Source organism: Cyprinodon tularosa, unplaced genomic scaffold (genome assembly GCF_016077235.1).
Source record: "Cyprinodon tularosa strain WSP-4 unplaced genomic scaffold, ASM1607723v1 ctg31, whole genome shotgun sequence".
Taxonomy (NCBI): Eukaryota; Metazoa; Chordata; class Actinopteri; order Cyprinodontiformes; family Cyprinodontidae; genus Cyprinodon; species Cyprinodon tularosa.
The window spans coordinates 3,335,949-3,408,037 of NW_024039019.1; the positions used below are offsets into that span (position 1 = coordinate 3,335,949).

The window sequence follows — 72,089 nt, forward strand, 5'->3', positions numbered from 1 at the left end:
TTCAAATTGAAACAGTGAAGTGGATCAAATATATATATATTTTTTCCAACAATTCTTAAGGTGATACTTTATACACCCATAAAGATCTAACTTCTACAAATAGTTTCTTGATTTAGTTGACTATTATAAATGTAATGGTTCAAACTTTTAGTACAGCTGCTGTTACAGTCTATTTTTTTGTACATTTTTTCTTCAAAAGAAAAAAAAAACACTTTTACTTAATAACTTACCCTTTTATGTTATCCTGAATTTATAAAAAAAAAACATAAACAAAACAGCTACTCAGCATCTCTTTCAAACCGAACACAATAAAAACCTAAATGTTGATACATACTGCCATCTGGTGGAAATTTATACCTAGGCATCATCAGTTTTGTGTTATAGGCCTACTGTTTTTTTTTTCTTCTTCTTTTTTTTCTGAAGCATTAAAGCATTAAAAATACTTTATATTGAAAGGCAACCTTCCACTAAGATTGACTGGAACACACTGCTAATTCTTGGCATTTTAGGACACATTTTACGACCCTGAATGCATTTAGATAAGCCACTTTAACTTCAGGGTGTTAACTTTTGGGGACAGTTTAAATCCATCTAACTCCAGCAAAGGTTTTTGGAAAAAAATTCATGTTTTATATATATATATATATATATATATATATATATATATATATATATATATATATATATATATATATATATATATATATATATATATATATATATATATATATATATATATATATATATATATATATATATATATATATATATATATATATAAAATAATTTTACTTCAGAAATTCTAGCTTTTAGTGAAGCTTAAAAATACAGAGTAGAAATTATGAAATACTCTCTAAAAGAGTTTACTGCACCAAAAAGTCACTTTGACAAAATGGCCTGATGAAGAGGATGCTGAGGGTTGTCTATAATTTATTGAAATATGCTCCTTCAAAACATCACCTCCAAAGGTTCTAGAAGTCTTCACTTTCTTAATTTCCTTGTAAAGATTCTTTAAGTCAGGTGCTCTAATGATGGCAGGATATCAAACTCTCCACAACAGGCCTTTAGAGCATGTGCAGCATCTTGCCGCAGACACGGAAGGACCAAAACCTTGAAGAAGATCAGGCTGCTTTGTCCCTTTTTGTAGATAGCTTCAGAGTTGTATTACTAAAAAGCAGGTCAGCAGCATCTAACCTGCTTTTTATTTCTCCTAAAGACAGGGCAGACATTTTATGACATAGATCCCAAACTTGGGAACAGATTGTCTTTAACCTTTAGACAGGAATCTTTGCATCGTTCTTTTCTCTTAAAAAGATTTTGAGTGCTTCATATGTCTGATGGATGTCTTACTTTTTTTTACTTGTATTAATTTATCTTATTACAAGAAATGCTTTTGGGAAATTGCTCTTTTCTATTACATTATATTTGGATTTAATCCATGTTTCCTGCATTTGTAGATAATGGAACCTTGTTTCCATTAAATTAAACCAAAGTACTTAACACAGAATTTAGCAATAACTTACATTGTCTTTGGTTGATATTAAAATTTGGTTAATGATCTAAAATGTTTGAAACTATGACATACATACTGTCTTTTCACCACCATTGAATTCAATTCAAGTCACTTTATTTATATAGCACCTCTTCACAATGCAGCACTTTAAAAAGACAATCCATTCAGATCATACACTCAGATTGGTTACGTTTTCTATCAAAATAAAACCAGCAGATTGCATTGACTAATTGAGTCGACAGTAATCCCTCATACCAAGCATGCATGTAGCGACACTGGAGAGGAAAAACTTCCACCTGCCGATGGAAGGGTCAGGTTATTTGCAGATTGAACCATCTCCATTTATTCTCTGCAGTCTTGTCAGTCACTTTCCTCTGCCTGACTCGGACAGTTTAAAAAGTATAAAAATGCTAAAGAAAAGCCAACTCCCATATTATCAGCCTAAGTTTTCTTTTTAACAGAAACTGCTCGAATATAATTATGTCTTTCAAAAAATTGAAATACAACAACTTTGAAGACTACAATTAAATAATGTGTGTCTTGAATTATTAATTCACTCTAACACACCGAGTTAATAAAATGCTGCTCTTTACACAGCAGGTGGGGTTTTATTAATGTTTGTGCTGTTGCAGTGTAACAGCAGAACACAAAGTACAAGTAAACAGAGATAACCCCAATGATGCAAAGCATTTAAAGTGACAGGCGGTTACCTTTAATTCAGGTTTGTATAAATATTTAGACAAGTACAAAATTGGATTTACAATGTGTGGATGGGGGAATACATTTTCTTTAAGCAAATGATGACACAGTCTGCTTAGGACAATAGTGAGGTGTTTATCATCTCACTTCAGACTATATGTTATTAAAAATGGGAATTTTTGGTCTCAAGACTGAAGCAACAGAGAGACTTCAGCTTACAGGAAGCAGCTTGGAGCTGATCATTTTTGCCTCCCTGTACTTTTTTCCCCGCTTGGATTTCATTTCCAAGTTTCCATATTTACAAAGGCACAAAACCGATGCAAAAAAAGTTTTTAATGAAGTTTTCTCAATAATGTTTTTTTTTTTTTCATCCCAATTTTACTTCTTTAGAAATCCGGGTAAAATGTTTCTTTTCTTTTTTTTTCCATACATTTTTAGAGTGTAGTATAATACATTTACTAATGAGCAAGATTAGGAGTACAACAGTCTTTATTTCAGCTAGGCTTTCCACATTCTCTAGGAAAGCATTCTTTTAAGGATTACTTGTTATTTGCAGTAGCTCTGTTAGACATTCAAAACGCCCTTGGGTCATTCTGCTTGGGTCAGGTGAAACATAGACAGAATGTGCATTGCAAATTAGCTTGTTGGTCATATATTCACTATGATTCGCAGGGCCATTTGTGCACTTTAATCACTTTTGTTTCCAAGCTTTATGCAAAGCCCAAACAGCTCTTGAAAATTACATAAAATCATCACTATATATTTATATATATATATATATATATATATATTTATATATATATATATATATATATATATATATATATATATATATATATATATATATATATATATATATATATATATATATATATATATATATATATATATATATATATATATATATATACATACCTAAGACACTACAGAAATAAATACAAAGATGAAAAAGATTTTTCAAAGAAGCTCTTAAACTTTGGAGTCAAATTTACATTTACCTACAATCCCTTATGAAAGATTTCTGTTGCTGTTCTTAAATTATAAGCTCTTTAAAAGAATAAGCTCAATAGCTGCTTCATGAAGAGGCAATTGAGCTACAGCTGCTTAGCGGATTTAGATCTACGACATTTAGATCTACGAGTGTGTCAGTCAGATAGATTCATCACAATAATATTCATAATGACTAATCAGAGCAGCATGTCTCTTTACAGGATAGTTTCTTCTCATCTTCAATCATAACCTTCGTATTATTCTTGGCATTTTGGGACAGCCTTGGCAAATTGAAAAAGGTCAATCGTTTGTGCAGAGCCACATGAGAAAGCCCCAATGTTCTGCTTGATGGTCTTCGACAGCGAAGCAGCTCTCCATAGGCTTGTCGGAAATCCCTATTAAATGCTGGATAGAGAATTGGATTAAGAGTTGAGTTCAAATATCCAAGCCACAGGACAATTGAATGGAGCATATTAGGAGGGTTTGTTTTTTCCTTTACACCCATCCAGGTGAAATAGGTGAAGTAGGGAAACCAGCAAATAATAAATGCACCAAGTACAGCTGCCAGGGTGACTGTAGCCTTGTGCTCACGGGCTATGGCAGCAGTTGCAGAGCGTGCAAATGATGGGGTGGTAGCACGGATACGTCTAACCTAAAAGATTAGGGTAGGGTAGGAAAGGAGAGGAAGAGGAGACAAAAAAAATATTTTTATTAAATCTATTACCAGAATTCATAATGCAGTAAAATCAGAAAATATATGATGCCATTTCATTTGCATCTGCTTTCCCCATAATTAATAATAAGGTTGATTATGATGAAAGCAGCACTTGTGCATGGCTAAAAGATAGAAAAAGTTAATAAGTTGCTTATTATTCTTTCTGGTTTTTACAGTTGTAGCAACAAAGTCAACATTTTACAACAGCTGTAACTATGACAATCCTGGCAAGACAAAGAATTGGGTTTGTAATGCTACAGTAAGAAATAAACCCAAATCTTTAAAGGTTGCCAAAGAGAGCAACAGCGAACATATTTCAAGGCCAGCGGTGTGAATTTGTGTGGATTGCTCTCTCAAAATTAATACTTTGTCACTAAAGTGGAAAGTTTGTACTAGAATTTTTAAAAACTTTTCAAATGTTTTTACATTTAATGTCATTTAAAGTGTTATAAAAGGCTAATGGGAAATATTAAAATTACGTGTCTAGTTTTAAAGGGTTTCAGTGTGCAGAGTTTTAAAGACAAATAAAAAATTCACACAAACCTGTTCTCGTGCGACTCGGAAAATGCAAAAGTACATTCCACACATAACCAGCAGTGGCAAGTAAAAAGAGCCAAAGGCATAAATAAGAACATAGTTGTTATTCCACTCAAACTGACAGTACAGTCCTTTATCAGTCCCCTCATCCCCAAATTCCCAGTCCAAGTTCTGTACTCTGTAGTCTGCTGTATTCCAGCCAAGATGGATGGGCATAAAGGCGAAAGTCAATGACAGAACCCAAATGGATATGATGGTGAATGTCACCCTCCGAGGGGTGATTCTTTGAGAGTGGCTGAGGGGAGACGAAATGGCCAGGTACCGGTTCACACTGATTGCCAAGAGGGTCAGGATGGAGCATGTACACAGCATGACATCCATTGAGATGTAGATGTTACACAAAGTTCCTCCGAAAGGCCATTTCCTGCTGCGCAGCTCCAGCGTGGCAGACAAGGGGAGTACCAACACACCAAGAAGAAGATCCGCAACTGCCAGGGACACTACAAAGCAGTTAGCTGTACGCCACAATCGTCGCCTGAGACCCACTGCCAAGCACACAAGTACATTACCTCCAATGGTCAAAATTATAACAGACAGGAGGAACAGCCAACGGAGACCTGTGGCGTAAGTCATTTCTGCCCTATAGTGTCACTTTTAGCTCAAGTCTAAATGTTTTAAAAGTATCATCAACTTGTCCAAACGTTTTCCTCGGCAGCCGGTTTACTTATTAAAAAAAAAGATTTTCCTGTAGGAATCAGTGAAGGGTGATTAGCTTCAGAGGCACATCACTGCGTGGGTAGTCCTTCTCCAACATGTCTTATTAAACACTGAAAGTTTTGTTGGAGTGAATAGGTTCCTGAAAAAGAAAGAATAAAAAAGAGTTTACTGATATTTTTAAGAATTTTATGTTTTCACATAAATGCATTCTTTAATTACTGTGTATCGCCACAAACATCGGACAATAACTCTTCTACTGTAATTTTTTTATGCATCCTCTATAGACTTATCAATCAACTGAAAAAAAAAAAAAAAAAAAACTCTTATCCTACTTAAAAGACATCCTAAATCTTTTCAAATGTATGAATGTATTTATAACCCTGTAATGCTTAAAAAGGTGTTTTCTGAATAGCTGTCATTATGTTAAAGTATGTCTTATTGTGGTTAACTTTCATTACTTTGATAAAAATTGTGATGTAATTTAAACTTCATACGATTTATAGGAGGTCAATTTGCAGGGTTCCCATCTTTACTTGTCACATTTGTTTTCTCTAACATAGGTGTTATCCACAGGGAGTGTTGGCCTAGTTGATTAGAGCAGTTTGCTTGTTATTCTGAGAAGGTTGCCAGCACCCTGTTCGATCCCCACAGCCTTCACTCTGGGTCTCTGAGCAAAAACCTTAACCACACACTGCTCCCTGATCGCAGCACAATGGCAGCCCACTTCTCCCCAAAGGCGATGGATTAAATGCAGAGTTAAATCCTCCATTGTGAGATTAATAAAGTTCAAATCCTAAGTGGTTTGCAGTATTTCTTTGTAGCAGGTATAGGGGTGAACCAGAGAAAATACCTCCAAGAGATCTCTTTTAATAGTTCAATTACTAAATCAAAACACATCATCAGCTCTCATCTATGTTTCACTAACAAGCTAGACCCTTTAAATCAGGACTGACATTTTAAAGTTGGTGAGCTTTTTTTCCTTATATACTTTACGACATTTTTTTTTACATTATTTTTTTTTATGTGATTTATTGGTATAAATTTCAAATTATTTAAGTTTTGTTTTTACAAAATTATTTTATAGTCAAATAAACAAATCCGCGCGAAAACTTTTATAGGCATTGCGCACACAGTCCTCCAAGTTGCTGCAGAGCATGTCTGCTATCCTCTTCTCATGGTTTGTTTTAATGATAAACTGTTTATTTTTCTTGTTGAAACACATTAATCTCTAATTTCCCTTTAGAATAAAATTAGTCTTGCTATATTTTGCTGTGCTGCTTCTAAAATATGATCATTAGGCATTATCAGAGCATCTTGCAGATTAGCATCTTGCAGTGGAACACAAAATAACTGCTTTTCAGTTTTCTGGAAGTAACATTTAATAAAGCAGTTATACATTTAAGAGTGTTTGTAATAATTTGGCAGTAAATATAGTAAAGCAATGTCATAAGGCAGTCTGTTATAGACATAAGAAAATTTATTACATCCTCCCACACAGTTTAAAAAAAGAAAAGTTATTACAGAGCTGTTTGATTTCAGTGTATTTGCAGAAGTTAATATTCTAAAGGCATATATATATATATATATATATATATATATATATATATATATATATATATATATATATATATATATATATATATATATATATATATATATATATATATATATATATATATATATATATATAGTTATTTATCTCTTTATATTTCAGAACACAATAGTTTTTGACAAATTTTAACAAAAATGGTGATAACTGTGCTACTTATCAAGTTTTGTGACCTATTTCAATGTCCCAACTCTCCTAAGTAGTGAGGCCAAGATAATGGTGATGAATGAAATTTAGGCCATCCACACATTATTTAATAATAAACAGGCTAAACTAATTTTGCAGCAACAGCTAATTTAATTTGATGATGTCAGACAACATTTCTTGGCATTGCCAATAAATCAATGAGAGAAGAAACAGAAACAAAGTACTTTAGCTCATGCCATTTCTCAAGCATTTAGACTGTAGGTTTCTGTGACTACAATGAATAATAGAATTAATATCGACTGTAGAAGAAGTACATGTCTCAATAATAATTTGATTTAATTTACATAATATATTCCATTCTGCTACATTCTAAATCCTTTAAGTACTTAATTGACCTCGTTCTAGTTTACCTAATTAACTTCTAATATAGAAAATAGGCAACTTTATGTTCGCTTAGAAATGTAAAATGAAAACCACTTGCAAAAAGGTCAAAATAACTTTTCAAAGGAAAAAAGTCTGATTCAGTTGCAAGTTTTAAACCATCCCACAAATTACCAGTCTGCCGTTAAATTGACCATATATCACAAAAGCAATATTCAGTATAGTTCATAAAGCTCAGAGATAAGATGCTGTATCTACACCTCTATCTATATGACATATGTTAGACTCTACATACTCATTTATGTTGTTTGTAAAGTAAATTTTCAGCAGCTATCGAAACTTTTAACCAGACTTCCATTCATGTGTTTTGTGGCAGTCCCTGTTAGATTTCCTGGCAGTAGAAGATTTAAAATATTTGTTTTATAGCAAGTTTTTATCTTCACAAGTTTTTCTCAAATATGTAATAAAACCTATTTATTATAAAGATCTGTAAGCATCTTGTACAGACAATATATAATACTATTTCAAATAACTATATATTTTTATAATTAATAATATAATGCTTATTTACTCAGACCCCCTTTACAGTATTGTGTATATTCTTTGCTTACCCATGGTATATAAAGATAACATGTCTTTATCTTTATTTAATGCTGGTCCTTGAGCACTAGTTTCCTGTCCTGCATCATCTAATTTCCATGGACAGTTGATTTACAGTCCTTGTTAAACTGCAGTCATCTGAAATACAGTAGGTGTTTAAAAGCAGGGAACTTCAAGGACTGTATTAGAACATCCCTGTTTTATGCCTCTAATATAGGAACATATATTTTGTAATGTTATATACTGTTTAGACATGTAGACAGATTTTTGTTAACAGCATTTTACCTCAACTACACATTGTAATAAAAAAAATTCCTCTCTACGAAATGTACCTAAGTGCAAATGTAAATATCTGTGCAAAGATGTTATAATAGTATTTAAAAATAGCAAGCAACGCTAAACAGAAACTCAGTTTGCAATGATAACTATCAACTCACTTTATATAATTGACATGGCTTAAATGGCAGCAAATGAGCAACAGTCTGCTTAGTAATTTAGCTGTTATATATTTACATAAGTGTTATTAATCTATGAATTTTAACACTCCATTCACATACTTTCTAAAAAGCAAAAAGCTTCCAATTCAAGATAGTCACAAGTTCATAATGTATGAAAATTTAAAAAAAGCTGTTTTGAGACAAGAGAAAAAGTCATTAAACAGGTGGTAACCTGTGTGTTTTCTGAATTAAGTATTGACATAGGGGGTTGAATACAAATACCTGACACAATTTTGCGAAATATCACAATTCCACAAAATGTGACACGCTTGAATACATACACTCATTTTTTGTAGTAATTTTTTGGTTTACATAATAAGCTTAAACATTTCGAATGTAGTGTTTAAATATTAGAGCAATCAATCTAAAAAGCTCCTTTATACCTGGGAAGACTACCAGCTTTCAGTCAGTCATGAAGAGTGCCACTACTACTGTGTTTGTCTAAACTGCCAATGTTTGACTCCAGCTGTGCTCCAGGCAACTTCTTCCTTTGCCTCAAGAATCTGAATTTACTGTTCACTGGTAGAGGATAAAAACTTACTTGACAAACTGCAAAGGCAAACAGTCAGAGTTACTACAAAACATTATATGAAGTAAATCAGGATTATATTAATATCATTATACCATTATCATGATTTTACTAAGATCTGTCAGTGATATGCTAAAACAGATCAGGGTGAAACACAATCCTGTGACTTAATGAATGATTTAATATATTTGTACAGCCCTTTGTATAATTTATTTTATTATTTCTTATTTCTTATTTCTGAGACTTACAGCCCAGATGCAAAATAATATCTGATTTGTTTAGGGGAAGATATCATATGTAGATATAGTTTTTTTATTTATTTAACCTTTATTTAACCAGGAAGTCCCTTGAGATTGAAATCTCTTTTTCGAGGGAGACCTGGCCAAGACGGCACACCAGTTAAAATACAAACAGAAATACAACATAGACAACAGAAATACAACATAGACATAGTTGGATAGAGTTGGATGTAAATTGTGAAATACTGCATATAGTGTACAATTTTCTTGTAAACCATGCATACATAGTCAAACAGAATTTGCTGATTCCAGAGCTTTAGTCAAATCCTGTGCCGAAAATAAATGTATGCCTTAATAATTACCCGAATGAGAGCTAACGCTGTCTTTTTATTTGTTATATACCACAAAATTCTTTTATTGCTTGATACTATGGTTCAATTGGTAGCACAGTCCTTTTAAGCACACAAGAATAAGATGATTTATTACCCAAATCTAATATTATATTGTTTCAACAACACATCTGCACAGAACAATAAAAAAGCTGTATAATTAGGAAGGTATATGAGCTATGTACAGTAAGAAAACAATAGCCAGGCTAACATCCTAAATCACTAAACTAAGATGTGAAGAGGCTGGTAAGCAGGTTGAATCAAATATTTCAAACCATAAATGCAAAATTCAAGGAAGTTTGCTTTAATTTCGTCTAAAATCTCAGATGTCGAATCTGCTGTAATGGTTTGTATGTAGTTGACTAAAGTAAAATATATCTGACATTGTATTACTTATAGTAACCTCTCTAGGTCAAATCTTTATCTAAACTAGCTGCAGGAAACTGAGAGAATAAACAGATATAGAGTTTACACCAATCGATTTATTACTTAAATTTCAAATGGGGTTAAAAAAAGAAATAAATAAATACATAAGTGTACAGAGTGTTCCTCTGTCTGTTATACGTCAGCTCCTTCTTGGTGGCCATAAACACTTTTGTTTTCTATTTTTATTTTTCCATACTTTTAGTACATACTCTCATGCAGTCAGTTTAACCATAAAAGGTGACATTTCTATTTTACTAAGCAACACATATATCGGCTTAAGCACCGTATGTTAAATCTATCTCAAAGATCTTTACATATTGCAATGCTGTTTTTGGAAGAACAACATTTTAAACTTAAGTCATAATCTGTTTGTTTTATTTTAGATTTAAATATTCACCCGATATTAGCTATAAGTTAGAGCAAAAACATGTATTTCACATACCATATTTTCTGCTCCTTCTGTCTCCTAGACCATGCTTGTTCTCATGTTTCTCAGTCCTGTCTATGAGTATATTTACTACCCACTGCTTCCCTTTCTCTGTCTCCACCCCCACACTTAGCAGCTTTCCTCCTATTTGTGTCATGAACAAATACACTTTGAACTCGGTCAGTTTAGCTTATTATAATAGCATAACAGAAATTGCAGAAATACTAGATGTACAACTCATTCAACATGCTGAGCATGTTCCACATGTTTACCACACTTCAGTGTTTCAGATCATCAATCAATTTTTGATTGGGCCTATTCAGTAAATACAGAAAGATATTTCAATCAATTACTTAAACTGTGGAGTGAAAAAGGGATCCAAACTTACCTCAAAATGCAAGAAAAAGTGATCACCTCAATTTACTAATTCATGGACTTACCTTAGACACCTTTTGTGATTCAGTTTCATCAGCATCACCATGGCCTGACATCTGCAGAGCTTAATTCAATAAAAATTAATTTCAGTTTCTATATTTAGTGCCAATTCACAACAGAATTCAACTCAAGACACTTTATAGAGACAAGTGAACCAGATCATACAGTCAAATTGATTCAGTTTTCTATCTAAGGAAAACCAGTTGATTGCATCGACTCATTGACTCTGAGCATTCCCTCAAATTGAGCATGCTTGAAGCATTAGTGGAGAGGAAAACTCCCTTTTACTGGGAAGAAACCTCCAGCAGAACCAGGCTCAGTGTGAGCTGCCCTCTGCCGAGACTGACTGGGGTTAAAGAAGACAGAAGCAGAAGCAAATATACAAAAGGCAACTGTAAACTAGCTTCATAGGCCGCCCCGTCCAGGAAACAAACAGCTAGGCAGACAAGCTCAGAGCCAGCACCCATGTCAGAGGATGACAGAGAGCACATACAGTTAGTCCAAATAAGAGAAACAGGACTACACTGAAAAACAGGCCAAGCTCCAACATCTACAGTTCCCAATGGAAGCAGCACAGCTTCTCTCCAGGATGGTGTAACAGTCAAACAGGAACAGACCAGATGAAGCTACTATGAGAAAACGCCGAGAGAACATAGTGTTAGAGATTGAACTAACAAATTCTGCAGAGTGAGAGAATAAAGATAGAATGAAGCAGTATTAGGAAAAAGGGGTCCCTATGTCCTCAAGCAGTCTAGGCCTATAGCAGTATAACTTTAGACATAGCTCAGGATAACCTGGGTCACTCTAATTATAAGCTTTATCAAAAAGAAAGTTTTAAGCCTACCATTAAAAGTAGACAGGGTGTCTGCCTCACAGACTAAAACTAGCAGTTGGTTCCACAGGAGAGGAGCTGGATAACTAAAAGATCTGCCTTCCATTCTACTTTTAGAAATTCTAGGAACAACTAATAAACCTGCAGATTGAGAGCAAAGTGCTCTGTTAGGAACATAATTAACAATCATATCTATGATGTAAAATGGAGCTTGGCCATTTAAGGGTTTATATGTGAGAAGGAGGATTTTAAATTCTGTTCTGGATCTAACAGGAAGCCAATGAAGAGAAGCCAGGATAGGAGAGCTTTGATCTCTCTTTTTAATTTTCATCAGAACTCTGCCTGCAGCATTTTGGATCAGCTGATGGCTTTTAACCACAGTTTGTGGACTTCCTGATAGTAAAGAATTACAATAGTCCAGCTTTGAAGTAACAAATGCATGGACTAGTTTCTCATCATCATCCCTGAGCAGGATATTTCAAATTTTTTTCAATATTCCGCAGATGAAAGACTGCTTTTTTAAAGACTCTGGTCCAAAGACTATTTGAATTTGCATATAGCTTATGAATCCTTTAAAACTCTCATTTTCAGTTACTGCAAATGCTAACACAGACAAACCTATTTTTTATTGTTAAAATATTAGGCTGGTAGAGCTGTACTTGGTACTAGTGGGCCCAGTTTACAGAAAAAATAGGAGTTTTTGGTAAGCACAATTTGCCTTTCAAAGTGCAGATCATTAGCTTCGAAATAAGAATTTTTTAAAACGTGATTTCCCCCCCCTATCATATTTGACTATGTGAGTTTTTTTGTTTGAGAGGGAATGTATGGAAAATGGCTAATTTAGTGGAAAAGGCCCTAACCTTTGAATCCTGCAGAACAGAAACATCGATGAGGAATCAATCGGTGGAAAGGTCACAAATATAAACCAAAAAAACCCAAAAACTGTGCTCAGATTCTTTTTCAAAAATAGAATGTTACACTGCAGTTCTGTAACTTAGAGGATCTCACACATATTTTTTATTTACTTTTTCTTCCTTTCTTTTCTAGATTATTTTCTTCTTTTTTAAATAACCGTAAAGAAAAAATGTTATATTTGCATGTTGCCAATAGAGGGAAAAGCGTTTTGTTGATATCCATTTTATAACTGCTTTATGATCCGGAGGATTTTAATGATTTTAACACCAAAAAAAAAAAAAAAAACAAACAAAAAAAACTGAAAGGGTGAAATACCTAATAACTGTACTATTTGTATCAATTTTAATAAATTTGAATTAAGTAGAAATTCGGTAAACATATATCATTCTTTAAATGCACAATGGGCTGTGTTATTTTATATATCCATCATTAACAGGAAGTTCTAAAGTGGAGGAATGTGTTGGCAGATAAGCTCCTTTACATTAAATCTCATAATAAAGACTGAGAAGGTATTATAGCAATGGGTAGGAGGTTACCCAGCTTATGCAGTGTAACTGTAACAACTTTAAACAGTATAGTCTGACAATGAGTGATGAAATAAAATGAAAGAAAGTTTTACATTGATAAATAATGAAAAAAAGGCAAATAAGTGATGAGAATCTAAACAGTTTGATTTTCCTTAAAATAAATTGTTTGTGAAAACCATCAGATAAACCTGATTTGGTTGTTTGTTTGTAGTCGTTGAAAACATTGTTTGATCAAGAATCACCTTCTGGTGGTAAAACATAAACTACTCAAATAAGTTTGTCATAGTATGAAATATTTATATATATCTTTCTGGTTTATTTTCCTATTTATTAGCACAAACTCCTTTTTTCACCGATGCATATTTTTATTCTGCTCGGTTGCACCACCAAAATGCTTCAGAATCTATTTTTAAAAGTTCACACTCTTGCTTCTGGCCTACTTCAATGTTTACTAAAGTTAGCCTTTAGAGCAAGATTATAGCACATTTTGTAATATCATTATCCCAGCAGAATTGACAAGTTTTTCCAAGCCATATCTGTTTGGTTGGAATTTGATTTATGTCTCATAAATGTTATGAAATTCTGCTAAATAAATCAGCCTTCAGTAGAGTTCATTCATCTGAAACACCAAGCCCACTGTCCCTAAAAAAACAAACAAGTAAAAAATTAAAGTAAGCTTGCAGAAACTTGCCTAAATAAAGATTGAACAGTAACAGAAGTTACAGTATGAAGAATAGGTCACAACACTGGCTGCAGGAAACGAAAGACTTCTATTTCTTCATAAAGTTCTAACATATTACATGCAAAATGAAAATACTTTCATTACCAAATAATTTTTCAAAATGTACTAATTAGGTTACAGTTGATACAGAAGTTGGAAAAAGTAAAATATTGTCGGTGGAGTAGTTGTTGAACTCTTTAACCCAACAGGGAGCTATAAATCATGCACTTTACAGTGGGAAAAGAAAGCAAGGAGGGTTGTGTTTGTTTGTACTAGAAATAGCAGTGGGCTGCATTTTATAAACCTTATTAGGTACAGAGAGGAGCACAACACAAGAAAGGCAAGATATATTATGGCCTTTATTAATATGTAATAAATTTCATGGAGAAATTAGTTTGATCAAGAGGGACATGTTCTAGCAATATACAAAGTTATAAATATACATACTGAACAACTGCACAAGTCTACTTGAAAATAGTTTGTCCGAAATGTTTCAGATAATGGATAATTGCATGGTTTAAAACATGGTTTACTGTCAATTTCTCAAAATGGATTCATATAAATTCTCCCCTATAAATTTGAACATATAATTTCGATTCATTTTGGTAATCATTTCCGGGTTAATGATCCAGAGTAAAGGGAGGCTGTCTTCTCTGATTCTGTGAGAGAACACAGAGTTACATAGGGTGGCCATTTCTATAGCACCAAAAAGGAGGACATTGTGCGGCATATCAATAAATTACTACGGTGTACATAAGAATCGGGTAAAGTCACATTTATAGTACAATTCTTAGTAGTTTAAATATGATGCTGGTGTAGTTGAATAGAACAAAATATTAAAGAGATGTAAAAAAAGAATTGGTTCCCAGCATTTGTATTTATTTAATACATTGTGGTGTTTAAAAAGTGACTATTTTTTGACACGATTAATTTGAGCAGAACTGCTGCAATTGATCATAAAGCAGTTGTTTGGAAAATAAGCTTGAGGCGGAGAGAGAGCTAGAGAATAGGACAATACTGGAATGGCTGGAAAAGAGGAATTCGTGACATGGCTGCAGCCTGTCGAGAGTAAAGATGATTTCACCATGTTATCTATCTATCTATATATATATCTATATATATCTATATCTATAGATATATATAGATATATATATATATATCTATAGATATATATACACAAACTTGAGTCATGGAACTGTGCTTACAGCTCCTTATTTCATGTATACTAATAACTTGTGTACATGATACTTGTTGATGAAATTAAAATTATTTCTAATAGCATTGAAATAGCATTAAATTAGAGTTCCTCATTCCGGTATAAACCCTGTGAACGTTTAATTTAATATGACATATTAAAAAAAATCCCCATCATCATCCAGCAGATGTTCAGTTTCTGCCCAAATATTTTCTTTCTGTTGTGGATTTTTGTAACAGGAATAAACAGAATCATCCATAGTTTGTATGAACTATGTTTGTTCTCCGCTTCCAAACTCATCATCTCTTCATCCATTCCTGCAATAAGAATTTTTTGGTCTGTTGAAGCACCAATAGTCTGCATCCAGTTATTTAATTAATTGCTCTTGATTTTGGGAATATATACGAACTATGCTCTAATTTCTAGTAACCAACCTGTTTTTACTATAATTTAATTTGACAAACCGGGTCCTCTATACATTCTTTATCCTGTTTGGTGCGATTGCAGTTGCGGGTCTTGATCTGGACTGACGGGAGCGGAGCCAAAAAGAGCTCAGTTCCGTATTTTGACGGTGAAGACGTACGTGGGCAGAGACGTGCGGAGGAGTAGTGGAGGATGTGGAACAGCTCTATTTGATTTACATGACAGACAAGTACTCCGCACGACGTACTTGAGCGGAGCGGAGCACTGACGGAGTATGTGGAATCTGTGGGTAAAGGAGGGCAAATACACGTCCGGCTGGATGCGGCGCCGGAAGCCGGACAGTGCAATGAAAATCCGGACTGTCCGCCCTAAAGCCGGACATCTGGCCACCCTAGGTTACATCCGGGGTTCAGAGGATGTGAAGTCAAGAATTGATTTATAGGTAAAACTGTACCAATAAACTGTTTATGGAAAAAGATGCCCATTTAACTACATAATACATAGTGCCATGTTGCTCTTTGATAAACGCTCCTTGATAAGCAAATTCTTATCACTTAAGAAAATTTGAGGTGACATTCATGTATAAAATGTACCCATAGTCAAGGTAGTAGAGGCAGAAGGATGATAGCAACACATTATTTCATACATCTAAAATCAAAAAAAGTTAAATGTTCTTTGAAGAAAACAAATTTTATCTATGTGCATAACCATCGATCTATCTATATGTATACATATATATAGCTAGCCCAGCTATAATCCTCTGAGTTACATGTAATGCAGAATCTGTGGAGAGAGCTAAAGGTGTTCAACTCCATGCAACCTCAGCTGGATTTTCTTTAATAATAAAATGTTAATATTATTCACCAAAGATGGGTTTACTGCCTAATTCGATTGTTTTGTTTGTCTTTCCTCCCATCTGCTGGACATAGGTGGGATCTGATTTGAATAGTAAGAGTCAGGAAATTCTAGAATTCTATTGCCTGCTGTATTGTGTACAACAAGATAGATAACTATTGATTTTGAATAATATTGACTGTATTTTCTGAAAGTAGTTGGAATATGAGTCTATTTAGATGTACAGTGCCTTGCGATAGTATTCGCCCCCCCCTTGAAAATTTTGCCCTTTTGCCAAACTTTGGGCTTCAGATATAGAATGTAATTCTTTGTGTAGAATCAACTATAAGTGGGACACAATCATGAAGTGGGACAAAATGTATTGGATACTTTGAAACTTTTTAACACATAAAAAACTGAAAAAGTGGGTGTGCAAAATTAGTCGGCCCCCTTGAGTTAACACTTTGTAGCGCCACCTTTTGCTGCCATCGCAACTGCAAGAAATTTGGGGTATGTCTGTATCAGTTTAGCACATCGAGAGACTTACATATTTTTCCATTTTTACTTGCTACACAGCTCAATCTCAGTGAGGTTTGATAGGGAGAGTGTTTGTGAGCAGATGCATTTATATAGCGATTTGATTACACACAGGTGGACTGTATTTATAATCATCAGTCATTTAGGTCAACATTGGATCATTTAGAGATCCTCACTGAACTTCTGAAGATGTTGCTGCACTGAAAGTAAAGGGGCCATTTTCAGTTTTTTTATTTGTTACAAACGTTTAAGATATCCATAGATTTCCGTCCACTTCATGATTGTGTCCCATTTGTTGATTCTTAACAAAAAAGAACTAAATTTAACACCTTTATGTTCCAATCCTGAAATGTGGCAACAGGTCGAAAAATTCAAAGGGGCCGAATACTTTTGCAAGGGACTGTATAAATGATAATCATTTCAAAATTGATTTTTTAGAATTTGATGTAGCACTATTCAGCATTATTTCAGCCTTACATATTAAACCTTTACGGTTTTATTCATCACCTGACATGTTTGTTCCGCTTAAAATTAATCAGATTTTATTTCCTCACTTTTCTGCAGGTATGAATAAAGTCCAATGCTCTCAGCAAACACCAAAACCGAAATTTACCTTTTGAGGTAATCTAAGTCCACATCCAAAAGGGCTAAAGTGTAATTTGCTTCAAGTAAGAATACCAACTGGCTTCTGTCTAACCCAAACACCAAAGGGATTGATCTCTTTGGACTTGGCAAGCCTCTGTAATAGTAATAATGGTACCATAATCTTATCTATTCCATTGGCTGTTACTTAGCAACACTGGTGCCAGCAAGGGGTGGACCTCCCTTGGCTTTTAGGATGGATCTTCCAACATTATCACAAAATCAAACATAAAACATCTTCAAATGTACTTTAACTAGCAGCAGAAGACTCCTCCTACCCAGATGCACCACAGAGCGCCACAGGAAATCATTCCTACCTGTGGTCATCAACCTATATAACGCCTCCCTCAGGTGATTCAGCCACCCCCCCCCCCCCTCTGTAATTGACATTTATGCACTACTTTTGCACGCCACGAATCACCTTACTTGGATTTATTCACTTTAATTGGACTTTTCACTCTATTTGGATTTAGGTTTTTACATATACATAGATATACGTACAGATATATATATATAGAAGAGCTATATGTGTATATATATTTTATCTCTTTTTATTCTTATTTTTTATCTTTATTATATTGTATAGTTGGATGTGTGTATATATCATGTAAAACTGTAACTAGAGCGTGTAACAAAAGTAATTTCCCTCTGGGATTATTAAAGTATTTCTGATTCTGAACTAAGCTGCTCTAGAAACACAAAATTACTTTATAGCTGCAAAAACAGCATAGATGTACAAAACAGGCAGTGCAGGCATGGCTGTAGTCATTTTCCTCCATTTTCTCTTTTCTGCTCTGTCCTACTGTAGTCATTTCTGACTAATAGCAATGTGCATACGCTTTGGGTCCTGACCATACAAGTGCACAAAGAGTTTTTCCCATGTGAATGTATGCTAACTGTAAAAGCTTCCAGTTTTAAGAAGTGAAGCATCAAACTAACAAAAAAAAAACAAGTGCAGTTAAAAGGACCTTCAGCAACAAGCCAAAAAGCAACTTCTCAGCTTAACAACCTTGCAGCACTTCAGAGTAGTTTGACGATGGGCTCACACCGAATGTGGTGCAGCTGCTGTGTAGGGGTGTGGGCCCTGCAAAAAACCCCAAATACTTAAAATCAATGTCTACACTCATATTGGCCATGGTGAAGTGCCGGTGTGGTTACCGTGCAGATCAACAAGGTATTTCCACAATGATGGAAGCCTCACCAGACATGGCCTGATATATGCATCAAGCTCCTACAATGCACTAACCGAAAAAGTCATTTGCCAGACAGTCAAAAGTTCCTGTCAATTTAAGAATAAAATCAGTCCACTGTAATATGGCTACTGCAAACAAAAATGTATATTTGAGAGGGGATATTTATGTGAACTTCTTTCTCCTGAACGCCATTGCTGCAGCTGCAACCACATCTGGGACAGCCTAGTCGCAGCTTGTGAGTGACTTTCTGTGGCACACCAGCACTGCAACTGTACAGCAGTTTCACTTTGGGCGCAGAGTGAATCACATCACCAGCTGCAGGAGCCTATTCATCTGAGCTGTGATGACCCGCTGGCCACCTGGTGAAAAGCATGTGCTGTTGGCTTGAAATCCAGTGAGTCACACATCACTACAACAAAGAGATGAATCTTCTGTTATTTGCCTTATTAAGACTTGGATGTCTGAACAGATACTAGTTCACAGAGGCTGTGACATCAAACATTAGCTTCTGTGAAGGAATGTGTATACCACCAGGTTGAGCTATTACAATGATAAACCCTGGTTCACAGCCAAACTCAGACAGCTAGTCTGGGGCAAAAAACGGCAACTCAGAACAGGTTTAGCAAGAAGGTGAGAGAAGCTATAAAACTGTGCTCAGACCAGCTATACAATGATTTTTGTGCAAATGACACATCTGTCTGGACGTGAATCAAACAGACTACAACCTAAACCCAAAGCCCTCCACTTCATCAACAAGTCATTTCTTGAAAATTAGCTAAGTCAGTTCTACTACCACTTTAAGATTCAACAGGTCACCGTCCCTTGTGACTACTCTAACCAGCATCAACCCCATTACACCATTTTCTTCCCTCTTTCCATATAGTTGGCCAACTGCGGCCTATCCAATCGGTACTCTGTCCATGTCAGAAAAGGGGCATCAATAGACTGATGCCATTTTCTGAAATGGACAAAGTAGGGGTTGAAGAGCCTGGAGTTGGACAACTCTATAGAAAGAGGGGTATCTGTAATGTCAAAATGCTGTTTTTACTTTGTGTACTGCACTTTGATGATGTGGTCAACCAACTTCTCTAATGTGCTCTACTAGCAAAGCTGTTATGGTGGTTGATGGTGTCATGATGGGTTTCAGAAAAGCCCAGTATGCAGAACACCACGGAAACAGATGAAAAGTTTAACAAGTTTATTTGAACACAAGCACATGGAAAATCATACAGGAACTGGTTCAGGCCTGGGGGTAGGTTCACTGGAGTCTGTGAGGATGACAGTTCAGTTAGCTTGGGAGCAGATGAGTTTGGATTTGAGTGTTTCTGATTTATACCTTGAGGAGTCCGGGTTTGGCTTTGAGAGAGGAACTGCTGGGTCCAGAGACTGTTCAGTTCAGCAGAGTTCAGTAACCGCTTCAGCGTCTTGCTTCTAGCGTGAGAGCAGACCTTGACTTTGAGTTTCCAGCTCTTTGTCCAGAGCAGCATGGGAATCCAGAGGAGAGTCTTCAGGTTTGGCTCAGAGGGCAGGCTCGGCAGGTTAAGCTCATCCAGAGCTTACAAGGGAAACAGGATTCCTGTAAGCAGAGACAAAGAAGGATTAGGATCCAACCAGGAGACAGAAGCAACAAAGGTTCTTAGGAGAAGCTAGGCTCAGGTGCTAACCAAACTGGATAAACACTGCGGCGTTGAGGCAAGGTCTGAAGGCCGGTTATATACTGGAGGATCCTCCTGATGATGAGATGCGCCTCAGGTGTGTCGAAGGCTCAGCTCAGGAGGATCCACGGCGAACTCTGATGGAAAAAGGTGGAACTTCTACAGATCCCAACAGATGGCATAGTTATAAAAAAAAATTAAGAAAGCCAGGATATTATTTGCAGTGGGCAAAGAATCCATACTGACACCTTGTCATAGGTATTGTCCAATCAGTCAGATGGTCCACCAATTGCACCTCACCTCAACACCAAACATCACAAGAAGAATCTCTATTTTATTTCTGTAGTCACCTTCAATTTGGCTTTATTCATTAAGTCGGAATGTCCATTTCATTGCAAGTGATGCACTTGCCCTCTTTGTGCATTTTTACATACAAAAATATTTTTTTCCTTTAATACATTCTTCAGTCTTTTTAGCTTTTTAACAAGTGTTGTGTTTGGTCACTTATAGAGTAAGACTTTATTCTGCCATCAGCATTATCAAATAAAAACTATGTGCATATATTATAGCTGTACATATATGTAGCTACATTATTTCTATTTGATCCTACTTTGATAGTTATACATAGGGGATTATCAGGATCTCAGCAATGATGCCAGGTCTAATCACTCATTTCACACACCTACTTAGCTCGCCCAGTTCTCATTACCCGCTCATCTGATACACCTGCAGTAGTCTTTATATAAAAAAACCTTTAGACCAGTCATCGGTGCCACATTATTTTGAGCTGCTGGTGAGACTTATTCGAGCGTTCCTGAATTCTGATTACCTGATCCTGTCCTGTTCTGCCTCTCAACCTCTGAGCCTACCTGTTCCCTTCTGATATGTTTACCTGACCTGTCTTCTGACTCCTGCCTGATCTCTGCCTGCTTGTTAACTGTACCTGGAAGGTAACCCGTCTCCGTCCTGGATTCTCCTTCTGCAATTCACCTGATCTCTGACCTCCTGGTGTAACACTTGGGCTTGGCTGACTGCAAAATGAGCTCAGAAGTAGATTCAGCTATAGAGTCAAGGGGTGTGAAGCACAAGAAAGAAAATTATGATTAATTGTTGTATATTTATTTTCTAATAGAAAGAGTATGGGTTACATATACATGTTAATGAGCTATATTATATGATTTATATGGATATGAATTAATAGAATATACACACACAAATGTGATAATCAATATAATTTCAAAGGAAAAAAAAAACAAACAAACAAAAAAACAAATATATTCCAACAGGATAAATCAAAAGAGCAAAAAAAAAAAAAAAATTAAACTCTTCAGTTCAATTAGTAGAAGGTTCACAGTTCATGATGTCCATTGGGAAAACAAAATCAGAGGATGCAGGTTTGTGAGAACTTTTTCCCACCACACTGTATCGGTGGTTCTCTGGTAGCTCGCCACCCAATGGACAGTCAAAGGAACAGCACACAACAAAAAAAACCTGACCTGAAATCAGGCCAGAATCATAAATTAGTAAAATAATAAACAATAAATTTAATCTTAGCAATAAATAAAAACAATAAGTCAGTTAGTTATGCCATAAATCACAGCACTAAGACACATCAAATAATTTAAATAATAAACAAGATTTCTTTATGAAGCTTCAATGTTTCTAAATATCTCAAGTTAAATTAAAGTGCACTTATTCAAAGATGAAATCATGGGTCAACAAAAACCCAAATTATTTCAACAGTTCCATTTTAATTGTATTGCGCAACACATATCAATAAACAATCAGATCTATTTAAACAAAAAAGAACCATGGTTTCTAAGGCTGGAAAAGTTCCAAACAAAGTTCTATAATTAACCCAAAGCATAAAATAATGTATGACCAATATATTTACTGCTTGGGAAAAATCTTACTGCTTCTTGGTTGGGGAAAAGTTTCCCTCTGAATTAATCAAAAAATAAAGTCTGGGTGAAGCTGTGGGCGTGTCTGGGAGCTATATTAACTACCCCTGTTAGCGTAGCATGCAACCGGTGTACTGCAGCATCACAAACTCAAAATAAGGAATAAAAATAATATACTTTAACTCACCGATGAGTAGATGATTTGGGAGAGGATATAGGGAATGTCCACCAGGTTATGAGTTGTAAATCTGCGGTATTATTTAAGTTATCAGTAAGTTTGAATGAACAATCAAGCATGAGCCAAGAGATGAAAACAAACTTACCGAGTTGTAAGAAGCTAAAGTGATCTATGGTGAAGGCATTAGAGTAAATTAAGCAGCGGTGGAGTGTCAAAAACAGAGAAGCCACAGCGAGGAGCAGCGTTGGCTGTAGCATCTGTGGAGCAATTTGGGTCTTCTTCTTCTTCTTTGATATTTTTGGCGGTTGGCAAACAACAGATAGATGCATTTCCGCCATCTACTGGAATGGAGTGTGGACCAGAATGACTCTCAGGAATTAAATTCTATTATATAAATGTGTTATTTTTAGATATCGAAATACTATACTGTAAATATTACTATCTGAATAACTTCTGAATAATTGAACTAAATCTAATTTAACTTTTACTTTACTCAAATTTTGAATGAATTGCTTTCTCTCCTCCTCATATTTGTTACAGTATAACATCACATGCTCAACTGTTTCATCTACCCCACAATATTCACATTTCCCATTCCTATGTTTTCCTAAGATAAACAGAGTACCATTTAATCCGGTATGACCAAACCTCAATCTAGAAATTATTGTTTCTTCTCTTCTTGTTCTTTCTGTTCTTCTCATTTCTCCAATTTTCTTTTGAATTTTATAAAACCAACGTCCTTTATTTCCTTTCTCCCATTCGTTTTGCCATTTATCCTTTATTTTCTGTTTAATTAACATTTTAACTTCAGATTTGCTAAAATTAACAAATAAATCTACTGACACATTTTTTGCAGCTTCTTTTGCTGCCTTATCTACTTGTTCATTTCCTTTAATTCCATAATGTGCCAGTATCCATACAAAATTTATAACTAAACCCATCATATTTATTCTATATAGTGTCTGTTGAATTTCTATTAAAATATCTGGCCTGCTTTCTGAGTGACTATACTGCAAACTAATTAAAGATGAACTAGAATCTGAACATATGACTGATCTTAATGGCTTAACTTCTTCCACCCATTGAACAGCTAATAATATTGCAATCATTTCTCCGGTATAAACTGAAAGTCCATCAATTATCCTTTTCCTAATTTTAACATTAAATTCTGGTACGATAAAGGCTACTCCTATTTGATTTGTTATATTTTTAGAGGCATCTGTATAAATTTGTACATACTTATAATATTGATTAATATAATCCTGTACTATATATGAGTTTAATATGAATTTCTTATCCTTTCTTCTTTCCAACAAAGTAAAATCTACCCTAACATCTGTAATTGTCCATGGTTGTATAACTGATAATGGAACTGTTTGGCTTATACTAATCTGATCTATTTTGAATTCTGTTATTTTTTCCTGCACAGTCCAACCAAAACTTCTAATCTCTTTTACTTCTTTTTCCCAACAGGGTTTTATTACTTGCAGAGTTGGGTGATCATTTCTATGACCTTTTAAATTAGCCCAATAGTTTAATGTTAATTGCTCTCTTCTAAATGCAAGTGGGATTTCTCCCATTTCTACTAACAATGCTGCTGTTGGAGTAGTTTTAATTGCTCCTGTACATAATCGCAATGCTTGATATTGAATCCGATCCAGTTTTTGAAGATTTGTCTCTGCTGCTGAATTATACACAATACTTCCATAGTCTACCATCGATCGAATTAATCCTGTATATATATTCTTTAGTGCTACTCTATCTGCTCCCCACTCTCTACCAATTAAGCATCTCATAATATTTATTACTTTCTTGCATTTGTCTAAAATTTTTTTAATGTGTATATTCCATGTTATTCTTTCATCAAACCAAACCCCTAAAAATTTGAATTGCTTCACTCTTTCTATTTCTTGATTATATAATTTTAATTTACCATCATTAAATTTCTTCCTTGAAAAGAACATTGTTTTAGTCTTGTCCACTGAGAATTTAAATCCCCATTTTAATGACCATTCTTCAACTTTAACAATTGCTTGCTGCATCTTTTTAGTAATAAATTCCAAATTCCTCCCTCTCTTCCACATTGCCCCTTCATCAGCAAAAAGAGAAAAACCCATTCCATTATCTATATTTTGAAACACATCATCTATCATTATCGAAAATAATAAAGGACTTATTATACTTCCCTGTGGAGTACCATTTTCAGCAATATATTTCTCAGAATGATATTTACCTATTTGAACTTGTATCTGTCTTTCAGTTAGAAAATCTTTGATCCACCAATACATCCTACCAGTAATTCCCATCTTTAACATTTTTATTAATAAACCTTCTTTCCACAACATATCATATGCCTTTTCAATATCAAAAAACACTGCTACAATACTTTCTTTACTAATTTGAGCTTTTCTGATTTCAAATTCCAAACTCAAAACTGCATCCATAGTATTCCTACCCCTCCTAAAACCACTAATGGATATTTTGATAAATATCCATTAGATTCTATATAATAAATCATTCTTTCATTAACCATTTTCTCCATTATTTTACAAACATTTGAGGTTAATGCAATTGGTCTATAATTTTCAGGTTTTGTATCATCTTTCCCTGGTTTACGTATTGGTATTATTACAGCCTCTTTCCAACTTTTTGGTAATTTTCCGTTTTCCCAAACTTTGTTATAAAATTCCAATAAAATTTCTTTAGATGTTTCACTAAGATGCTTTAACATTAAATAACAAATTTGATCTTTCCCTGGTGTTGTTAATTTAACTGTCTGAAGTGCTCGATTTAATTCCGATTTTGTGAAAGGAACATTCAACAAATCATTCAAATTCTCTGTCTTCTCTCATATCTGTCTATTTTCTAATATTGTCATTTCTCTCCCCCTTTTTCCTTCCAGAGTAATATTATCTGAGCTATTTATTTTAATAAAAGTCTTTGCCATCATTTCCACCTTTTCTTCATCCTTAACTGCTACTACTTCACCATCACTCAGGACTGGATAACCATATTCTCTTTTAATACCATTCATTCTTCTTATCATTGACCATACTTTATTAATCTCTGTTTCTCTTCCCACCGAATTCCAAATTTCCTCCAACAATCCTTTTTTGCATTATTTATAGTTCTTCTTACAAGAGCCTGACATCTTTTATATTCTATAAGATTCTGTACACTGTGGTTCCTCTTTAACATTTTAAAAGCTTTATTACGATTTTTGATTACTCTATTGCATTCCTTTGTCCACCAAGGACCAATCTGCCTATGGATCCTACCTTCTCTTTTCTTTATGGATTCATTAGCAGCTTGTAAAATGACATCACAAACATAGAAGTTCAAATGATCAATTTCCATGTTCAAATTAATTTTTCCCAGTTCAAGCTCACTTATAAATCTAAACTTTTCCCAATTGGCACTACTGAAACACCATTTCTTTGAACCCCCCACCTTATACTTTTCAATACCCAAGTTTATTTCTGTCACTATAGGATAATGATCGCTTCCTATTGTTTCTTCTTTAATTATTTGCCATGAACTTACACCTGCCAACGAATTTGAAATTATTGTTAAATCTATCGCCGATTCTCTACCTGTTTTTATATCAACCCTTGTACCCCTTCCATCATTCAAACATACAAGATTTTTATTCTCCATCAATTCTTCAATAACTATTCCATTTAAATCATTTTTACTGCCCCATAACGAACTATGTGCGTTAAAATCACCACACCAAACAACCTTTCCATTTAAAAAATTATCAAATTCATTCAATGTTTCATACTGGATCCTTTTCCCAGGATTATAAAAATGTATTACTTTAATACTTTCCTTCTTATACCAAACCTCTACAACTATATACTCTAACTGAACTCCTTTTGCTAATAATCTAAACTGAATTCCTGTTTTTAGAAATATCATACAACCCCCTCCTTGAATCTCATTTCTGTCTCTACGTACACCAGTATATCCTTTAATAACAAAATCTAAATTAGGTTTAAGCCAGGTTTCCTGTATACATATGATGTCTGGTTTTTTCCTAAGATTTTTAATGAATCCTTTAAATTCTTGTCCATTAGCTATTAAACTCCGTGCGTTCCACTGTAATATTATCAAAGTGTTCTTTCTCCTGATGTCCCTGACTTCCCATCTCCTCCCAGTTCTTTATTAATATGCTCCCATGAAATATCTTTGATTCCGAAGAACTTCTCCGCTCCTTTTACCATTATTTTAATTTTCTCGGTTTTGTACTTGACCTGATCTGCACAATTAATCACATATGCAATAAATAACATAATCTTTTCGACTGTAATCACAGGTTCAGTTCTCTCTGTAGATGTTATCTGAGGATTGTTTTTTTGTTGAACCTTTATCTGCCTCCTTTCAGCCTGTCCTTTCACCCTTTTTACAGCTTCAGCATAACTGATATTGTTGCTCGTCTTAGTTTTTTCCACTTCAATGGCTTTCTTTCCAACTTCACACCCCCCAAAACTCACTCGATGTTGGCCCCCACAATTACAACACTTGAACATTTTCTCCACATTCCTCATATTTATGATCACCTCCACATTTTGGACACCTTTGTTTGCCTCTACATACTGCCGCTATATGCCCGTATCTTTGACATTTGTAGCACCTGAGTGGTGGAGGAATGTAAGGCCTAACTGGAAAGCTAATGAATCCGATCTTAATCCTTTCTGGAAGTATATTTTCTTGAAATTCTATCATTACTGATGGACTTTCAACTCTTTCACCATTTATCGTTTTAAACAATCTCTTTATCTGAATTACCTCCACATCCTGAATGCCTTTACAGGTATTCCTGTTATCACTCCCCTCATTACTTTCTTTTCTCCAATAATCCTTTTTTCTTTCACATTTTTTCTGCAAATGCTTTCTATGTTCAACGCTCTGTTTTTCTGTTCTTCTGTTTTGCATATAATCATTACACTACCGTCTCTGAGGGTTTTCGCAAATGAAATGTCTCCAATCTTTTTCTTAAGCTCTCTGGATGATGCTATCGGCCCAATCTGAATGTTTTGTTCCTCTTCTTTAAATTTAAGAATTATTTTGAATTCCTCTCTAAAAGTCTTTTTCCTAACTACAGGAGAACACATCCGAACTGTTTTCTTCCAACGTTCTTTTACTCATTTGTGTCCCAAACAAACTTTCACTTTCTCGCCGGTTTCTACCTCTCCCTCTTCCACTAACAACATGAGACCAACCACTCAAATCCATATCATCACCGTCTTCTTCTACCTGAGTCGCCATTCCAGTCCAGTCACAAACCAGTTTATGCCCAGACCGCTTTTCTTTCAAATTTTCCGCCCTTTCCACCATGCAGGCCCACGAGGCGCCTTCAGCCATCGACCGACTTCTTCTTCTCAATCTGTTTGGGTCAGGGATCCGCCCCCTTTTTAAAGGGACAGGGCGCACTACTCAGATTGAACCCGGAAGTAGGGCCTTATGTGCTGTGGGTTACACTGGCTCTGACAACCGACCACGCCTCATACATTGCCTTTGGCTTCGCCCTCTGGATCATCCTGCCTACATTTGTCTGCTTGGTTCTGATCTCCTGCCTGTCCTCCAACCATGGTACATCAGCATCTGGGACTCTCTGCATTAGCAGCCAGCTGGACCTATCCTCTATCTCTGGATTCGGACTGAGCTATTAGACCAGAGGTTCCTGCCCTAGACACTGACGCAACTTACTTAGATTCTGTTATAAATAAACGCTCTGAGAAATTTAACTGTTTGTCTGCCTGGAATACTGGCTCCTCCAGTTCTGAGCCTGACAGGGATTTATGAGACAATAGTGTTTTTAATTAAAGCTACAGTGTGTAATAATTACAGGGATATACAGTCAGAAATGTAATATATTACACATAACTATGTTATTTATCATCATCTACGAGCTCAGCCTCTTAACCTTATTATTTGCGTTGCCTTAGAATTTGTTATTTATAATTACATAGGAGCGGGTCTCGCAGCCATGGAGGCAGACATCTTTGCGCTACGGCAGCGCAGAGCCAACAAACTAGCGATTGCAAGATCGCCCATTACGCTCGAAAGTTACTACGGCAAGTTGAGAGAGATGAACTGAGACGGTACTGAACAATAGATGGCATGAACTGAGACGGTACTGAACAATAGATGGCATGAACTGAGACGGTACTGAACAATAGATGGCATGTATGTAAACAGACCTCATCACTTGAGAAGGTAGGTGATGCGGACGTCGTGAAAGACATTTTGTCCCGTAATGCTCGCCGTACTGTTGGGGGGGAGAAGCGGTGGGGGGGAGATGTTCATGTTGCTGCGGTCTGCAGTCTGGACGTTAGATGTCGCTGAAAATTACACACTTAAGCTTTAAATAAAAAAAATAGACAGCGCAAAAAATATATTTCCTTTTTTTCCATGAGGATGCAGACCAGGATTGTTATAAAAGAGGTGTGTTATCTTATACTAATTTAAATATTAGCGTACAGATAATTAATTATGTGTCCGGAATAATGAGATAACACTCTAAAGGTTAAGTACACTTGATAATACCAAGTTTTCACTGTAGTAATTCAAACCAATCCCATTTCTTTTTTTGGGCGGCGGTTTAGGCAATGCCAATCAACTCTTATAAATCATATGTTTTGGAAGGCTCAATTCAATATCCAAGCAGGACTAGTTTTGGTAGCAATCCAATATTTGGAGAAATTTGAACACCACTACTAAAATCGAACCTGTTTACAGTAAGCACTATAGAAATGAGATATTCAAGATATTACTCAAGGAATATCAAGGGCCGGAGGGGTCTGGTTCTGGGACTAACAGTTCTAATCTCTGCATTTTACAGATGATGTGATTCTGCTGGCTCTATCTTGCTAAGGTCTAAGGCACTGGTGGGCAATTCCAATTCCTGAGGGGCACTTTTAGTTGTGCCTTATGTTTAACAAACCCGAATAAAGTAATTAGATGATTGAGATGACTCTGGAGGAACTAAATGCACACTGAGCAGGTAAGTCCGCCATTTGATTCATGTGTGTTGGACCAAGAATGGTTTGCAGCTCTAATAAGTATCAGCTTTATCAACCTTAAGGCCATGGTTCTCGACAGGAAAATAGTGGCATGCCCTTTTCAGGTCAGAAGCAAGTTCCTATCTTTGTGTCCTGTTCATAAGTGAGTGGAGAACGTCTTTATAGATGGATCGGTGTAGCTGCTGCTATAAAATGGAGGCTGCACCACTCTTCTGTGGTGACGATAAAGCTGAGAGAAAAGACAAAGCTCTCAATTTAATGGTCAGTCCTAAATCCTACCCTTGCCTATGATCATGAAATCTGGATCATGACTGAAAGCATTAGATCCCAGATACAAGAAGCCGAAATAGTCTTTCTCTGTAGAGTGACTAGTCACTCGGTTAGAGATACAGCGAAGAGCTTGGTCATCTGGGACAGGAGCGGCTTTTCCTCCGAGGAGGAGTCAGCTGAGATGGCTTGCTCATCTTATTCGCATGCTCCCTGGACCCTTCCCTCAAGAGATGTTCCTGGCATGACCCAGGAGGAGGCTTGGGAAGTCTGGAAGTCCTTGCTGTGACTGATGTCTCCGCGACCTAGTCCTGGATGAAGGGAAAGAGGATGAAAGAGGATGTAACTTTATTATATTAGGAAAAGCATTTATAAAAAAAAAATTGAAAATATGGATGCTGTGCTCATTCATATTTTCGTTGGTACTAGTGTAGATTGACCCTGAACTGGTTCTTCCGCACATTAATTTTCAGCCACCCCTGAGTACACAGTAGTCCCTGCCATATTCTCTGACAAGACCAAGGGTACCATGGGCATACATTAGGTGATTATATTGGAAGTAAAGGAGAAATCTTTGAGGTAAAATAGTTCAGAGCTGCAGGAGTAGCAGTAATGCTAATGGAGCACATTATATGTTGTATTGGCAGGAGTTTTACAAATAAGACTCCATGATGATTATGGCTTTTGTCTCGGAAAGAAATAGTTTATAAGTCAGTTAGTCTAATCTTTGTGGAATCTATTAGAGGGCAGCTGCTCAAACAGCTGAAATACAGGTTGTTAGATGTCCATAATGATTTTTGCAAGCTTTGCATAGCTACTGAGTTGTGTAAAAAGGTCTGCGAGAGAGGGGAGAGGACAGGCAACAATCCTCTGTACAGCACAGACTGTCAGTTTCACTCTGTCTGCCTTTGTGCAGTTCCTATACCAGGTAGAAACGCAGTACATTAGCGGGCTGTCAATTGACAAGCAACAGAAAGCCAGCAACATGATGGTTTTGATAGTTTAAGGTACTGAAAATCTCTTACAAGCAACCTCAAAATACATGGATCATTTTATGTATGTGATGAAAAACAGTTATGGTTATTTGTGTTGTAAAAAAACAACTAAACAAAAACAAGGGCATGCCATCTTTGCAGCCTTGATGAAATGGAGGATTTAATAAATTCTTAAGGGAATTTGTAATTCAAACTAAAACAATCAGAACACTGTATAGACATTGATGTAAGTTAACATGTTACATTTTTGATGGGGCCAAGTAATTAGCTGACTTTCTCACTTTTTGGGATTTTTGCACTAAAAGGCTGTAACAAACATCCATTCATGTTGCCATAGAGACAACGGTATTGTGAGTTAGTGAGTACATGATAACTAATGGTTCACTAATATGACAATTTGGAGCAGTATTGATATTAATGTTATAATGGCTGTTATGATTGACAGCCTATATATTAGAAAAAAACCTTTTCTACTTGCTGTATGATAGTAATACATTATTAAATAAAACTGATGGTAATGCATAAAATAATATTTTAATTGTTGCTATTTCATTATTGCTGTTGTTGCCACTTGAATTTTAAACCTCATAAACTATGGAGTTTGTAAATCAGGATTATTAGAAGGAAATATCTATTTGTTATAAGCTACTTGCTTGCTGCCCTGTACGGGCAGGCAGCTCTCTCCTTACTCCACCATTGACTTTTATGCTGTCTTATTGCATTATTGTCCCAGGGGGAGTGCATCTCTCACATGTCAGTGGATTTTTGCCACCACTAGAAGAGGCTCAGCTATGAGAGCAGGAGTAAAAGAAAACCCCCACACTAGTCATTTTTGCTCCATTTGTACAACCCAAGGAACACTGCCACTGAGTCTCCTCATCAAAATGAGTCATCTCTGTCTGTGATTTAATCTGGCAACACTGTTCTCCTATGTAGAGGGGAGTTAGCATTGGGTGATGAATACTTGTAATTTTTAAAACATAAACTAAAATACATATATGTATATACAAACTTTTTAATTTTTAACGGCACTAGTGGCTTGTTTTTTTGTGGACAGAAGGCTGACAGGAAAGGGGGTATGAGAGAAGGGGTAGAGACATGCGGTAAAGGACCACAGGCCAGATTCAAACCCAGGTCGCCCACGTTGAAGACTAAGACCTCAATACAAAGCACACCCCATGAGCTAAAATATTGACAGAAAAACATAAAAATGTAAATCGATTCACCTAGAAAGACCTTAAACAAAAATATTGGCTGCTTAGATCTTACATTGGCATTTGTCCTCTTTTGATAAAGTAAGATTTGAAACAAAATCAGCTTAAGCGAATCTAATAGAAAAAACTGTGATAAGCCGTCCCTCTATAAATTATGAGCGTTGCTGCCATTGACACCTCAGGGATGTGTTCTCAGTGCTATTTTTTATTCAGTATTCACTCATGACTTTTCAGGTTTCTGAAAAACACGCGCACACATACGTGGTTATGTGATTGTCTCAGGGGCCTCTTAAGGCCAATTTATTACATAACTGAGAAAATCCAGCACATAACTGCAGGGTGTAAGATACTGACAGGGTAAGCTTACATGGAGCGCCATAACCGATTGGCTGGAATACTGCAGAGGTCATGGATTAGAGGGACCACGGTCTGGATCCGGACCACCTGCTTGCTAATCCGGACCCAACCTGATTTAAAACATTTATAAATTACCGCATGTTGTCCGACGACTGGAAAATCGCCACGAAAATCGCACAGTGTACGCCGGGCTTTAGGGTTAGGGTCAAGTGTGCATTGGTAACGGTTAGGTTTAGGGTTAGTTGTAGGGTTAGGGCATAGAAAGGGTTGAAAATAACTGAAAATCAGTTGAAGTCAAAGGGAGTCCACACATGGTCCTCACTACATACAGCATTTGTGTGGGTGTGTGTGTTATGTGTGTGTGTGTGTAAATAAGACTACTCAGTTAAATTCAAAAATACTTTATTAACCCGAAAGGTTATTTGGGGTTAATAAAGGGCATAGAAAGGGTTATTTTCAACCCTTTCTTTGCCCTAACCCTACAACTAACCCTAAACCTAACCGTTAACAATGCACACAGTAACTCATGGGCAGTTTTTCAACTAGATGTTACAGCTGCAGCAATCTGTCTTACACCAGTTCTGGAGAATCCTCTTGCTTAAGACACTTTGTTGTTGTTTAACAACAATTTAACCAGCATAACACCTCAAAAACCAAATGGATGTTTTTCTGAAATAGTATTAAAGTAACTATATAAACTATAAAATGTTCTGTGTCACACTTAATGTCCTGCTAATTTGACATCATAATGCAGACTGTGCCGGGCTGAATTTACAAAAACTATCTAGCAATCTAAACAGTAAAGACTCTGATTCTGGTTCTGAACTTATTCAGAGATAACAGCATCAGAGCAAATGGCTTAAAACTCGATCAACAGCCTTATAAAGAATGTCAGCTCTGTTATTCAAGACACTGGGGATAAGTTCACAAAAAATAATTTTTAATAAAATGTCACAAACATTATGATCCTGATGATTAACATAGGATTTTAGCTTGTCATTTCCCATCAAATTTACCTTGGAGAAAGACATTATGTTTATAATGGGATGGTCGGCATCAAGGAGGACTAATAAAACCTGAAACTATATATATATATTTTTAGAATTCAAGATTTTTTTATGTGTAGTTATTTTTATTTATTTATTTAATTTATTAAATGATTGAGACTTTTTGTGTAAAAGCAAAAACAGTCCGACAGGATAAGCCGCAGTTTAGTGCTTTCAAATGATCCGCTGTACAGCTCTGTCACATTATTTGCATATGTAATCCTACAACATTAAACACAAATGAGTCACTGCTGTCACATAAAGCTGTGGTGATGCAAAAAATATGTGAAAAGAAAACTTAAATGTTTATGATGTGCTGAGATCCGTCAGCTTAGAAGGACAGAAGTTTGTTTGGAATCACAATTTTTTGTCCAGCTGGTTAGCATTTCCAAACTTTTCTTCTTGTAACTCATGTTATATGTTTTATTGCATCACTCTCCAGTAATGTCACCATTTAATATTAAAATGAACAAATATGACAAACAAATCTGGTGCATACATATAAAAGAAAATGTATGCACCAGACTGTCAGCTTGTGATATCAGATAATCCATGGGATTTATTTAGTTTATTTAAATTCAACATTGTAAATCAAACTATCATTGTGCATCTGTCTGCCTTTTTAATATGATTTGTTAGTCAGGTTTCTGCCTGTGGCTGCAGAGGCTGCTCAAAGCACTAAAGCTCAACCTTATGGACCAGTGAACCAAAATAATGAGCTGAAAGCCTCTGAGAGATGCACGGAGTTGTAGACCAGAGTGTTACTGTTCATTTAGGTAAATAGCCTCACTTTGTACACAACCCTGCCACTTTGTGGCATTCTCATTCAATCGTCCCCTCTTGTCTTTAGCTAACGATCAAACGCTGATAATTTTAAAAAACATGGAAACAATCATAAAAATTCAACTAGATATATTTTTTTTTCTGAAGACATATTACTTTATTATCTTCCTATTGTTACTTGAATCCATGTTTCAAACAGTTACAAAGACAAAATAACTAAGCAACCTACTGGTGAGGGACTAGCATTTTATTCTCTTTGATTATCATTTTTTGTAGAATTTCGAAATACGAAAAGAAAAACTAAGAGTGAACAAAAAAGGGGATTTAGATTATTATTAAATTCATTTAAACTCAAACAAGCGGTTTGTTAGCTGATCAGTATCTTAAGCCTATTTTCATGCAATAATCAGTCAGGCCAGGTGTTCAGTTTATATTGACCCAAATTATGGAAAAATCAAGAAGACTTTTTGTCTCTTAATATGGCAGGATTGTTGAGCTGCACATGCAATGTCTTCTGTGATGTGCTATTATACTGCCAAAGATGGACAGAGTTTGAGTACTATTTTACATTAAGTAATAGATAGTAAGGTCCAAGCAATATCATCTGCTATTAGCTGGGGAATCAAATGGCTGTCTGTCTGTAAAGACAAAGATATATATAACCTACTGATTATAGGTGTTAAGTTGTCAACCTTCAGGATCTAAAGAGATAAACCTCTCCCTACGATACAGTTGACTGATAAAATTAACTCATCTTCTTCCAAGAAATAGTTCAATCTGGATGGTTTGTGAAGGTTTCCAGTGTTCTGGCAGCGCAAGGTCAGTTCAGGGAAGGTTTTCTCTGTAGCACGGCCACTGTGGATCATCATGATTTAAGACCCTTTTTCCTTAATTTGAATAATGGAATTTCAGGTGGTTATTGTGTGATCAATGCACTGTGACCAAGGCACTGGCTGCATTTAAAAATAGAGGGTTTGGAAGTCTAGTCTGGAAATCAGTCTTTTCCACTGGACCCTATAAAACAAAACATGATTTAAATTGTGGGGCTCCTCAGTCCTTTTTGGACGATTTTATTTTTGCTTTTAGTTTTCTTAAATTATGGTCTTAAACCTTTGTTTGGTGGACAGCTTGTTTGAGTTTAAAATTGAAACCTTCAAAATATTATCCATTTTATTTCTTTGCCTCTTCCTTCTAATTTCTTCTTTTTGTATTTTAAAGCTCAAAATAAAGGTATTGCTACAACAATAAATGTTAAAGCTTGTAAAAAGTTTTTTTCTTTGAACAGTACACGTATAGAACATATTTTGTTGAGGTCCCCAGATTTTCTTGCAGTGCTCTTTTAGTAAAATATAGAAAGCTGTCTCAAACTTATGTTTTTAAAGTGATTTAGGAACATTGCCAAAGCGGTTATGAAATGGCACATAATTGGTATGAAAGGTCCTGCAGCATTCTTGTTCATTCCTGTTTGGGAGATGTCAGGTAAAAAATAAGAAAAATGACAGGGGTAAGAAAAGGAAAATGGTTGTAATGACCAGAAACCAGCTTTAAGAGAAAAAGACAGTATAGCTCCGACCATAAAATTCCTTTCAAGATTATTTAGGACTAACTTTTTACATGAAACAAGGGTTTTGGAGTTTTTACAGCACATATCAAACAATGTTTCATACATACATCCTACAACTCATCATTCCAAAGGAAATACAGCTAAATAAGGAAGGAGTATAAAGTAATATGACCTTAAAAAAAATGATATTTTTCCACAATTTCTTGAGAGCTTTTTTTCTGAAAGCTCCCATATTATGCAAAATTCACTTTAATAAACATTTTGTAATGGTTATACATGCCCTGAACTTTATATTTCCCTGCTGAGTTCTTTATTTCTGTTATCTAAATCCATTTCAGCCCCCTACTTCTAACCCCCAAGGCATTTTCTTTTTCCTAATGGTGATCTTTATTTGTTATGTCATCCACTGCTTGTTGTAGAAGCCTCTTTAAGGTAACACAGACATCGTTGGTAGTTTGCATGGTGGAATTGTAAGTCACTTTGGTGTCGTGAGTCCCTGGGAGCAGACCACTCCATACTACTTTCAGCAGCATGACTTTGTTTTTGTCCCTTCAGCATCCCCCCTTCTATAGTTGATACATTTTTAGACTCAGGTAAAAGTTTGGGAAATAAAACTATTTATTTTCTTATACAAAACCAAAAGGGAGAGAGAGAGTATTATAAAGGGAAGCTTGCAGGACGGAGGCAGGTAGACCGAGACATTTTGAATAGTGTCTCGCTGATACAGGTCATCCAAAGATCGCATTAACATAAAGCCAGATGAAAACTGATTAATGACATCGTTATAGAAAAACTGGATCTGATAGAGAAAAAAAAAAAAAAAACATACTGGCTGTAAGCAGTAAGCTAGTAAACTAAAAGCTCAAAACTAAATTAAACTAAATGTTTTGAAAAATACATAAAGTGTATGCTTTGCAGGGGAAGCAGATGAAGACCGGATTAGATTGCAATGAAAAACTCGAGAACATAAAAAGGAAAACAAAAATAAAAACTTAAATTGGTCTGAAGATCAAAATGAACACAAGGAAAAACAGTGCTCCCTTGATCTTTTTTTGCGTGGGTCTATTGAGAATTTCTCAGTAGGCTGCTTAAACCCACCCGCTAGGCAGTCTAATTTCCCATGTCTCATTCATTCCTAATTATCCCCTGCAGCACAACAACATTTGTAATTGATTAGATCATTATATCCAGTATCTGTCCACAGGTCTTTCCAACTGGTTCCGCTCAAGGGAAGTAACATTATGTTGTTTTTGCGATTGCATAACAAAAGTCCAGCATGCCTTTTTAAATGTAACTTAAAACGCAGAGTTCGAACAAAATTTTTTATCTAACCATTCTATTTAATAATACATTAAACGCATTTGTTTTTAATGCGATCTATTGTATAAGAAAAGTAATGAAAGTACTGGATAGTAGTGAGGTTGATTGCGTTTCTAAAGTTTTTTGGTACTGTAGACCAATCTTTGTTTGAGTTGGACTCAAGGTTTGATTGTTGGGGAGTGTTGGCCTACTGTAGTGGTTAGAGCAGTGCGTTTGTGCTTCTGAGAAGGTTACAAGTACCCGGTTCGATTCCCACAGCATCCACTCTGGGTCCTTTGAGCAAGATCCTTAACCCCACACTGCTTCCCAGGTACCACACAAAGGCAGCCCAATGCTCTCCTAGGGGATGGGTTAAATGCAGAAGTAAATTTCTCCAATGTGAGGTGAATAAAGTTAAAATATTATTAATAATGCTGTAGTTCCAGCATATGCTTAATATTAGATCTTCACTAATTGGAAACTCCTGGCATAAAGTGATTTACAAAAAGCAATTTATTTGTATTACCTTTGGTGATTTCTGATAGAGCTATGGAAAATTCTAAATTCATTTTACTGTATGGCATTAATTCAAATAGAAAAACTCTTAACAGGCTTTAAAATCCTTTCAGTCCAGTAGTAATTCATTTTGCTTTTGTACTTTTTTTAGTCACAGACTTTCAAATCGACTTTACAATAAATACTCATTTAAGCCTTTATGTTTAGAAATGGCTTTATCTGTTTCTTACATTGTAAGCTTCACTGCTCTCATGCTTTTATATGCTTATTAATATGGCAATGTATGTTCCTACACTTTTCTTTTAGGTTTGATAATTTATTAAGACTGTGTCTTCATCAGAAAATTACTCCCTCTTAGATTTGAAGTAGTAAATAGAATTATTTTCTTTCTGTGGGGATGAGAATAATTACTCCTATGTGAGACCGATTGATTTCTCATGCTGTAATATACTCCATTGGGGGTTATTTGTCACATTTTCTTTTACTGAGGCTAGCAGCCGACCAGTAATAACTGCTGATGATAGTCACGATCACTATGAGCCCATATTTCCCTCTTGTGCTGTTGATGCGGAAACTCATTTTAGTCCGTTGTATTTCTTCTTTGACATGCTTTAAAAGATCTCAAAAGATATAAAATGTTGGTATCCTCTGTGTGCATGTGTTTGTTGTTTACTTTCCCGTTAAAATCTCCGGTTCAGCTCCAATATGTGAGTGTTCTCAAACATGTGTTCATGAGGATGTTCACATGCTTCCGACTACGACTCATGCGTCACCGCAGCTCTTTTGTTTTTTTTTTTGTTTTTTTTTGTTTTTTTACAAATCTTTTATGGACTTCAAATTGTTTGGGGATTTTGAGACCATTACAGAAATGACACAGACATAATGGATATCTCTCTGTTTTTTGTGCTCATGAGGCCAATTTTTTTTGTATGGAAAGGGTTTAATAAAGTGAGTATGTATTAGAAATCACAATTATATAACACATGAAAGAAATCAACAGTCGGTTAAACAAACCTTGCATTCCTGACATTTATTATCAAGGGAACAAGGTAATAGGTAAATGTCAGTCAGTCCAAAGAGGAATGAATCTTGTGTAGAAAATTAGACATAGGAATGTGTGGTTGCAGTTAGTCATCAAATATATGCAGGACTTTTAAAACATTTAACATTTAAAGTAAAACAAAAAAAAATACTTACAGATTAAATGTATAAGCAGAAGCAAAACTCGAGTCTAAAATTAAGACCAGAATATTTGTTTATGGCAGACACTTTATATAGTACTAATATATGAAATGTGTAAGGGTTAAGATCAATCATACTGCATACCATTCCTTGCCAAATACCAATGAGTTTTACATTTCTTTTTTTTTTTCAGAATTGTTTCTGTATTTGATTCAAATTTTGTGATAGGCTCCTTTTACATAATTGCTCAAGACAGGGACCCATTATGTTTTTTTCTTTTTCTTTAATAAAAACTGAAAAGAGAAATTTGCATCTAAATAGGGTACCCTTGAGTCTAGACCTTTACAAATACCTTTCAGCAGCAAATGCTTTGGGGAATCTCTATTTTAACACATTTGTACATCTAGTGACAATAATTTTTACCATTCTTGTTTGTATAAAAACTGAAGCTTGATCAGTGTGGATGGTGAGCATCTTGCAAACAACATGATGAAAGCATTGGCAAGAAATATCCTTTGGATTGGTCATTCTAAAATAATGTGCTGCTCTAACTAAGCCATTGAGATTGGCCAGATTTTTGGAGAAAATCTGATTGTCGTCCTGACCTCCCAACTGATCTGATAATCTCTTTAGCTCCCCCTGAGTAAGCAATGGGTTTTTTGATACTTTACACAGATTATGCATGATAACCTTCACCAAGGGGGTTATGTTTTTAGCCGAGTTTGTGTGTTTTTTGTTGTTGTCTTACTGTAAACATGAAGACTTGAAGATTTATAAATGGATTTGAATGATTTATTTATTTCGTTTTACCAAAGGTGCACCTCATTCCAAATAACGATCCATTAAATTCACATCATAATCCAGATGCAGGAATTTTTAAAAGATTTTTTAACATTAGTTGGCAGAACAAGCAGTTCCCCCTAAACCAGAGAGTGGCAGCAGTAACTATCGACAGCTTCAGCATTGGACTGAAGAAGTCCAGAAGTATTATAATGTAGAAAAAAACACAGGAAAGGGGAGCAATGCCTCGCTTGAAGTCTCATTCTGCTGATCAAACAAGAAAGCAGAGTGCACATTGAATGAAGGGGGTGAGAGCAGAACAAACACCAGAGGCTGCAGACTCACACTGCGCTTTATTTATAAACCTATGAAAATATTCTAAGAAAATTGTTACCATAAGTGCACTTCATACCAATGAACACTTTATTAATATTTGGTAATGATCCAGATCATATGTGAAAGTTAGCTATGCATATTTCTTTATATGGGGCAAAATTTGCTGCTTGGTGGAGGTATGCACTCCCCGAGTGCTTTCTAGTTTCTTAGTTGATTTGTTCCATTTTGGGGTCATTGAACATTATGTGGAATATTGCCTTTTAAAACATATACCCATTTTCACAGTCTGAGACACTGGTCTTTTATTTGTACCACAAAACACCTTTTAAATCAAAAGAGGACATTTCAGCAGTATGATTTTTCTGTTTTTCTTTTATAGTCACAAATAAAATGAAAAACTGAAAAAGGAAAACAAGGGTGGTGTATGCTGTTTTATCCTCTTATTCTATTTATTGTTTTTCATTTCAACATCTAGTCTGTCTGCTGGGTTTGTTGGCCCTAGTTAGTTTTAATTAGTTTTTCATTTTTAATTATTTTCTTCTGTAATGTTTTTCTTTTTCTAACCAAACCTCATTCCTACAATCAGGTATGGTCTAATTAACAAATTTGATTGTTTTTAAAGAGAGGCAGTTTCAATGGATTATCAGAGAAAACGGGATCATCAGCAATGCGCCGTTTGGATTCTTCTTCAAATCTAAATAAAGAAAAATGACCTTTATATTGATAACATCACATTTGAATTATAGACACTGGATTTTGTGGCTATAATTTAACAGAATATGAACAAGGTAAAGTGGTATGAAGACGTTGGAAAGGTTCTGTAGGCCATATATGCTCTGTATATAGACACTCAGTAAATAAAATATCCTGCTGCAACACTGCAGCTCCTGTAGCAAACTTTTTTTCTTTTCTTTGGTAAACCAGTTTGTTGTTTGTCTGATCTGTCTTTAAACATATTTCCAACGAGATAACTTGAAGAAATTAGCTACTTTATCTCTTTGCCGGTGTCTGGTTGATTGGTTTATCAGGAGATAAACCAATTAACTTCTTGATCTGCTTGGTGTGTAGGGTTATTGGTCTGCTTTTCACTTCGATTATTCCACACTGTATAATAGAGAAGAATGGTTCATGCTGGTGTCATATTGTATAACATAGAGATCTACACTTGATGTATTTTTCTTGGAATCCACTTGAACAGAGTCTTGCACAGTTTTTTGCTCTTCAACTTTGTCTTTGTGAAGTTCTTAAAGAAGACGTTTCGCAGCGGGCCAAGGTTTGAGCGCTCAGCTTGATGTGCAGAAAAACTGTTCCTTTCAGTTGGTGAGTGATTCAGAACCTCCATGAAGTGTCTCTCCTGTTGCCTGAAGTCATACTCAACACTGGATGGAGACATGAAAACATATGGAGATGACTAAAGTGCAAGAGATCAAATATGACACTTTTCTAGGAATCCAAGAGAGAACTAAAGAATGTATCAATGATTTCCAGGTCATTTGTATGGACTTCAGGCTTTTTATGCTACACATAATTTCATAGCTGCTCCAGACAATTAGCGCTGTGAGATGATATTCCTTTTGTGCAACTTCTTTGCTTATCTGACTTTAGAAATGGGTAATTATTTTTGACATGATACATTTACAAGTATGGCACCCATATCCTTCAAAAGAAAAACATCTTTGAATTTACCCATCTGTGATTTTAAGGGCTAGATGCCAACATGCTGAATCTAGCACTTCAACATCTTCCTGACACTCAAAAGCAGTTTTGAATGTAAGTAGATGAAAAGATATGTTTTAAATATTTCACATCATAGACAGTTTTAGGTTTCACTCAGACAGTACATGGCTTTTTTGTCGGGATGATGGTAAGAATACATTTAGATTAAACAACCTCACTTACCCTCCTTCCTGCTTCCAGTATTTCTAGGGCAATTGTTAAAGTTTTACCTTTTGTGCTGCCCACACATGATGCAATGTCTCTGCAAATGAGTGCAAACTAAGATACATAATATGAAAACAAAAAAATAATTAAATTAATCCTAAAATGCCACATGAGCAACGAAAAAGCCATTATAGATCTAAATCATATTGTACTGAACTCTAAGACTTAAGATGACAAAATGACGAAACTATGAATAAACATAGAGTTTGTACATATTCCCTCACAAGGTAATTTCTCTTAAAAAAGGAGCAATAAAAATGGTAGTGGAACTTAAACTAACATGGTTTTGTATGTAAATTTACAAGTAAAACCATGAAACAAAAATTATTTTGAGATGCTTTGTTGCTGGACCCCATTCAGGCAGGATCGAGACAAGATCAAGTCCATATGTATATCTACAAAAAAACTGTAAACACAACAGGAAAACAGAAAGTGACAAAAAGAGGTAAAAAAAAAAGAAAAAAACAACTTGACATGAGATGTTAAAAACAAGAAGATCTAAAGATGACAGAAAAATTTAAACAAGGAGGGAGTGTTCACTGCTACATGAAACTAAGGGAACTTATGGACTATATAAGCAATGTTATCTAGGGGCATTTCAAGAATATTATCATATTCTTAAAATTATGTACATTTGATGAACAAGTAATTAAGGTTGAAATTTTTTTTGACAATTTTTTCAAGCAGTCTCTTAATCCTAATTTCATTCTAAGAGCTAGTTCACTGGACGTCATTGAAGAGAAAAAGAAAGCATCATGTAGGTGCAAAATCTGCGCAACAATGAGCTCTCTTTGGTTTATAGTTCAATTTGATTGAATTAGATTTTATTCAAAAATACTCAATGTTGCTACCTCAACTGACACTCTTCACATCAAAGTCATGCACCCCTTTCACACTGGCTGACAAAACTTTTTCAATCCTGGAACAATCAGCTTTTAGTGGCAGTGGGAACAGCTCACTGACCTGTTTCGACCTAGGTCAAACAACTTGACAAATCAACCCATGTTAAAATGGCCTCGGCTCTGATCGGCATACAGTGAAAAAAAACAGACCCGAGTACACTGGCTAAAAAATTTCAACCTAAATTACCTGAGAGATTCTGTTTGATGAATAAAGTTATTTCTTCTTCATTCTTTCCATTGGCTTGTTCAGATAAAAGGTTCTCACATTTAAGACCAAGAAGCACCATACATTTGCAAATTAACTATGGTTATTTCACACCAAAAAGAGATACCTCTGTTATTTAAATGTGTAAATAACATTAAAATCAAAGATTTTATTATTGCCTCACCTGTACATGATACAAGCAGTCTTCTGGCAAGTTGAACAGTTTTTCAGATCAAGCCCACTTTTGCAACACCTCAGCCTGAAAACATACAAAAGAAAATCGCTGTCATAAGTCACAGCTTTCCAGATAAATATTTCAACCTTCATATCTTCTCTTCCTGAATTCATTCAGACTGATATTGGCAAAGATGAGGTGCCTAGCAGTTTTAGATAGACATTGGCCTCTTATTAGTAGTCAGTTATTCTGAAAGATGACCTTAGAGGCAGTCACAAGTTATTAGCACACAGCAGCCAGTGAGAATGACTGACAGAGACACTTTGCCAGAAGGCCGTTTTAATTCCCCCTCTTTTTCCCAGAAGAGCTGTGTGGCTAAATAAATCTCTATGAGACTTGGCCCCTTGAATTGCCCAAGTAGGTTTCTGTCACACTCAAACACACAGTCACTGACCTGTTTGCAAGGTTTTAATTATGTTGCAGCCCCACATCATTACAATGAGAACCGTGACTTATAGAACATTTGTCACCTAAAGTCACCTCCAAAGCACAATTGTGAAAACCGTTACAACATTTATTTGTTTTTCTTTTTGTGTTTTTAATTTATTTCCATTTTTTATGTGCCTTTTATGATTGGTGTCTTAACAAAAAATTTGAATATTTGAATATACTATTTTCAGCTATTTAAGTAAACTAGTGTAACATCAAACTTAAACATCAAGAAAGTGAAAAATGTCTTCTATTCCAAGGATTTCAAGGTTGTAATGTTGGACTTGTCATCAGTGTATCATTGAGGTTTTGGGCACAAAAAACAATGCTGTAAAGTATAGGTTTAGAGTTACAGTGGAAACTAGTGGAACCCTATATCACCAAGGATTACTGCACTTGACTTCTTACTTAGTAAATGCAGCATTATTCCAAAATGCAGCGTTTTGATGTAGACATGGACCCAGCTATGCAAACAGGTACCATTTAAACCTGTAGAAAAATTGTACTGTAGTAGCCAAGTTTCAACCCATTGAGGTCAGCATTAAGGCACTTTTAAATATCGCTGAGGGTAAACAAAAATATCAATATTTGTATAATAACATACAAATAACATCTTAAGGCTCAGGTCATACATTTTTTTTCTGCAAAAAAGTTGATTTTCAGATTTAGACATTTTTTACCCAACAGATTAAAAGAAATACAAGGAAAAAGTTCCTTCTGTATTCTAATCTCACCTGATGCTTCTTTCTTCAATTTTAAGTCCCGATTATTTATCACCATGAACCTACAATGTCAGTTTTTATATTTCATTTTCAAAGCTCTTACAGTTCAAAATGTACCTGATGAGGGTCTGTTAAAAGATTATAGACCAGTAGTTTTAACCAGTTGTAGATGATAATTTTTGAGTTCTTCATTAGGTGTAAATCGAAAGAAGCTGATCTTAGTTTGAAGCTGATGATGAGTGATGCAAGAGATGTCAAACCAAAGTAAACTTCTAAGGGTTTTAAATAGCTACAAATACAGGAAGTCCTATAGTATAAGAAACAATATTTTATAAACCTTTAGATCGTTGTTACATTTGCTCCTGCTAATTCAATCAGAAGGCAATTATTAGCTACATGTAAAACAAATGGGGTAGATGATGTGCCACCAGCTTCTATGTGAAACAAGGACTGAGAATGGAGCATGGAAATTCAATTTATTCAGTCTTATTTAACTCAAACATATTTTCGTTAGGTCACATACAGTGAAGTGCAAAATGTTGTAACAAAATAACAATTTCTTAGGATCAAATAAGTTAATTAGTTATACCAAAACTTACTCTAAATATATTTAAAATAGGTATTTTTTAAACTTACAAAATGTAAGGATGACATATTAACCGACCTCAAGAGCCAGCCACTTTGCACTGTGCTTCTTAGGGCAGTACAAACCAACCTCTTCAGTAGCTGTGTTTTTTTTTTTTTTTGCATTGATTTACAGTAGTAATTGTCTCAGTTAAGAGTTAAATGATTTATTGGGCTAAAAATAAAGTAGTTTAAATGATTTTATACTATCTTTTTATTCACTGCATTAAATTTTTGTCTGGTGTTTTCTTATAGGAGAATGATTAGTGGGAGGTGGCGCCTGACCTTTATTTTGCATGTGAATAATCATCAGCTTCTTTGACAACAGTTTTAAAGTTCAAAATGGCTTCGACATAAACAGATGCTTATGGCTTAAAGAAGTTTTTAAGGTGGTAAATGTCAGTTCTCAGACTTTACATTTGCTTTGGCCACAGGACCAACTAACAAATCAAGGCAGCTTTATTTATATAGTATATTTAGAGACAGGAAAATTCAAAGTGCTGCACATGAAAAAAAGAAAAAGAAACTTAGAAAAGGTTCATTATAGCTACATAAAATTTATTTAATACTCAATAAACATGAATAATTAAATTGAATAAAAAGGAATAATTAAAATGATAAATGATTATGAAAAAAGCTAAAATACTGATAAAAAGATGACAGGGAAGCTGGACTGCATACTTAACAAATCATATATATAGAGAGAACAGTCATAGGCTACTCTAAACATTAAATGTGTCATTTTGATTTACTGTAAAGCAAGTTATGATTTTTAGCATCTTTACAATTTCCTGGGGTTTTACTTCAGATTAGTGGAAAACTAAAAGTTGTTTCTGGGTATGCAGAGCAGATTTAAGCTACCAGACATAAATGTTCTGGGCGGTTTATCTACTGACAACAAATCAGTAATGCATTTTGGTGCTAAGCCATTTGATTTATAGAAAAACAGAAGAATTCCAAAGTACTTTCTGTGAAATACAGCAATGCTTATTGGTTATAAATTTAACATGAGTCACACAATAATTCTGTTTAATCATATATGGTGTGCTAGTTTTTCACCCAGCTACCAAACTGTCACTGAAGCACCCAGACTTACAGGCTGTTGGGAGAGTTGCATGTCTCCAGGTCCTGAATGATGTTAAGCAGGGTGGTGATCCTGTCCTTGTTGGCTGCCAGGCTGTCCTCAACACTTCTGAGCCTCTGCTCCAGACCTGCAGAGCTGCAGCATTGCGGGGAAGGCGGCAGCAGTAGGGCTACATCAGAAGGATGGGAGTGAAACAGCTTAGAGCCTCCTGGGCCTGACTGGGGAGCTCTGGGGCTAAACTTTAAATCTAGTCTTCTGATTGCCTCCACCTCTCTGGACTGGAGGGGGGGACATGATTTAGAGGGCAGCTCCCATTCAGGGGCTGTGTGCATTGGTAGCCCTCTTTCAGTGGTGAGTGTTGCTGGCACACTGACAGAACGGTCTGGAATTGTGTAGTTTTGCCTTTGTAATTTAATATCAAAATGGGAAATCTGGCAGTCAGTTGACTGGTTAATGGGGTTCACCTGTGTGTTTGTTTTTGAGAAAGTGGAATCACCGTTAGCTTGTGCTATGACTGGGTGGGAAAAATAGCCCGGATGCTTTTGCCTATCTAAACTGGATTCACACTTTACATCTGCATGGCTGTTTACTGCACTTAAAGCAAACTGTTGTGCATTTGAATCTGAGTCCCTGGTTGTTCGTCCCGGTGGGATTGTTGCATTGTGTCTGTCTGCTTCCATGTGACCTTGATAATGTTGTCTTTGTTGCTCTCTGTCTGGATTAGCCCAGAAATTAAAGGTGCTTGGCTTCATTTGTGAAAAGCTATTCTGACGTTTAGTGATATGTGAACATTTTGTATTGTCACGCTCTTTGCACTTGTGCATTGCAAATTGGTTGATTGCACTATCTCTAAATTGGCTATCATCAAACTGCAGTTCCACAGTGGGACTTATTGGAGGACTAGTGCGGTATGTTTTAGCATCACTACCTCTGTTAACAGATTCCGACATATTTTGCAGAGTTGTTATGGAGTTGCTCTGCTGATTGGGAAAGACAACCTGAACACAAGGTTTAATACTGTCTTTACTTTTGACGTCTGGTTCTTGTGTGGGGTGGGCTTTGTTTTTGTCACTTGGTTCGTTGTTCCATTGTACCTCATTTGTTTCTGTTAATTTAAGCAATGATGCACTGGATGCTGCAGTACTACCTCCCATCTCTCTTGATGGTGTAAGTAGAGAACTTGCCTGGAATGTTGTTTTTTTCAGTTCAGGTTTGATGGACCTGCATGCTGTGTTTTTAGATTCTGTGCAATGACTGGCAATATTAGCTACTGGTGATTCAGATCCGGAGTCGGGAGATTTAGATACACCGGGTATTTTGTTTGAAGACGACGTAGATATATGCAGTGCAGGATTACAGTTAGAGAAGGTAAATTGAGCTGAGTGGATTTGTGAAGGAACAGCTTTATCTATGCTGCTTTTACATATAATTTGATCTGGATTAACTTCATGATTTAAAGGGATCTTTGGGACAGCAGCGCTTTGGAATGAATGCAGAGCAGGTTCCTGAGCTGGATTAACAGAAGCGGGAAATTGAGCTTTGTTGTCAATAAAATACTTTTTATCTGGTGATGCGCTGACAGCACTTATCGAGGGCTTTTCTTTGCATATATATAAATCTGGTGGGGACCCTATCAGTGTGAGGTTTGATGAGGGTTCTGATTTAAAACTTTGTGCCATGTGTGTTGAATTCAAAGTTTTTTGCTGTGCACTGAGATTACAGGTAGTGGATGTTGTTTCCAAATTCAAAGTTTTCTCTGGAACTGCACTGGATGTTCTTTTAGTCCCTGTAGCTACAGTATTCAAAGATAAATCTGGGCTCTTAGGTGCAGTATGCACAGAGACGGATACATTTTGAGGAATATTTTCCAGAAGAGAGTTGCAGGGCGATGTTTTCAGGCCCTTAGGGGAGGTTTGAAAAGTTTTGATTGCCGTGGCCATCAGAGGGGTAAAATTAAGGAGGGAGATTTTATTTTCCTGCATGGAATTTGTGACGCTGTTTATTGTAAATTTCTCCTGTCTGCTTTTATTTGTGGCTTCAGCAACTATAAGAGCTTTACCATTGAGGGTGGCTTCAGGTTTTATGGATGTTATGTCACTTGAAGTATGTGCATGAAAAAGATTAGCTAAACTGCCTCTGGAGTGTACTGGACATGCAGGGTGAGGTGTTTGTCTACACCTTGGCTCTTTATTAAGATATAATAGGTGAGGGTCACATGTCTTTGTTTTTTTAACTGTTCGGGTCTGAGAATTTAGATGCTTTTGTTTGAGTATGTGAGGAAGCGTATGTGAGGCTGTAAACAGAGATGTGAGGGCTGGCTTTGATGGTTTCTCTCCAAAGATTGTATCGGAAATGGGGCTGTTCTGCCCCAGGATGTTGCCTCTGGACATTACAGATTGCTTCTCACCACCGTAGTTGTACATTTTTCGCACCATAGCCAGTGATAATGACTGCATCTTTAAAGACTGATCTGTATAGGGATGATGTAGGTCTCTTTTGTGAGAGCTTGCAGCATTCACAGGCTCTGTATCATCATTAACGACACTAATTCCACCAATTGCCTCAGAATCAACCACACTGCCATTGATATAACGACTGGATGGTTTCAATCTGTTGCTGGTAGTGCCTGCAATGAGGGGATTGGTTTTAATTGCCCTGGCATAGCAGTAAGTCCCACCACTTCTCTTCTGAAAGCCAGCAACATCATTTGAGGTGACAGCTCCAAATGCTTTTAAAGTCACTTCCTTTTTTATCTTGGTTTCCTCAGTTTTCAGCCTTGAAATATTCCTTTTCTCTTTGTCATTCTTTATGTGAAGTGATACAGCCTTGGTTTCCTTGGTGATACAGCTGTCGGTTGTTTGCAGAATGTTGTTTGAGAGACTGTCAGGTAGTTGAATGGGTGTTCTGCTAATCCCTGGAGATGTCTGAATGCCAATGGTGCACTGTCCCCAGGTCTGCAGCAGGGCTCCTCTGCTTCTGTCTCCTCCTGTCATCTTCCAGCTCCGCACCCCTACAGTGGCAGGGACACCCAACACTGGAACCGGAGTCGTCAGGTCAGCTGCTCGCCTCCCCATTCTTCCTTTGGCTTCCTCAAAAGCTGGAAAACTCCAAAGAAGGGCAATGTTTTAACACTGTTTCGTCTGCCTGGAACCATAAGAGGGAAACATTTACTATGAGTGATGCCTGGCAGGTTGCTTCAAACTATATCCACAAATTAATGCAAACATTTGGAAAAGAAAAAACAAAACAAAAAACACTTCTTTAGCAGAAAGGATAAAGATCTTGAACTGTTAAGAAACTAATTGCAAGGAAATAAATATTTGAGCAATCTTTCACTGAGATTAGAAAAGAAATAGCCAAACAAAGTAAATGAAAAGAAAGGATTAGTGCTGAGAAAGAAAATCACATGTTAACCTCTTACACCCTAAGGGGGTCTGCCTGACAAAAACACACAAAAGTAAATAACTTATAGCCTCACAGCTATTAGATTTAAGAAGACACTTTTGGTACGTATGTAAAGCTAAGATGTCATAGAATGGTTTTCTGGTGTCAGCACCATTGTAGCTTTGACTCTGCCTGAAATATTAGGGACAAAATATTTTGCATTTTTTGAACCTCGCCATAATTTTCTTTGAAATAAACATTGCAAAACACTACCAAAATATTATTTATAGCACAAAAAAGTAGTACAGACTTTTAAATCTAAATGTTGTGTAAAAATATACCAAATTTGGACTCAATCAGATGAATCATATTTATTTTAGAATGGTATTAGTGAGAAATTTCTTAGGCGGAGGGGCCATTTTGGCACATTTATCCATAAATGTCACCAAACTGTGCCAAATGTGTTTTTTACATCAATACTGGGGGTTTGTTAAAAGTACGAAGTCACGTAGCAGCTGGACCCACCGGTGGGTCCATAGGGTTCTAGGGGTTAATAAAAAATTTAAAGCTCATTTTGGCCAATTTCTCATTAAATGTGAGCTTTTGACCTAACATATAGTTTTCCTAATTCAGACATACCATAACTGAAATACAAATAACTTAGTCTACCATCATTTTACTCAACAATTGAAACCTATAAAATTATTTTCTGCTTTCTGCATGAATGAAACATTTTGGCATTTATCGTTTACCCATTTACAAGTTGTTATTGTTTTTGCAAACTTTAAGATATGGAGATCCTTGATATAGCAAATTGTTTTTTATTTCTTCTAAAAGAGCAATTCAAAATATTTATTAGCTGTGTTTGGATTGAGTTTAGGAGGAAAATAAATGTCGCATGTACCAAATTGAGTCATAAAATGATTTATTGTAATTATAATGGAACCTCAAAAAGCTGTTCTATCATGATCAGTCATGATTATCTATACCATGATCAGAAGAAGAAATGTAAGCCGTTGTTACACAGATATGGAGAAACTAGGGATTAAAATAGGGATTAGCTATTAGGTTGAAAATAGGAAACATGAATGTGGAGGTTACATTTCAGTGGGTTAGGTATTTCATTAAACCAGAAATAACACAACAGACACCACTTAGAAGGATACAACTGTATTGATTTGATCTAATATCCTAAGTTTGTGTCATTTGTTGTGATTGTTTGACAGCTTTACACAGTTTTATACCTTTTAGCAGTTTCTTCCCCTCTGTGTCTCCCCTTTAACTTGGTTTTAAGCACCCCACTTACACAAATTGAGTCTTTAGGCAAAGCTTTCACAAAGTGTTATTGCCAGCACAACCTGGTAGCAAATCTATACAAGGTTATGCAGCGTATTTGCTTTAAATAAATGTGGCCATTTATCATATTAGATATTTTTATCACAAACATTTCTTTATTATTATTTAAGTTGCATTTAATTGCTGATGGTTATAAACCTGTGATAATATTGTTCAGGTTGTCATTTCAAGTTACCTCAGTTTAATCGAGAACAACAATAAATATTTATATTTTTTTTTTAATGAAGAAAGACATTTAGTTATTTATGCTAAATAGAGGAATCATCCTACCATTCCATGATGCTAAAGGTTCCTATTTGATAATGGGTAAAATTTACTGTTGTTTTGTTTCAAGAGCATTATTTACTTATTATGAAAATTTGAATGAAACACATCTCTTGAGTTGGGTTTTCAAAAGTGTATATAAATATATATACATATATATATATATATATATATATATATATATATATATATATATATATATATATATATATATATATACTTAATTATAGGCATTTTAAAAATTACTGCAATGAATATTAAAATATATACTGCTTATGTTTTAAGTCCATATCACCAAATCCCTTTCTTACAAGAGAAGCAAATAAATGTGAGGCAAATAAATTGGCTGTTTCAAGGTCACCAGTGTATTTCTTAGTACCATCACAAACTTCAAATAGACCAGAATTCAGACGACATCTTCTGTGAAAAAGACTCTAACTCCTGCCACTAGTACAGTGAATATTTTTATACAGTTAAATCACATATAGATGCAATCTGTTTCATTATATTCATATGCCAGTTTTCTTTCCTATTTTTTGATCTACACAACCGTTCAGCAGCAAAGCAGTTAAGTGTAGTTTTTGGCAGCCAAGCAGGCTTTTTATTTATCTATGAGGAAGGCACCCAGTCTAAAAGAGTGTGTCTTTGCGTGTGTGTTTTGGTTGCATGTGTTGATTTATGACAAATACTTAATGTAAACACATCCTGACATCCTTTTCCTCCTCCTCTTTCCCTTTGATGACTTTCATCCTCACATGCCTAAACTGCAAGAAGAACAGTCAGTTAGCTATACTAGGAGGGACTATTATTTTCAGATTGTTTTCTTTTTTTATGGTACTTGAGCTAAGTCAAGTGACCTATGTCTTCTTTTACTGTCTAATGATAAGTGACAACTGTCATGTTCTGTTAATACTTCATTAGAGCCTAGTTTCCATAGCTAAATAAAACCAGCAGATTAAAAAAAGCCGCAGGAATTCTTACAGCAATCCACTCAAAAAAATGCTTTACTAAAAGTTTAAGGTTATTCTGATTTCCACCCTTACCTGAATATTAATATAATCCAGCTTTAAGTTTTCCTCGCTCCAAGTTAAAGTTGCATCCCGGTGTGTAGAGAGACCTTGTATTGTCTGATATTTAAAAAAAAAAGGAATCCGCATGCAGTCAGCAAAGCGATGCCTCTTAATGAGTTCTCCACTCTATCGCTTTAAGTCTGAACTCATCTAGCATTTATTGATCCAGCATACAGCTGAGCTGTGTTCTCCTGTTTTGGTTTTGCTGCTCCATGCTCACTCTATTGTAAAAACACGGCAGCCTGCAACCTTTTTTGTCCTACCCTATTTTGTCCTTTTGCACCCCTTCACTCTCTCCTTTTCTAACCCCTTCTTTGTGCCACTGTCCTCCTTCCCAGCATGCATGTCCTGATCTACAGCTGGGTAAAGAGGAGGCAAAGGGGGAGAAGGAAAACAGACGAGAGAGAGAGAGAGAAAGAGAGAGGAAGTGACTTGCATCAGCAGAGTAGGGAGCGTCTATAAATTACCGTTCAATTTACATGAAGCATAAAAGCAAAGTGGCTAAAATAAATGGCAGAACAACACAGAACATTTAAAATGAAAAAAAAAAAACATCAGCAGGGATTTTGATTAACTTGTATACAGATTCAGAAATAAATTTCTTATAATCAGTTGTACAAACAGCATTAGGTTTGTTAGGTCAGTTATATCATTTGGCAACAATTACCAAATATTACATGAGTTTCTTAACAAATATATTTTTGTGCACTTCCTAGTTAGTAAAACCTTGGTACGTAAGTGGATCATAAAACATAAGAAAGTGTGGCAGTTAAATTCAATTATATTCCTTGTATCTTGAATGTCTTCACTGCACCTGTCATCCCATGCACTCTACAGAGACAGCTCAGTTATATCCTACACTCACACTAGTTAAAGTTTTTTTTTTGTTTTTTTTTAAATGCTTTTCACACCTGGACATGTTCAGTACTGAACATTTCTCTTAACTCTGTAGCTCCAGAATTAAATACAGTTTTTTTTTAAATATGTTATTGATTTTGACTTTATTACACATCTTTATAGGTAACTTAATCTAAATAATGTAAATATTGAAACAATTTATTCAGGTATGTTAACTGAACCTAACATAACTAAAATTAATTAGATTGACTTGGATTCAATGGAGAAAATTTTTTTTTCATATGCTTTGTTTTAAACACTGGCCTCAGGTGACGTTATTTATGAATTGATACACTAATCTGAATTTTAATATAAAACAAACACTGTGTATATACAAATATAGATCTAGAAAGTGTAATTCAAAAAATGTATTCCCTTTATTCTGACAACCCTCAAAAAAATCCCAGACAACCAACTGCATTTATATATCAATATTTCGGGATAATTTAGTCTCAATCGAATCCAGCTGCTCAAAGTCTCAGGTGATTTAGACAATGTCTATGTGTAAACAACATTTTGGGGACTTGGTAACATGCAAAAGTAGGAACATTTAAAGTAGGATTAGGTGATAGAAAAATACACCAAGATTTACAAATCTCACAGAAGACTGTTAAAAAGACTAATGATAACAGTAACATGATTGCTTAGCCACACTCTCTGTTGCACTTAAAAGCTTTATTGAAAGATAGCGATCTGATTATTGATTGATTGAACTGGTGAAAGACTTTTGGCAAGTTAAACAAGCTAGTGGCAGAAATTGGTTAAAACCCAGCAGTACAGAAGAAAGGCAGTACAGTCTAGCAGTTTGGACGAACCTCAACAAGACAATCTGGCAGAAACAGATTGTGAGACAACAGAATAAATGGACAGGACAAACCTTGGGAGCAATAATGTTGATTAGGAGAGAGGTGTCTACAGGTGGAGCATCGGCTGTCCTTATACATGGAAAACGTACTACTCTACCATCTATAATGTCGTGAGACTGCTAAACCGTTTTGGTAAATTTTCAGGATACAAGTTGAATTTTCTAAAAAGTGAATGTTTTCCAATTAAGGACCCCGCAGGTCAAATTACAGAAACTGATTTGCCCTTCCCTCTCTCTAAGACAGGATTCAAATATTTGGGAATCAATGTGACGCCTTCTTTTTCTGATTTGTTTGAAAAAAATGTCTCCACTTTGCTTAAGAATCTTAAACGTGACCTCCAGAATTGGAGTGTCCTTAATTTACCTCTGGCTGGTAAAGTAGCATGTATTAAAATGAACTGAATGAAATCTTGCCAATATTTATGCGTCTCTTTCAGAGAATCCCAGTTTTTCTCCTGAAATCATTCTTCAGACTTATCGATAAACAGCTATCCTCGTTCATATGGGGTAATAAACACCCTAGAAACGGTAGGCGTTTCTTCACAGACACAAGGATGAAGGGGGTATGGCTCTACCTAACCTGCTGTATTATTAATCAGCAGCACACCTACAAAAAGTAGTCTGTTTGCGTCATCAACAAGACTTTGACTGGTGCCAATTAGAACAGAATGCATGTAAGCCATCATCTTTCCCTGCATTAGTTACCTCAAAGCTTCCTCTCTCTCCTAAACAATGTTCTTTATGCCTATTTGTAATCGCCACCCTAAAAATATGGTCACAATTTAGACAACACTTCAAAACTACAAACTTCTCTATATACAGTCCCATATGTGATAACCATGCTTTCCCACCATCCATGTTGGATTCCATCTTTGCCCACTGGCAGAGAGCAGGAAATGTAGCGACCTATATATAGAATGTGTTTTCACTACCTTTGATGCTATCTCCGCTAAATTTAGTTTACAGCATTCCTCCCTATTTCGATATCTCCAGATTCGAGACTTTGTTTGCAATGTCAGTCCTTGTTTTCCCAGTTTACCCCAAAATGGAGGGATAGATATAATTTTGCTATTAGGTTTTAATTTCTCATCTCCAAAATGTATAATAACATGAGTATGATAACTAATCACTCAATGCAGTACAGATCATTGAGATCAGAGCAGAATGGTCAGAGGAACTTGGAATACTCATTTCTGATGAGACTTTGAATCACGCATTAAGGAGAGTAAATGGGTCAACTTCATGGGCACCACTTGGACTTATTCAGTTCAAGGTCCTTCACAGGATGCATTACAGTAGAGCTAGACTCTCAAAGATTTATTCTTCAGTCAGTGAGTCCTGTGCTCGTTGCCATATAGCTAAGCCAAATTTAACTCACATGTTCTGGTCATGTAACAAATAGTTCAACTTCTGGTCAACAATATTTCAGGTCATATCTGAAGCCTTTGTAATGGGTATCCAACCAAGTGTTGAATTGGCAATATAAATTGGAATTCAAGGGGAGGGTATATCACTAACACATAATTTTAAAAATGTACTGGCTTTTTTAACTCTCCTAACCTGAAGAAGAATACTATTAGCTTGGACATCAGAACACCCACCCAAGGCTTCTCTTTGGTTGAAAGATTTGTCTCTGTTCCTTAAGTTAGAGAAGATAAAATTTTGGTCCAAAAATTTGATAGAACTTGGGCGCCTCTATTATCTTATTTTAAGAGACTGGATGCCCTCCCTCGAGCCTGAAAGTCACACAGGTGCTGGCTCTGCTGTGTGTGTGCCTGTGCCCCCGGCCCTGCGGCCTCGGTGGTCCCTTGTGGTTTTGGCTGTTGAAAGTGATTGTCAATCTGTATAGTTTAAGTATCCATGTCCTGTCTTGGTTTGTGTGCCCAGTGCCTGTGTGGATTCTTGTTTACATGCTGTCCACGTTTTTGAGTTCTGTCTCGGCCTTCCGGGTTTTCATGCTGGTGGTTTTCCAGCTGTATAAAAAAAAAGAAAAAAAAAGGAGACAGGTGTCTGCTCCCTCTAGTATTTAAAAGCAGAGTAGAGAGTGATGAATCAGCCCCAAAACATCAAAACACAGGCTGGATGGAAATAGATTGAGCGCTCTTTAAATTTACCCTTGAAGTAAGAGTTGCAAAAAGTAAAAATGGAATTGTTGAAAGAAAGACATAAGACATAATGTTTATCATTTGCCCTGAACCTTTAACAGCCAAAGTGATAGAACTTACTCAGCTCGGAAAAGACCGGAATTGAACTTTTTGGTCTATATGCAGGGCTGCACAGTGGAGAAGTGGCTAGCTCTGTTATCTTGCAGCAAAAAGGTTACGGGTTAAACTCCCTGGTCTTTCTGCATTGAGTTTGCATGTCTCCCTGTGCATGCATGTGTCTTTTTAGGTACAGTACTTCAGCTTCCTCCCACAGTCCTAAAAACATGATTGGCTTCTCTAAATTCTCCTTACGTGTGAGTGTGTGCATGAATAGTTGTTTGTCTGTGTTGCCCTGCAATAGACTGGCGAGCTGTGCAGGGTCTACCCTGCCTCTCACCCATTGACAGCTGGAGATAGGCCACAGCACCCCTCGTGACCCTAGCAGGGATAAGTTTGATGGAAAATGGATGACTAGGTGGTCTATATGCAGCACTGTTTGATAAAAAACTTAGTGTATATCTTTCTCAGAGTGCAAAAATCTTCACAGTAAAAAAATTTAAGCAAATTAAGACTTTTATATAACTTCTATTTGTGGGATATAAAAATAAGATGATTTAAAATGACACAGCAATTCAACACTGAAAAAAACAAAGTGCTCTCACCTTGTTGAGAAGAATAAATAAATATAAACTGTACATGTCATGTAACTTTCCTTGGACCTATTATTGTTAGAAGTAAAGCTACAGTATAGCATTTTTATAATGTGCTGCTATTAAATAGGTCTCTGAGCTGACAGATGTGCTGCATTTTGTAGCCTGCTCTTAAATTCCATTCCTGGATCCCAGAGGAGCAAAAGGCTGATTTTCTGGGAAAGAATATCACCTCATAGCTGCTGGGTTGTCGGTTACATAATATAATATCAGCAAAAATGCCCTGAACACTGCTTTACTGGCGCTGTGAAAGTTTTCTGTCTGGTGTGTATACATTATTTATTAATGCATTTTATGAACAATCTTCCTCAGTATCAGCAGTCTTTTTCTTTTCTGTTCACTTTTGGAGTGTGTCTGTGTCTCTTTGGAGTGATGCTCTATAGCTGCAGTTAGTGGCAGTAGGCAGCAAATGAGGGAACCAGGTGGAGCTGAAGCAGCAGTTTTTTCAGGTTAATTATAAAACACTGTAAACAGAGACCAGTCCACACCTGCAGACCAACACAAGTGGACCAGTCGCAAAGCACCAACTCTACATCCAACAGCAGTCATTGTTTTACAAAAATACTCCATTCTGTTAATTATGTCTACATGGTAAATAAAATATGAATTACTGATGCCTTGCAAAAGCAAGACTGGCCTGTTAATTGCACTTAATTAATTCAAACATTATTACTCTTAAACCTTTCTTAACCACAGCTTAACTTAGAGATTTAGAGAATATTGATAAATTTATAACACATTCCACTAACATTGCCTCTATACTTGGCAGACATTGCACTTCTCTTTGGATTCCCAACATGGTTTATATTCTGTTAACCATGAAAACAAATATATTCCTTTAATACAACTTTAGTATCCAGCCTTTTTCTACCTTGTATGCAGTATACAGATTTTTAGTTAATTAAGATTAACATGAAATTAAGTTAAACTATCCTAATACTGATTTCTGGATATTTGCTGATACGTATCACTCAAACAAAATTTAAAAAGGATAAAAAGGAGAATGGTTGTGAGAGATAAATATTTTCCTCGAAAGAAAACATCCAGGTCAGACTAAAATCTATTAAACCTTTATGGGAGAATGTTCTCTGGTCTGAGAAAACACAAATTTCCCTTTTGGATCAAAGTTCCCACAGTGAAGCATGTTGATGACAGCATTGCTGTTGCATTAGTTTAGGAGCCTGAAATTATCAATGCTTTCTGTTTACCAGCCTGTTTTGTCACAAACCTTCAGGGATCTACAAGAAATTCAAAGGTTTGGATGGATTTATTTTGTTCAGCATCACAGTGAGTCCAGAGCAACATCTTAATGGATTCACCCGAACAAGTAGTTTTACAATGTTTCAGTCAGGTTCCAGACCCAAATTCTGATTAAAAATCTTTGCTATGACATGGAAAAGAGTTTTTGTCAGGAGACCTTCTCATAATCCAATAGAGCTGGGAAATATTTGGTAAGTTAGATGGTCAAAATGTGGTGAATGATAATGAACTCCAAACATATATATTTATTCTTAGAATTAATTCAAAAGTGTAGGGAAATTTTTTTTTGTGCGTTTGCATGATCAATAATTCCACATGTTTTTATCTTTTATGGGTTGTTTTTTTTCCCATTGGCAGGTTTGTATTTATTTTTGGGGGATTTTGTGGGATATGACATCCAGGCTGGAAGAAGTTTGTATTGATCTATCATGGTCTTAGGTTTTTAAGTCCAAAGGACCTGAGTTTTTAACAGACAAATTTTCAAATTTTGTGATTCAATGTGCTTGTAATCAAACATAATAATAATAATAATCATAATAATATTTTTGTTTTTGAGTTTTCCAGAGCAACTTCTTTGGGTGACGATTGCATAGGAAATGAGGCTCTATTATTATTATTATATATTTTTTTTACATTATTTATAGATAATGGACCCCATGCATTTATTGAATTCATAATCTATAGAATAAAACAACTTTTTTTTTTTACACATTCAAAAACCACACCCTTCCCACACCCAGACTGGACCCAAAAATAATTACAATTGTGATTGTAATGAATCAAAAAACATACAAAAACAAACACTGCACCGATAGTAGACTTCAATTTTTGTTTATTAAATGTGGGCAGGCATCAGAATAAACAAATCAAAACAGTAAGTGAATATAAAACAACTTTTCTATTAAGCACAAAGAAATCTGCTTCACTGCTGATTAAAGTAATTTGTAAGAGATTGATATTTTATATTCAAGACTGCAATTAACAAAACAGCCACTAAGAGGCAGAGCATCATTATTAAAGGGCTTCAATGTTGTCATTCAGCTTAATCCTGAAAAACAAAAGAAGGAATGACACATTGATCTATCAGTTTTTTCTTCCTTTTTAGTTTGGAAACAAATAGTGAGAAAAAGATTGTATTTTTGCATTTTTAATTTTTGGTTTTGATTTCAAACGGAAAAAAATTATGATGCCGGCTAACTTTATATTCTGTGCCAGAATCTTTAAGGTTCAGAATCAAATTAGTCTTCACTGTCTTCTTGAAATTAAGTCTGCTGTGACTGTCAAATAAATGTAATAGGTGGGAACAAAGTAAAAAAAAAAAAAAAAAAGCTACCAAAAAAATACATGTTAAAAAATGTATTTATTTAGACAGAATTTAGCGTTTAACAGCCCACAGATGAGAACTGTTCTTTCATCTTGTTGGTCCTACAGATTTAAGTGACCATGCCTCCCAATGAGGGAAGAGGGCTGCTGGCTATTTTTTTACAAAATCCTTTTTACCCTCTCCAGAGCCCTCTTGGCTAATGGAAAATTATTTCCTAATTAAAATCTTCGTAATCATAAAACAAAATGGTTGTTTCTTATTCAAGGGTAGAAATGGAAACAATATTTCCTCCCATTCTATTAAAAATAAAGATAAATATGGTGAAAACTGCACCCCTTGCAACCCCAGCAGGGGTAAGCGTGACGGAAATGGATGGATGGATAATGAGAGCTGTTTTGTCATGTTACAACTTCTTTTTTTTTTTTTTTTTTTTTTTTACAGTGTCCTGTCTGGCAAGGTGGCAATAAGAATAATTGTCTTGATGCCAAAAGGAGCCCAACAGATTTTACTTTCACAAGTGTAGCGGTATCGCAATTGCCATACCGCTCCACTTGTTTCATGTATATAAATTGCTTTATTATAATTATGCAGGGAGTTTTACAGTTCATATGGACACTGCAATGTAAGTAGAGCAGAAAAACAGAAGAAGAAGAAGGAAAAAGAAAAAGAAAAAAACAGGACATAAGATGATAGAAAGAGGAGATAGGAAGGAGACAATGACAAAACATTTTCAGTCTGCTTCAACACCTGTAATGAGATGGAGAAAAAAAAAAAAAAAAAAAAAAAAGAAAAAAGAACAGCACAACCAAAAAACATGGTACGAGATATACAATAAAGCAACACCTTGAAACTATCACTAAAGTAATATTATTAAGTCTGACATGTACTCTGTGTTACCTGAAGATATGAATGTGGGGTTTCTGTTTGGAAGTGAATCTCTAAGTACCTGAAGCCTAGCACCTGTAGTTGTTTGTGAGGGTGAACTTGTGCATGTAAAGTTTTAACCATAGAAAAAAATGCTCAATAGTGGTTGTGGAGAGCCGGAGAGGCACACCCCCCAGAGCACTGAGTCCAGCGCCGGGAGACCCAAAGCCCCAGGCGCCCAAGGGGACCCCAGAAGCGAAGGCACCAAGGCGGGGCCAGCCCCGGAAATCAGACCCCACCAAGGCAGGAGGAGAGACAGCCACGAGGAAGCCCCCCAGCCACCGCCATGCCGGCGCCCCGGGGAGCCGCGGGGACGAGTCCGCGGGCCCCGCCGGCAGCCGGCCACCCCGAAGTAGGGCCGGGCGCCGAACACCAGCCCCCCCACGGCGCCGACCGAAACGCCCCAGCCCCACAGAGCACCGAAACACGCCCCGCCCCCCCCGCACCAAGCCCCGGCGACCGGCCGCAACACCCACCGCGACCGCACCACCCAGGAAAACACTAAGGCGGCCCCGCCCCCGGCCGGGGCCCATGCGCATCCGCCGCGAACCGGCCACGAGCGCCGCGGGACCCCCCCCAAAACGCCCCCCCGGCCAAAAGCGCAGCCCCACCCCACCAAGACCGATGCCAACAGCGCGCAACGAAACACACCGCGCACAGAATCAGCCCGAGAGCAGAAAAGCCGCCCGGCGCAAAACCGCAAGAGGAGCAGACCGCAGCCGGCGCAACCACCCCCCCCCAGCAGCCCGAGGGGCAGCACAAAGCCAGAGCGGAGCGAACCGCGCCGCCCCCCCCCACCGGACGATGCCAAAGCAGCCCAGCCACGTCCGCCACCCCCCCCGTGTCCGCACCAGGCCCCGACACGCGGCCAGAGCAGCTCCGCCGCCCCGGCCCCCCACCACGCGCCGGTCATAGCCACCCCAGGCCCCCACCCGCCCCGCAGCCCCACCCGCCGCGATCAGTGGGAACAGAGCAGCCCCACCATGCCTCCAGGAGGGAAAACCTACCCGAATACCCAGCCAGCGCAGCCAGCCCGCCCAGACCGGCCCCCCAACACTACCCCCGCCGGAGCCGCCCGGACCCCCACACACCAGCGGCGCGCCGCCAGCAGGACCCCCACCCAGCAGGCCCGCCTGCCCCCCGAGAAAACAGACATGCCAAACCCCCCAAAGAAAAAAAGAGAAAAAAAAAAAAAAAAAAGGGGCCCCCACAATGCGACAGCGGACACCAGACACCGACCCGCCCGCAACCGCTCCCCCCCACCGAGGAAGAGAAAAAAAAATAAATAAATAAAAAAAAATAACAAATAAATAGGTAAATAAATAAATTAATTAATAATTACAATTAAAATAAATAGGCAAGAGGAGAAGTGCGAGCGGAAAAACCGGAGCCCAAAACAGGACCCAAGACCCGCACCCCACCATGCCGCGCAGCTCCCCCCCTCCCCGAACCGATACCACAGAACCGGCATAGGAAAGAAACACCGCCCAGGAACCGGCATCGTAGCGAAGGCACCGGCACCGACCCCGAAAATCCCCGAACAACACCCAGCCCCACCCCGAAGCGGATCCAGTCCCAGGCCCCAGGGATCCGAGGCCCCAAGGGCACCCCACCCCCAGACAGGAGCCCCAGCAAAGCCCCGGCCGGCCGGGGCCAGCGGAGAGGCCGCCAGGAATGAGCCAGCAGTCCCCCGGGCATCTACCCCCAGCTCCACCAGTGCACCGGTGAGCCCCGACGCCAGCCAGCGGAGGGAGAGCAGGACGGGGGGAATGGGCTCCGACTTGAGATGTATTTGGGAGAGGGTGCGGTTGAGACCCCAACCTGGGAAAGAAAAAAAAAAAAAAAAAAAAAAAAAAAAAAAAAACAAACCATCACAAAAATGCATTCCCACCCTAGTGCCCCCACTCGTACCACAGGAAAAAAAAAAAAAAAAAAAAAAAAAAAACAAAAAAAATTGAATAAAATAATAATAATAATAAATAAAGAAAATAACAACGCAGACACACATTCACACATAACACTCACATCCAATAATACCAGGACCAAAAACCCGGTGACACCGGTGGTCGGTCCCGGGACTATCGGATGACCCCATAAGTGAACCTAAAATCCGGATGTGAGGGGAGGGGAGCGGCGACACCGCCACACCAACCCATCTCTTTCCTGCTTCAAGCCCGGCCCCCCACCCCGCACACGGACCGGACCACCCCCCGCAAGAGCCCCCCCCCGGGACCGGGGCCCACCCATCCCGCGCCGGCCACCCAACCAGAACCGCCACCCCCCCCCGAAAAGAACAAAAAAAAAAAAAAAAAAAAAAAACCTTCAACCAGGCACTTCATGCCCCTCCATCCAACCTTCTTTGGGGAGAGCAGAGGTGACAGCCCCGCCACCAGCAGGCCACCTAGGCCCCGCAGCCAGCCCCAGCCAAAACCACGGACCAGGTGGCCCGCTCTTCCTCCAGGCCCCAGACTCCAGGCGGCAGCCGGAGAACAGGGGTGTGAGAAGACCCCGATCCTCACTGCACCCGCTCGAATGTGGTGTTGTTGCGTGTTGCTCTCAGATGCAATTAAAACTGGGAGTACCAAGAGGGGGTGTCCGGCACACTCCACCCCCCCTCCAGGAGATAGACGGTGCCAGCACACCCTCCCCCTTCGACAACCCTCAACCCTCAATGTCTAGATGCGAGAGGGGATGGAGGAGGACGACCGTGGTGAGGCCCATAAAATAAGCCCCCCCCCGGTGGCCCTGACCCCCACCCCCCCGAAAATGCCCTACATAGATGTGTGTTGTGAAAATGATGTCGATGGAAGTGTCTAAAATGCAAAATAAAATTGGGGTGGGGGACGTCATCAGAAGGTGTGGCCCTCCAGTAACGACCCCCTCCCCAAAAACCTACATGTGTGGCCGAGTGATGGAGCAGGCAGAGGGAGGATTTCGGGGATGGGGAGCAAAGGACTGGGGTGCCTGCTGCACTACCAGGGAGCCAGCTCCCCCGCTGACTCCAATAGGCACCCCCGTTCCCCGAGAGCCCCCCCAGAGAAGGGGGCCCCACCAGTTTCACCACCATAGCCCGGGGGCACGGGACCGGCAGCAGGACCCACCAGCCAGCCGGGCACGGAGCCGACCCCACCACCCCCCCCCCGTCCTGTCCATTAAAAAAATAATAATAATAAAAAAAATAAATAAATAAATAAGTAGATAAATAAATAAAATAAAAAAAATAAATAAATAAATAAAAAAAATAAAAAAAAATAATAATAAAACAAAAATAAATAAATAAAAAAAAAATAAATAAATAAATAAAAAAATATAAAAGGAAGATAAGAAAAAAAATAATAATAATAAATAAATAAACGAATGAGGGAAGGGACAATCCCAGCCGGCCAGCCAACGCGCAACACGCAGAGCCCCCACCCCGGACGAAGCCCCACCAGGGGGCAGCACGGACCAGGACCAAGACAGGGAGCCAGACCCAAAGCCCTTCAAAGATCTTCTTCCCTCTATCACCACCCCCCACCCCCCCTCCGGAGATGTAATCCCTCCCCTACAATAACAATCAAGCTACTCACCACACAAGCGACAGAAGACATCCAGGCCGAGATCATACCTACTCCCCCTCCCTCCCCTTCCCCCACTTACAGAGTGCAAACCCGTGAGGGGGTAAGCACTTGCCATAGGTGTTAATGTCCATGCCCCCCCCCAGCCCAGCAGGCCCCGAGGCACCCCGGCACACCAGAGGCCGTGGCAGCAGGGACAGACAGCCAGGCGTACACCGGCCCAGAACCCAAGCAGCACTCCCCACAGAACCCGAACCCCCACCGGGGACCCCGCCCAAGGGCAATGCGCCCCAGGGATCCCAGGCCCAAGGAGCCACCCCAGACCCACCCCGCAGTAGGGCCGGGCAATGCCCAAAACCCCCCGGCACCGGCGCCAGCACCCCCACCCCGACCCCGGCCCCCGACCGACTCCCCCCAACACCGGTCCCACAGCACAATCCGAAGAAGAAGAAAGCCACACAACACAGCTAAGCGCAAATCCCGAGCCCCACTCCAAGCCCCGATCCCCCCGCCCACACACCCCCTCCCACACAAAAAACAAACAAAAACAAAAACAAAAAAAATTATAATATTCTCCCCCTCACCGGAGAAGAACGGCCGCAAACAAGCCAGTGCCCAACACCCACCGCCACACCACGAGGACCCCTCCACCCAGATGCTCCTCCCCAGAAAAGTCAACATGCCTGCCCTCCCAGGAGACAGGCAAGCCCGCCGAACAGGAATCCCCCCGGCAGCGCACCGCCGGCATGCGGGGGCCCGAGCAGCCCCAACAGAAACAACACCGGAAGGCCGACAAGGACGAACCGACGGCACCAACCAAGCCCCCAGGCGGACTCCCCCACCCAAAAACACAACGAAACCACCCCGCCCCCACCGACCACAGCAAACACAGCCGCAAGGCAAAGCAAAGGACAGAGCAGCCCCACCCGGCGCACGCCAGAGAGCCAGAGCAGCAAGGCCGCCCCAGCCGCCAGAAGCCGGCACAAGCAGCAAAAAGAAAGCAGCAGACGCGACCCCACCACCCCCGCCGCGCCCGGCGCGAAAGCAGCACGACCCACCCCGCTCCGGCCCCGCACCGGCCACAGGCCGCCGAGAGGAGGACGGCCACGCCGGCCACGGCCCGTCCCCCCCACGCCGGCAAACACCGAGCAACCCTCCACTCCCAAGCCGCGCACGATGCACCGCACCACGCGTCACCGGCACCCGCCCCAACAGAGCGAAGCCACACCCCGACCCGGGGGCACTCCAAAGGGACCCCCGACGCCCGCAACCCGCCCACAACAGACACACACGAACCCCGGCCACAGGCGCGACCACCCACGCCCCCCCCGGACGACGCAACCACGGCAAGCACCACGGCCAACCACCGAAACCCGGCACCGGAAGACGAGGCACGCCCCGACGCCCCGCAGAGCAGAAGCACCCCGGCCAGCACCACAAAAGATGAGAACTGTTCTTTCATCTTGTTGGTCCTACAGATTTAAGTGACCATGCCTCCCAATGAGGGAAGAGGGCTGCTGGCTATTTTTTTACAAAATCCTTTTTACCCTCTCCAGAGCCCTCTTGGCTAATGGAAAATTATTTCCTAATTAAAATCTTCGTAATCATAAAACAAAATGGTTGTTTCTTATTCAAGGGTAGAAATGGAAACAATATTTCCTCCCATTCTATTAAAAATAAAGATAAATATGGTGAAAACTGCACCCCTTGCAACCCCAGCAGGGGTAAGCGTGACGGAAATGGATGGATGGATAATGAGAGCTGTTTTGTCATGTTACAACTTCTAAATGTACATTGATTTAGTCAGTGTATGGGTGAAAGTGAATGAAAAACACATTTTAATCTCAACAAAAAGGCCTGAAAAACAAACAATGTGGTACACATTTTTATGATGCGCCTTTTACATTGACAATTCTACTTTTAATTCAGCACAACAAACTGCCCTCAGCAGGTAACCATTTCATTGATAGAGTCTAAAGGGGGTAGTTTAATTTTGGTATAAACTCAGAAGTTCCAAAAAGGTTTCAGACAAACTCTGATGAATAAATAGACTCCTGAAGACCAATAAACATAAGGGACAGGTCAGTGATAAATGTTTTATTTATTTTTTGTTTTTAACAGCTTTATGTTCTAAAACGATGTCCTCAAATTCTCACAGAATTCTATAATGTTAAAAATAAGGAGATTATTGCACAAGCGATACCTACCGAGACATCCACGTTTGCTGGAGAAGTAAGCAGTAACTGGAGAGGCAGTCAAGTGCGCAGATGGATAAACTCTTAGAGGAGAAATCTGATATGACCGGGGTTCGATTCCCGGCATGGACATCCAGGTGGACCCTTAGGCAAGGTCCTTTGTGCTTAGTGGCCTACCTCAGGCATGAGTGAAACCGCAAATACAAGAGCCATACCGGCTCGGACGTCGCCCGGGTTAACAAGGTCCGCGTCAGTTGCTAGGGAACCAGGGCAGCTTGATGACAAATTGGCTACTGGAACAAGGCATAGATGGACTAGAGCAGAAAACTTGGTACTGATGAAATGCTACTATACAAGCGTCCCCAGTGAGAGAGGTTACATGCAGAGACTATGGGAATTATGGCAGCTCCAACAACCATTGTCATCATTGACAAAGAAACAACTACTAACTCAGTGTTCTAACATCCGCAAACGGCAGCTCCTATCACAGTTAGAAATTGACGAGGTACAACTGACATGCTGCGGCAAGGGAGAGTCAGGACAACAGGTCAGTAGGGAAATATAATCATCCCAACACACAGAGATTGGGCCCCCAGCCCCAACAACAACAAGCCCACTAAACGTAAGGGCAGCTGACCTGCGACAGCAGATCATAACGAAACTGGATCCCCTAGTACAACGACCAAGACTGCCAAGGCTAAGTGACAGAGTACCCTCTGAAAGTCTTCTAAAAGATATAAATGCAGCACTACATACTATCCCTACTAAAGATATAACTGAGACCAATGAGCTGACCTACGCCACAGCTACAGTGATCCTAGAGATGCTTGGCTATAAGATAAACACCACAGGCCACAAAGCAGAGCCTCCATGGAGAAGAAGGCTGGAAGCCAAGATCAAGGAAACACGAAGAGAGGCTAGTCAGCTCTCAGAACTGCAGAAAGGTGTAGGGAAGAGGTCACCTAAGTACAACAAGCTGTCGATTCCTGAGGCTCTGGAAACTGCCAAACAAAGACTCGCCGCCCTGGCCACCCGCCTAAAGAGATACAAGGGAGAAGCAGAAGCCAGGAGAATAAACCAGGTGTTCTCCACCAACCCATCCAAAGTGTACTCACAGTGGCAGGGTAATTCAAGATCAGATCCACCCAGGGCTGAGACTGAACAGTACTGGAGAAACATATGGGAGAAGGAGGCATCCCACAACACCAATGCTCAGTGGCTAGAAGATCTAAGAACAGATCACAGCAATCTCCCAGAACAAGAACCAGTAACCGTTACAACGGCAGATGTCCAAGAAAGAGCGGCAGGTATGAAGAGCTGGACAGCACCAGGCCCTGACATGATCCACACCTACTGGCTGAAAAAACTAACCGCACTTCATGCACGCCTCGCAGCACAAATGAACCAACTGCTGATGGATGGGACCCACCCAGAATGGTTAACCCAAAGACGGACAATCCTGATCATGAAGGATCCGCAGAAGGGAACAACCCCATCCAACTACCGGCCAATAACTTGCCTATGTACAACATGGAAGCTCCTGTCAGGCATCATAGCGGCTAAGATGAATAGGCACATGGCTCAATACATGCACCCTTCCCAGAAGGGAATAGGCAGCAACACCAGAGTAGCCAAACACCAGCTACTAGTGGATAGAGCAGTCACCCGAGACTGTAAGACCAGGCAGACAAATCTGTGCACTGCCTGGATTGACTATAAGAAAGCCTATGACTCAATGCCACATACATGGATACTGGAATGTCTGGAAATGTACAAGATCAACAGGACTCTAATAGCCTTCATCAAGAACTCAATGAAGCTGTGGAAAACAAGTCTGGAAGCCAATGCAAAGCCAATAGCACAAGTCACCATCAAGTGCGGCATATACCAGGGTGATGCACTATCCCCACTGCTGTTCTGCATAGGCCTGAACCCCCTCAGCCAGATCATCACAAAGACTGGCTACGGATACCAATTCCGAAGCGGAACAACCATCAGTCACCTCCTCTACATGGATGACATCAAGCTGTATGCCAGGAGTGAGCGAGACATCGACTCACTGATCCACACTACCAGGATCTACAGCAACGACATTGGGATGTCATTTGGACTGGACAAGTGCGGCCGCATGGTCTCAAGAAGAGAGGGAAGATGATCAGAACCAAGGGGGTTGAACTACCAGAAGGCCTCATAACAGATGTTCAGGACAGCTACAAATACCTTGGGGTGCCACAGGCTAACGGAAACCACGTGGAGATGGCAAGAAAGACTGCCACAGCTAAATACCTACAAAGAGTAAGGCAGGTCCTGAAAAGTCAGCTGAATGGGAAAAACAAGATCCAAGCCATCAACACATATGCCCTACCAGTCATCAGATACCCCGCTGGTATAATAAACTGGCCAAAGGAGGAGATAGAGGCTACTGACATCAAGACGAGAAAGCTCCTCACAATGCATGGAGGGTTCCACCCCAAATCCAGCACTCTGAGACTGTACACCAAGCGTAGTGAGGGAGGCCGAGGGCTAGTGAGTGTCAAGACCACTGTCCAGGATGAAACAACTAAGATCCAGGAGTACATCAGAAAGATGGCCCCCAAAGACAAATGGCTCGGTGAGTACCTCAGGCAGGAGAAAACCGAAAGTGAAGACAAGAAAGAGGAAGGAGAACCATCATGGAAGGACAAGCCGCTGCACGGCGTATACCACAGACAAATAGAAGAAGTGGCTGATATCAAAAAATCCTACCAGTGGCTGGAAAAGGCTGGACTGAAGGACAGCACAGAGGCACTAATCATGGCAGCACAAGAACAGGCACTCAGTACAAGATCAATAGAGGCCAGGGTCTACCACACCAGGCAGGACCCCCGATGCAGACTGTGCAAAGATGCCTCTGAAACAATACAGCACATAACAGCAGGGTGTAAAATGCAGGCAGGAAGTGCATACATGGAACGCCACAACCAGGTAGCTGTCATAGTGTACAGGAACATCTGCCATGAGTATGGGCTGGAAGTCCCAAGGTCAAAATGGAAGACACCTCCTAAGGTAGTTGAGAATGACCGAGCTAAGATCCTATGGGACTTCAAGATCCAGACTGACAAACAGGTGATGGCTAACCAACCAGACATCGTGTTGATGGACAAGCAGCAGAAGAAGGCAGTAGTGATAGATGTGGCAATCCCAAGCGACAGCAACATCAAGAAGAAAGAACACGAGAAGCTTGAGAAATACCAAGGACTGAAGGAGAAGCTAGAAAAGATTTGGAAAGTGAGAGCAGCAGTGGTGCCAGTGGGGGCTGTGACCCCCAAACTGGGAGAGTGGCTACAGCAGATTCCAGGTAAAACATCAGAGGTCTCTGTCCAGAAGAGCGCAGTCCTAGGAACAGCTAAGATACTGCACAGAACCCTCAAACTCCCAGGCCTCTGGTAGAGGACCCGAGCTTGAGGATGACACATACCACCCCACGAGGGGTGAGAAAACAGTTTTTTTTTTTATATATATATATATAAAAAAAAAAAAAAAAAATATATATATATATATATATATATATATATATATATATATATATATATATATATATATATATATATATATATATATATATATATATATATATATATATATATATATATATATATAGTGAATCAACTCTTAACCTAATGATTTTAAATAACATTTAAACATATAGACAGTATTTTTGTAAGCCACTTACTAGTTGCAGCAAATGTGGATGTAAACAATCTGAGTTTTATGCAGTAGGTGTCACTGTTGGAAAAATGTACGGGCTCTTCTAAAGGAGGCTGAAACATTTCTGTAGTTTGAAGATACTGTAGATGGAGCCCCTGCTACAGACATCAGCAGACTCAGACCAGAGTTTTTATACAAGAATACTAAAGATAAGTTCCCATAGATTACTTACTGACTTTGAAGCTCACCAAATGTAGAAAATGCCTTTTTTGGTATTCAATTATATTGATGAAACAAGGATAATTGTTTCAATAGACAAACAAAAAGACAGAAGTGGGGACTCCAGTCACATAACTTGGACTTGAGTCATTCATTTTTTTACTTGACTTGTAAAAAATGATCTGAGACTTGTGACTTACTTGGACTTTGGTATCATTGAATTGGGGCTTGTGCTGGATTTTTACCTGTTTAGTTAAAAAGACTTGATTTTACCAAAATCTAAAGGTTAAAACATCTATTATTAGAAACAATATTTGCCAATAGTTATTTTTATTTGTTAACAAATACACAGCCTCTCTCTGTCTTCATGCATTGTGTACCCATTTTTGTGCTGTAGCTAAGCCAATCGGATTAACAAGGTTTCAACCAGAAAATGTATATGTATATGCTCATGTGTCCAATTTCTTTAACAAGTACATACATTTCAAATAACTCAAACAAGAAATTAGATGAAGTTTACAAAACATGCACAAAAAAAATCAAAAAATTTAAAAGATTTTCTGAATCAAAGTTGTAAAAATAACAACAGATTTGCTAAGATGAGATGGCTGATCTTAGCTAGCTTAATTTTATTAGCAAATGTTCGTCTCCACTGGTTTCACCACACATTGAGATAAACACAATTTTAAAAAAGAACACATGGTAAATTATTTATAATTTATAGATCATTCAACTTTGTGGAAAAACAAGATTTGAAATTGGAAATTTCAGATTTGGGCCTTGGCTTCGGGTACCTGTTTTCACTTGAGACTCAACTCTGGCTTGACTGTCTTTACTTGAGACGTGACTCAGGACTTGATAAAGAGAGCTTACTTTATACTTGCATTACAATGACTTGGTCCCACCTCTGCTAAAAAGATTTTCCAAAACTTGATCACAATCATATTAATTATTTTCTGACTTTACATAACCTTTGTTTTCAGGGGGAGTCCATCACACAACCCACATTCCACCCACCTATACCTTTCAACACTTCAGATGAGGAATGATCTACAAAAGATCAAGGTGAAAAGGACTGCAGGTCCAAATGGCATAAGGTTTGGGTTCCTGAGCTACAGCCAAAATTAATTGTGTTGCGTCAAAGCATAGATTTCCAACATTAACCTGAAGTTTTGTAGCAGTGACTGACACACCACATCCAAGGGACCTCAACAGCACCAGGTCTGTGGCACTGACTTTTAATCTGATGAAGATCCTTAAAATTTTAGTCCTCAGTTATCACTGCCTCCTGGTCGATCTATGGATCCACTGCAGTTCCCATATCAGCCTGACATTGGGGTGGATGATGCCATCATAACATCTAAATTTGATATTATAGTAAAACAGTTCATAAGATGTCAATTATTTGTTGCTCAAATAATTGTACCTGGGAAAATGTATTTAGTTACTACCCACCCCTACCTACCTGGGTGTTCACTTGAAGAATATATTGGACTAAAGTAATAACAATGATGCTCTTTACAGGAATGGTCAAATCAGATGCTCCTTGTTAAGAAGACTTAGATCTTTTAGAATTTAGGAATGACTTTAAGACTGTTTTTGACTTTAATGTGGCATTACAGAAGTTTGTTTGAGCAGCAGTTTACCTAAAGCTAAAAAGCGTAAGTAAAGCTAATCAGGAATGTGCTAGTAATTGCATTACACAAAACCAGAGGTAGACACAAATTAAAAAACTACTAGCATTTTTGTTACTCCACACTTTTTAAATACTTGATTGATAACCACCAATGGCTTTTTGAAAGTCAGTATGGATTTAGATTGAAGAAATGCAGTTTTGGTAGTCCAGGAAATAATAGAGGAGATCACCAGATCAAAAGGTAAAAAGGAGTTTGCAGTTGTTCTGTTTGTTGATCTAAAAATGCCTTTGATATTACTGATCACATTATATATTTTAGGAAGTTAAGCCTTGAGCAACACAGAATACAATTTATTGAATACAAGGTCTGCTGGAAGCCTCAGATCAAACTTCAGTTAAACCTATCTGGAAGAATCGCAATTCTTAAGCAAAATATTTTTAGAACCATAAAGTCTTAAAATCACAAACAGCTTCTAAACAACACACAAAGACTTATTTGTTAAAAGAGAGGGAGGATTACAAGGACGGTGTAAATCTCAGCGTTCTTTCGGCTCAAAATGAAAAATGAAAAGAATATGCATTGAAATAAATAGTGTAAAGCTGTGAAACTGATTTTTTGTTTAAATAAAGCAATGTTTAAATATGCGAATGTTGGAAGAACTGCTTTGGATACTAATGGTTCCCC

The 72,089-nt window shown here is 37.9% G+C and overlaps 2 protein-coding genes and 1 long non-coding RNA gene across 3 annotated transcripts; all 3 read right to left on the minus strand.

Moving 5' to 3' along the window:
* Positions 1 to 3,104: 3,104 nt before the first annotated feature.
* LOC119788128 (histamine H2 receptor-like) lies at positions 3,105 to 8,037 on the minus strand. The gene is made up of 3 exons (XM_038292290.1): positions 7,920 to 8,037; positions 4,461 to 5,310; positions 3,105 to 3,854 (listed from the first exon to the last, which is right to left on the minus strand). The coding sequence occupies exons 2-3, from the start codon at positions 5,085 to 5,087 to the stop codon at positions 3,396 to 3,398; spliced, it is 1,086 nt and encodes a 361-aa protein (XP_038148218.1). The 5' UTR covers positions 5,088 to 5,310; positions 7,920 to 8,037; the 3' UTR covers positions 3,105 to 3,395.
* Positions 8,038 to 21,688: 13,651 nt separating this feature from the next.
* Positions 21,689 to 22,675, minus strand: LOC119788079. Its single transcript, XR_005281417.1, has 3 exons — positions 22,549 to 22,675; positions 22,413 to 22,473; positions 21,689 to 21,820 (listed from the first exon to the last, which is right to left on the minus strand). It is a non-coding gene; the product is annotated as an uncharacterized LOC119788079 (long non-coding RNA).
* Positions 22,676 to 40,581: 17,906 nt separating this feature from the next.
* On the minus strand, positions 40,582 to 52,334 carry LOC119788078. Its single transcript, XM_038292217.1, has 4 exons — positions 51,960 to 52,334; positions 45,925 to 49,056; positions 43,003 to 43,077; positions 40,582 to 41,149 (listed from the first exon to the last, which is right to left on the minus strand). Exons 2-4 carry the CDS (start codon positions 48,984 to 48,986, stop codon positions 40,930 to 40,932), a joined length of 3,357 nt encoding a protein of 1,118 aa, XP_038148145.1. The 5' UTR covers positions 48,987 to 49,056; positions 51,960 to 52,334; the 3' UTR covers positions 40,582 to 40,929.
* Positions 52,335 to 72,089: the final 19,755 nt, after the last annotated feature.

What these genes read in the sequence shown, in the direction of transcription:
- LOC119788128 (XM_038292290.1), bottom strand. Translation starts at nt 5,087, where the DNA reads ATGACTTACGCCACAGGTCTCCGTTGGCTGTTCCTCCTGTCTGTTATA. An exon ending in TCCGAGTCGCACGAGAACAG is followed by an intron (nt 3,855 to 4,460) that starts GTTTGTGTGAAT and finishes CTAATCTTTTAG; the next exon opens with GTTAGACGTATCCGTGCTAC.
- LOC119788078 (XM_038292217.1), bottom strand. Translation starts at nt 48,986, where the DNA reads ATGGGGAGGCGAGCAGCTGACCTGACGACTCCGGTTCCAGTGTTGGGT. An exon ending in TGCAACTCTCCCAACAGCCT is followed by an intron (nt 43,078 to 45,924) that starts GTAAGTCTGGGT and finishes GTATGTTTTCAG; the next exon opens with GCTGAGGTGTTGCAAAAGTG. An exon ending in ACTGCTTGTATCATGTACAG is followed by an intron (nt 41,150 to 43,002) that starts GTGAGGCAATAA and finishes GTCTCCATCCAG; the next exon opens with TGTTGAGTATGACTTCAGGC.